Source organism: Lonchura striata, chromosome 3 (assembly GCF_046129695.1).
Source record: "Lonchura striata isolate bLonStr1 chromosome 3, bLonStr1.mat, whole genome shotgun sequence".
In the NCBI taxonomy this organism is placed as follows: domain Eukaryota; kingdom Metazoa; phylum Chordata; class Aves; order Passeriformes; family Estrildidae; genus Lonchura; species Lonchura striata.
This window is the reverse complement of record NC_134605.1, coordinates 21,766,436-21,838,524: the sequence shown is the minus strand read 5'-3', so window position 1 is coordinate 21,838,524 and position 72,089 is coordinate 21,766,436. Positions and strand designations below refer to the sequence as shown.

Below are 72,089 nucleotides of genomic sequence, written 5' to 3'. Positions count from 1 at the left end.
TGAAGAAAAGCTCTGAGTTCATATATAACTGACACAAATTAGCAATAAGCTATTTATTCTTTCTGCTCCTGTCACCTTTGAGTAATAACAACCTTTCACAGGGAAGTAATGATTAAAGTCATCACAACCAGATTTAACCCACTGACCAAGAAATCAGCAAATGAATCCACTCTTGTGACCAAAGTCAAGAATGACCAGTGGTGCAAAATAAACCCAGTCTTTATGATATTTGAGAAATGTAATTTCATGCTCCAACTCAGCTGGTTTGCCTTGCCTTGTTAAGTTCTTTTGAATCACTAATATTATTTTTGAAGAAGGAAAAAGCCCTTCATTGAATTGAACAGAAAGTTGCGTTTCATCCACAATTCCTAAATTTGGAGATACTAAATTAAATGTCTGAATTATGTCAATGTCACAGTTAAATGACAGGATAATTTTGGTTTTTGTGGTGTCTAATGCTGGTCCCTGGAAAGGTTGGAGTCATGTCTTAAACACATGAAAGGCAAGATTGTGAGGAGCAGCCAACATGGGTTTAGATGGAACAGGGAAAGTTAGATAGAAAATGCCAGATAAAAATTTTGCTTCCTGTGCTGAGGTGATTGAGGCTGTAGGGAAGGGGAGGGGAGTGGCTGTTCTGTGCTGAAGCAAGGCTTTTGATACACTTTCTCTCTTTAACACAAGCTTTTCACACTGGAGCCTATGAAGTTTAATAAAAGTCACCGTGGAGTTTTGCATCCAGGATGAAATAATCCCAGGTAGCAGCACAGACGGGGGCTCATCTGGCTAAGGAGAGGATCCACCTCTGCAGAAATGGATCTGGAGGTCCTAGCGGGCAACAAATCAGGGGTCAACAGCATGACCTTGTAGCAGAGGCATCTATGAGTGTATTAGTAAGAAATGAATGCATTTTTTTGTTTCCCTGAGTAAATTGCAAATGCAATTGCCAGTGTAGGTTGTTTGGAGGACAGATAACTACTTCAGTCCTTAGCCAGGTTGAGGAAAGCCATCCACCCCCTATATTTGGCACCTGTGAAACTTCAGATGGAATCCTATGTCTGATTTTGGCTTTCCCTGTAGAAGAAGGATATTGTGGACATGCTGAAGGGAGTCCAGGAGGCCAATAGGTTAGTCAGGAGTCTGAAACACAATGAATGAGGAAAAGTTAGAGTAGCTCAACCTTAAAAAGAAAATGTGTCAGTGAGACCTTCCTGGTTGTGTACAGCTCCTGTTACTCTGGCAGACTGTGGAATCACCATCACCGGAGATGTTCAAGACTCCTCTGGGCATGACCCTGAGTTACCTAATCTAATTAGCCCTTCTTTGAGCAGGAGTTTGGACTTGAAGTCCCTTCCAGCCTAAATTTTTCCATGATTTGAAATCCTCAGGGCTGCTTTGAAGAGAATGAACAGGTCTAAGTGTTTATTCAAAAGCTCTCATAGACCTTGTGCAGGGAATAAAAGCAAAGAACTTGACAAACTAGATCCCAGCATATATGAATAAGGATGGGATGTATTAAAATTGTAATTTTGACTTTGTAGGCTATATGTGCTTTTAATATGAGTGTATGTGTGAACTGAAGCAACTGAAGAGCAGCTGGTTTCTTGAAGTTGCTTTTAGCTTCATATTGTCTCTTGTATTTACTTTTATAACTGAGTATAGGTAATTCTTGTTACTTTTAGATTAGTTTCATTTACCTAATCTGTTTATTCACCTCTAGAACTACATAAAGAGGAAATGTAAGGAACCTTACTTAGTCTGAAATGGTCATCATTTACTTGTAATTATCCACCAAGCATTGTGAATTAACCCACCTTTATCATGCTCTTTTATGCATTAATTTATTACCAAATAATTTCAAGCCAGTTCAATTGCTTGACCCTCTTCAATTTTCCCAGTCCACTTTTTTGCCTTCTTCTGTGTTTCAGAACTTCCTACCTTCTGTTGAACTGGCAATTAATCATATCAACTCTGTTGGCAAGCAGTTGCTTGCTCTTTATAGAACACACCGTATGTCTCTTGCTCACAGTTCTCTATAGTTTTTGGATATGATAAAAATAAAGCTGGTCTGCAAATAGCTGAGATTTTTAGCTAGGAGCTGCTTTTGGAGTTCTCTGTGTGATAGAAGCAGAATATTTTGTGTGTCAAAAAATATTATGCTGTTACAGGGAGAAGCATGAACAATATCTCCTTATCAGTAAGAATAGACCCCATAGAGTCAGAGAGTTTTTATTCAGATTTCCCTCAGATATTTCAGCAATGTCTCCCACCTGAAATAGGACTGACTAACAGCCTGGAGTCAGAGCAGAAGGGCTGCTCAAAATGGAGTTCAGCATGTGTTTTAATTGTGTATTCAAACCCAAGGGGAGGCAGAAAAGCTTCAGCCTGTGCCTAAATCCATTATCAAGAAAGCATTTATATATACTTTGAATGGGAGACTGAATGGTTTTCCAAACTGCAAAGGAAATACTTAGAATGAATTCTGGTTGTTAAGCTTAATGTAACCTTGTGCTTAAAGTGTGAATTTTTGGGTTTTTTTTGGAGGTTGAGGAGATGTGTTTGACCAAATGTAGCTCAAGTGGTAGTTTGAGAGTTGAGGCATTGCTGGTTTAGGCAATGGCATCACAATCTCTGCATTGAATCATTGTAATAAATCCAAGGCTTTTTTTGGTTCAGACATCATTAGTGTCACAGCTCGACTTCAGTAGGCTGAGTAGATTGTTTTGAGGACAGCTGACCATTTATCTTCAATCATTTGTACTTGCCCTTCTTCCTTTGACAATACAGGGCTATTTTGAAAGAAGCATTAATAATAATGTGAAATATATATTAATATTTTTAGTACAAGGGTCAGAACATCTCTTTTAGGTATTAAGGGTAAGTGAAAGTTTCTAGCTTTTTTTTCCCTAACCAAAATCTATTGTTTCAGTGAAAAAATCTGCACTATTTCAAACAGTGGAAAGGAATACACAGAAGGATAAAATCCAGACTTATGTGGCATAAATAGAAAACCATCCAGAAGAGTCCCTGAGGAATTATTTTTCCCAACATGGTACTGCTGGTTGCTTATGTTCAAAAAAAAAACCAACCCAGCCCCGAAACAAACCACAAAATATTTTTATGTGCTAAATTCCACCACGCTAACACACTGAAACACACAGAACCAATGCAAGCCAGACTTGCCTCAGGCCCTTTCCTGAATTGCAGTTTTAGAGATATTCTGACGTGCAGTACTGCACCTCATGCTGTTTTGGCTGGTTTAATACTGTGCAGTAGCTGATTATTTTTGGCTCTGAGCAGTGCTGAGTCATAAAAGAAATGTTAAGAAATACAGGCACACACGAAGTTTGTGAGCATCAACCTCACTCAGGATCAGAGTTAGGCACATGGAAAAGCAAGAAACAGCAGGGCCAAGGGCTTTCCCAGCTTTCTTCTTCCCCATCTGGGGAAATCAGCAGAAGTAGTTGTGGAACAAATCCTCCATCCTCAGTGATACTGCAATGTTTTTGAGCTTCCCTTGGAGATAGATATATGTCAAAACAGAAAAATAAAAAAATAGAGGTTACATGCTGCAGGAATCTGAAGAAATAGTTATTTCCTGTTGCAATCCTGAACTCATTGGTGGCAGGAATAAAACACAGTTTTTTCCCTTGGTCTTTACTTCCATTACCTCAGTTATGCATGTTTTATGTAGAGGATCTCACTGTCTTTCAGCTCCATGTTCTTCTCTTCTTTTGGAAACTTTCTCTTTAGAAATTTCTCATGCTTAATCTTTGGAAATTGTACTTCCTCCAGTGTGAACATTCTGGGAGGTCTGAAGGAGCAGGACAAGGAACTGGTTTTGCAATTCTATTATTGCATTCTGTTTTCCCTCTTTGCTATATTTATTGTGAAGAAATTATACTCTCCTGTAAATTAAAAATAGTTAAAATATGCCACTGTGCTCCCATTTGAGTCACCAGAAAGGTGTTTCATCAGCATGTTCCATTCGGGACTATATGAGCCAGTCCTTTGTCTCCTGAGGGGGCTGAGATGCTGTCAGCATAAAAAATTCCTACTTTACTTTGAGATTACAAAGTCCTCATCAGTGTTTTTTCTGTGTAGCCTACTGGTATGGTTGTTTCAAAAGATGCAGGAATGTTAGTGGATGTACCACTAACAGGGGGAAAAATATAGAATTTCTCAGTTTTCTTTCTAATCAAAACAAGCTTACATTCCTATTTTATATTTATTACCATCAAGTAGTGAAATAGCAGCATATTCCTTACCTTTATTGACTTATATGTAATATCCTTAACCAATTTGTGAGGACTTTGAATTAAAAAAACCTGAAACAAGAGTCTTGCCTCATCCAGGAGGGTTTTAAATTTGCATGTTTGTTCTTAATGAAGGGAGAAAGAAGCTAGACCAGACAGAACATTTTGTACTCATTCATCATCTGCTTGTCTAGTCTGGCTTTTTGATTTTTTGTTGACATTGTACTTTAGTTAGAGATAATGTCCAGGCAATTTCAAAGTTTCTTTTGAATATGTAAATATTTTGATGATTTAAAGGCTCAGACCTGGAGGGTAAAGTAAGCCACCAGAAAGCACATTTTTACAGTGTCCAGAGAGATTGTAGGGCCCCCCAGAAAGCATCTGGATGTGGTCCTTGGCAAGAATCTCTGGGTGGTTCCCACTTGAACAGGGGGCTTGGACCAGGAGGCTCCACAGGTAACTTCCAGCCTCAACTATTCTTTGGGGTTCTGTGCTTTGATTTTTATCCTGAAGCCTCTGAACTCAGCCCTGGTGCCAGATAGAAAGGATTCTGAGAGTCAGTGATCCCAAAACACAATTTACCTTTTCCAGAGTATCATACGGTGTTCTCTCAGCCCTTCCTGCTCAGTAATGGAAGAAGAGTGATCTGAACTCAGGGTAACTATACAAACACACCTGAAGTTTTGTTCTGCAGAACTAATGTTAAAAACAGGTCTGCTTTCAGTTAGAAATTCTTACATGAAAGAACTTGATTACCAGCATAAAGGAATAAGTTAAATAACTCAGGCAGTTAGACATGAAATTTACATTGTGAAGCTTTCAGCTCATTGCTTTTGCTTCATGAGCCAAATATCATAAATTCCTACTTTAATTGACAACATTTGATATAATAGATCTTTATAAAGGGAAAATGGAGTTTATATGGAGTGCTCACTTTAAGTGAATCAGAGGCAAAAAAAGTTAAAAAGAAATAACAGAGGAGATATAGGTATGTTACTGATACATAAACAGAAATAACAAATATAGAGGGTTTTTCCTCCTTTCTGAAGGAAGAAAACAACTGCAATGAAGAGAGGGATGTATCATACTACCTTATGACCAAGGGAGGGCAGAATAAAGCACTGGGAAAAACAGCTTTGAGACACGGGGTTAACAATCATGTAAAATATATAAGTATTTGTATGTGCCCCCTGCATTTTTTGGGGGGCACATACAAATACTTACATATTTTATGATATTGCGCTATCATTCATAGTGCAATAGTATTCTCAAAATTCTATTAATCTTCCACTTGCATTTCATGTTTTAAAAATTCATAAGCAAGAAGTTGTTTTCTTTTTTTTAATTTCCCATAGTGGGAAATTAAATCTAGAGACTTAGAAAAGTCAGGAATCTCAGTAGGAAATAAGAAAAAGATAATTTGTATATAATCTTTAAAGCTAAAATTATTCACTAAAGCTTTTTTTGAAGACAATAATCTAGAACAATTCTGTCCATTGGAAAAGAATAAAATTGGTAGAAAAAAGGAAATCTTTTAAGATAATAAAAAAGATGTTGATGATACTCAGCTATTATTTTTATGTTGGATCTTGTGGTGTTTGTTAGGGTGTTTTAGTTCTGCTTTTTGTATTAAAGTCTGAAAAAGCTGTATCTTGAGATCTAGGCTGAAAATATAGCAGCTGTTATAAAATTTCACTTACTTCCTTCTGTGTGGGATTGGCTATATGGGTCTGATTTGCATTTCATGGAGTTTGGGATTCTTAGTGGCAGCTAAACACCTCACCAGGTCTTTCATGCTGAATGCAGAAGGAACCTGACTGAAGAATAAAGAATAAATCAGCTAATTTCTTGGACAGGGGTTCACACACTGCAGAGAACAAATCCTTTCAGTCCTGTGAGGAGTTGGGAACAATTACCAAACTACAGAGGCTGCAATGTGTTTGTGTGAGGAAGTCCTCCTAGACAGGAGGGTTGGCAAAGCTTTACTATTCCAGGTGAATTTGTGTGAGAGTTCAACACTGCTGTAGACAGAGGTTGGGAGTTGGAGGGCCTTGGGGTGGATATTTTCCTTGGTGCAATGGGTATCGTCGTGTGGAAGTTGATTTCTCATCAAATAGCTGCATTTCTATGCATGATAGAAAAAGTGTGGCAACAAAACAAGTTCACTGTTCTTCTGTATTGATGTTGAAGCAGTTGTAGCACAGAGCCTGAATAAGTGACTTGCTTTGTCATGCCTAATGCAGATAGGAATAACAGTGCAGGTCATTGTTATCAAGTGCCCTGGATTACCCAGTCTTTTCTACATCATGAGTGTTGCTAGCCTTGGTGTTCTGACTGGTCAATCAGCAATTTGCATTTGATCACAAGTTAAAATTATTTTTTGACAGCAACACAGGTAATGAAGTGTGTATTTATTAGATTAGAATAAGCTTAAATCATATTTCTTTTCTTCCTAGGAAATTACTTAAATGGCTGCTTAAAACTAAGTCCCTGTTTCATGTTTTTTCAGGAGCTGGGATTATTTTCTGAAGCTGAACATGACTGTATGTTGTCAAAACTTCCAGGAGCTCATCCTAAGGCCATGCAAATCAGTGGAAATATTTGGAATATGCCAGAAACTTTGGAGGAGGCTACATTATACTCATGTCAAGAGCGGCATCATAGGCTCATAAGAAATAAGATACATAGAAATGTCCACGTTTTATTAATTGTAATGATGACTGGTGTTTGTTATGGACTGAAACATTCTGCCTCTTTTGTCTGCAGCTAGCATTGGTAACAATCTAGAAAGAAGTAATTATTTCTAAATATTGTCATTATTATATGAATAATTACATTAGTATGAATACTGCAAAAATATTAATTGAATTATATTCAGTGAAAAATGACATGTACAGAACAGAGGGGTCATAGAATAGTATTGACAAGATCTGCTTGCAATGCAATCACCAGTGTTTTGTTCTACTTGAGAAGAATGTCTTGAGAGAGATGAAGGAATTTAATCTGTATTCTTTCTTCATTGTGACAAAACTATCAGCTTTAAGTTAGCATTGCACACATGATGCTAAACCTGATTAAATATTTTTGAGAATAAAATTTTAAAAAGCTTCAGAGGGCATGTATCTTTTAGAAAGTTAGAATAACTGAGAAATACTTGTAACTGTCTGTCTAGAAAATAATGGCTTCTATGTCAGTATGTTCAGTTTTAGTGCTATTAATAATAGTGTAAAGTTCTCATATGCTATTTTTCATCTGGAAATAAAAATCGCCTTGGGAAATTCATCTCAGCTCTGTGTCACAATAAGACTCATGAAGTGATTAAAGCAAGGACATCAGTGCAGAGAGACAACCCTTCTGTTCCAGGCTGGTGCTGTAACCAAACAATCAATATTCATTTTGGGTGCACCAGGTCCATCAAGGAACACAGAGCAGATCACAGATAGTCATCAAGCAGTTTATTTCCAAGGAAGGGTTATTCAGAAACAAAACAACTCCTCAAGTCTGAGTTTTAATATTTTAGGGAGGCCAGAAGAGCACTCTGGTAATATCCATGAGCTCTCCAAAGATTTAATATCTGTTACACAGTAAATGCTGCATAGAAATGATACTCAAGGCATTATAAAAAGATGTTATATTACCACAGCATATCTATATTTCAATTGAATTAAGGGACATAAACCTGGTTTATGTATTACAAATAGTTTCAGCTTGCAACCTAGTAAATGTTACTGCTAACTACCTGGATGAGTTTGTGCATAAATAGAATGAACAGTTAAAGTCAATACACAAAATATTTGTAGCAACCCAACTGAAACAGAGGGTTTTACTCAATAAAATTGCAATTATTGACCTCAAATGCTTTGCTCAAGTTAGGCATCAGTCTTCACTAGTCCAGTCATTAGAAATATGTGTTATACAGAGTTATGGCTATGTGGGAATGATACATCCAGGGGAACAGAATAAATACGAGTGTATCTTGATGGTGCATCTTAAGCAGCTATGCAGGCTCTCTTTTTGCTATTTTTCCCAACATCTGTTATATAAGTGATACTGTTTTAAGCTTTTGTAATGTGCTATTTTGTTGTCTTTGAATTATGAAGGTTCACAAACAGAGCTAATGTCTTAGGTCAGTTCATTTAGGAAAAAAAGGAAAAGAGAATTAATCATTTATTTATAAGTTAAAAAGAATGAATTATACAGAATCCTTTTCTGTATCTGTATCACCAACTTTTTCAGTGTCAACACAATTAACCCAAGTATATTCTTATTTATTATTATTTGAGGCAAAATGAATATTGGAACTTCAGGCATTTTAAAAGTGGCTTACACACTAAACTTTTTGCATTGAACTAAATATACTAAAGTCTAATTTTGCCTTAAGATTTATTAAAGATGATGACATACAGATGGTGAAGATAGTGGAAATAGTTCCTAGGTTTTTTTATTGCCACATATCTAGAGTTGAGGCAAAGGACAAGAAATATTCTTCATGCTAAATAGAAGCATTGACTAAAAATGGCAAATGTAGCAAATACATTTTTAAGGAAAGGTGGAGGGGATGGAGGTTGCAGACAGCTGTAGCTCTGTTAATATGACCTTAATACTATGCAAAACAAGAAAAAGATTATGTATCACAACAAACTACAATAATAAACATAGGGAATGCACAGTTTTCCTTTTTCAAAGAAAGAAAACAATTGTACTCAAAGAAGACACACACTCAACTAATTTAGGACCAAAGGAATGAAGATTAAAGTAGGCAAAACCCCTTAAAATCAAAATCAAAATGTCTTTTAACTTTTTTTCCCCATGAGGCTTGGATCATATAAATTGTATTAGTGCTTCTTTGTAGATTTTACACTTTTAAATTGTTCTAGTTCTGAATCCGTATCAAATTATGCAGGGGAAATTTATTTATAGTAATCAGTGATCTAACTACTTTTTATTTCAGTGCAGGTTTTAGCTTGGAATTTGGATATAAGTAAAATGATGCATTTTAGCTGAATGGGAAGTCTTTGTATCTTTTCCAACATGTCTTTTTAAGGTTGACTTACAGCCAGATAAATAATTACCAGGTTGAAAAATTCTTTGGAACTTTTGCTTGCCTATAACTGATTCAGTATTTCAGACATCTGTTGTTATGGGGATTTGGTTAAATTACCTATCCTTGCCTGTTTTGTTGTGAGTACAGTGATGAAATTTTTACATTGATAGTGTCAGCAGTGCAGGTGGTTTGACATGAAGTAATAATTTTGTGCTCTCAGCCACTATGTGCTTTCCATGCCACATCACACAAATTACGACTTCTGTGTTTAGAGACATTTTTTTCTCCCTGATCTTGCATTTAAAAATCAACCTACCTGGATGTATCAGCAGTTTGAAAGAAAGTAAGGCAAAATAAGCTACCTCGTGTGAATTCTAGTTCTATGTAAAGAGAATTAAAATTATAAAGTTATCAGTAAAATAGATGAGAAGTCAATTTGTTGGGGTTTTTCCCCTGATCTTTATTGCATACGGTTTATATGCCCAGTTTATTTTTCTTACTGCTTCTGCAAATTTGATGCTGAATGTGAGGACTCAATGTACAGCCACTCTTTTAGGATGTGTTCCAGAGAAATATTTTATTACAATTTCTGTTATGTGTTTTTGAATGTTCAGTATTTTGCTGAAGCCCTGTTTTCCCAGCTCACCACCACGGGCCTAGAACAAAGGTCTCTCTTCTAATGAAAAGGTGAAATCACAGAAGAGAAAGAAGTTTATGACCTGAACCTTGTTCTTACAGGCTGGCAGGTTATTTTAATCATCAGCCACAGCACAGAAGCCCCTGCTTGTTACTGAAACCTTCTTCACCTTTGGGAGCAATGTTCTGGGACATTAAGGATCTTTATGACAAAATAATACCATCTAATGAGCTACAAGATAACAGACATTTAAGATGAAGGTTAATATTTAATATTGAAAGAGACTGGAATTCTTTGACTCGTCTTCCTCTTCAGTTTGCCAAGTGAGTGCAAAGATTGTGCCTGTCTGCTCATCCCTGAGGAGCCAGCAATGCACAGCTCTGCCACAGCAGCTGTGACTCAATGCCTGTCACACCATTTTCCCAAGGAGAATTAATTTGCTTGATTTTTTTGGTTAACTAAAGGTGGCATGCCTTCTCCTCTGTTGGGATAAGCAAGTCTTTTCACCCCTTCCTTTCCTCTACTCACATGTTCCTGGGAATGTGTGTGTGTGTGTGTGTGTGTTTGTGTGTGTGTGTGTGTGTGCAGCCAAACCATAGCATCTCATCACTCATCCTCTCATTGTCTCTTTGGGAGTGCTGCAGTAATAATGCTTAATTGGTTCTGGTTTAAAATTTACAACTAACCTGAAACTGGACTTTAGTACATAAGTAGTTCATTTCATAAAGGGATGACTCATTTAATAAACATGTTGAGCCACTGATGAGATGAAAGGGAGCAGGGACAGTTTTTGGTGAGGAGAACAAACTAAAATTTAGCCTTTAAACTATGTACTAAGAGGTTTAATATATTTTCTTTTTTATCAGCACAATCTTCTTGACTTAGATGGCCAAATAATTTTAGACTTATGGCCAATTCTCAAATTTACATACACATACTGAAGAATCATTTAGAAAAAGAGCTGGAATGAAAAGATTTACAAGTTCAAACTCAGCACCTTCAAATCTCAGTCCTTTGTCCACACTTCATTAAATAATTTTCCCTTAAGTTCTTAAACACACTGTTGTAGCCATTTAGGTTTGTTTCCAGAACTTTTTAAGAGGGGAGTGGTCTGGCCCACACCAACTACTTTGGGCTGAGATGAGGTCTTAAGATGCCTCAGCCACCGAATCTTAGGCAACTGAAGTCCAGGGACCTTCATTCCCAGACATCCAACCAAGTTCCTGGGTTTTTCTTGGCTTGGCAAAGGAAGAGGTAGCTTGGGTGAGCCTGCAGAGGGTCACTTCAGAACGAAAAACCTTTCTCTGAGTGAACTTTTACTATTTTGTCAGAACAGTACATTTGTATACCAAAAAATATGGTTTAATAGGTAAAAAATTCCTTTGTACATGTTTTATCAATGTTAGATGTATAATAAGTTCACAGAATTAGATCAGTTCCCTTAATCAACATTCAGATGATTTAGACAAAAAGCATTCTTTCCATCCTGTCACATTTTTGAAGCATGAAGGAAGTATTTAAACAAGATGTTCTCTTGTTTTTTTTTCTCTCTTTTAAATGGTAAATAATAAAGATACTAGGTAATTTATAACAAGATAAATTTATTCTGTAGAAATATCTTAAAGAGAACATTTATCACCCTTCTCTGAGTAAGAACCAAAAAATACCCTTTTAGTTATTATTTCATTTAAAAATGACCCAATGGAATATATTATTATTTGTAGAATAACTTCCATAATGCAATTTGTAAAAAAAACAAAACCAATCAAAACAAGGTATACTATGGAAAAGTGATGCATTTTGCAGTCTGATGTAAAAGCTCATTCACAGGAATGAGCTTTTGTGAGGAGGAAGCTGCAGAGTGAGTAGGAAATGCATGGACATAACGAAAAAATCCCACTGTTTACCAGGAGTTTGACTTATGCTCCACAATGTATGAAAAAATAGAAAGTGAAGTGTGGTAGGGTAGGTGTATAATCTCTTGCACAAGCTCTGTAGACTGAGTTTATTTCGTGTCAGAGTGTCAGCAGTTCCCATCACTTGCACTTCTGCCCCTTTGCTCCCACTGCAAGTTCTGAATGTTGGATTCAGTGCTTGTATTTGATTTTCATTTTGTTGCTGTATGTTCATTTGTATCTTCTCTCTCACTTAAATGTGTCAGAATTATTCAATCCGGGTAAATGGAAATCACCAGGAGAGAGATGGCTAGGAAATAAATAAACCCCACAATCACAATCAGAGAATATTTCTGGGTAGTCTGCTAAAAGAAAAAAATTGCAAGCATTTTCTATTTGCTGGGGTGAATGCACTTTTAGCTTGTTTCCTTTTTTTTTTTTTTTTTTTTGTCCCTGAGGAATGTAGGACAGTTTCTCTTATTTTCATAAGGTGAAATTAAGAAATAAACTGTGTTATCTTCATTCATGGTGACAGCACAGACGACCAAATTGCTAAAATGTTTTTGTCTTTCTCTGCTAAAAGGAGTAAAAGGCTTCCATTGTGTCTTCCTCCATTTGTACTTTATTGATGAATCATGACATTTAGAATCAGCATATTAATTCAAAATACAAGCTGATGGCTAGGAAAACTTTTGAAGGTAAGGTTCTTTTCCTATATTTTGACTGACGATAAAGTTTAGCTGGCAGATTGTCTCTTAACTCTTGGCATTACTGGAGGGTATTTCTGTTTAGATTTGTCAATAAAAAAAACAAAACTTAGTTTTAGGCCCTCCATTTCTTTGACATTTCTGTGCTAACTAGAAGCTATCTTTAATGCAAATATCAAAACATCCTCATTGAATTTTATTAATTATATAATGGGTAAATTTATTTGGCATGTAATTAATTTAATATCACACAAACAGCAAATGCAGTTATACTTCCTAACACATCGACTTAACAATGAAAGTTATATAACATGCATTTAAAAGGTATTTAAAAATAAAGCTGGGTTAACTTGCAAGTAACAGTGAAACATTATTAACTGCTGAAGTGACATAAATGTGAAACTGAAAGAGTTGGACGAATCATGAGACTGCTACTGAAAAAAGGAATTTTCATGGCTGTTTTTCTGATCAGTAAGATTTCACCATTTAATGCTGATTTGGTTTTAAATTTTCCATGCTCTTTGTCTTCATAAAGAGCAGTTTTCTTTGGTCAGAGTAACCTGTGGATATCCTTTAAAAGCACCATCTCCCTGTTTCTCCGATGGGTATATTAACAGGAGGTTCAGTGAATGTGGACATAAACAGGCAAAAAAAAAATTTTGTGTGTAGATCTGTACATTCCCACACAGACATAACTGGGATTAAAGTACACAGCTAGCAGAAAAGAGCATATCACTTCTAGGTATATAAAGGCAAAAGCTCAAATATTCCCATAGAGGAGAGCTTAAAGAATCTTTGGTTTTCTCAGGAAAAATGGATCTGTTAAGTGATTAAAAGTGAAATGAGAGTTCAAACCTTTACAGGTATTCATATGCTGTGAAGCAGCATAACCACCAGAATCTTACATTAAAAATTCTCTCAGAGAAATCTCAGTGGAATCACAGCTCCTAATTTCTGTGGAGCCAAGAGAAGCAAAATATTTACTTTTTTATATCACCTGTCTTTAAACTTCACTCCTTTAAAATCTCTTGCTTCCTGCAACAGGGGAAACAAAAGGGACACATAATAGACTTCCTTTTGCATGTGGAACAAAGGTGGATGGTACTTTTATCCTTGGCTTCTTTGTTGCTCCACAAATCTATCCCTCTTTGAACAATCTGCCACCGCTCTGTGCCAGTAGGAGCTTTAGAAAAAGGCCATCTGCACTGTCTGCTACATTAGATGACAGATTCTCTTAATTCCTGATGTGCTGGAATGGCTCTGTGTCCAGAATGGGATTTCTGGCCATCCTGCTTTTGGGGATGGGGCAGGAGCAAAGATCTCACAGACCCTGGTAATGCCAGTGAGAAACGGCCATTTACTCCCAGAACCACAGAGCTGGATACAGCACACACCCAGCCTACCCTTCAAAGGTAGATGCAAGGTCTATTATAATTTTATGTAAATACTGATAGATAAATGGGAGATTTTGAGGCAGATTTTGAGGCAGATTTTCACAGTAGTGTTTTAAGTGGATCACTGATGTTCTGTGGTTCACCGCAGACAACAAGGAGCTTTCAGCTTCAGCCAAGGGTCACCAGTTGTTTATATAGTGTCAGTACTCAAGAGGATCCTGTTATGCTATGCAAGGATGGAAAAGAGACAATTCTTGTCTGGAATGTGTTTCCACTGCACTAAATCATACTCCATCCTGAGATATATCTCTGCTGTACACCGAGAGAAAAGGTTGTTTTGATTAATCTAGAGTCCAGGCAGAGTTTTCTTCTGTTTAATTGACTCCTCCAAAATATGAACTCTCCTAAGTGTTTTCTGGACACACATCTCCCTGTTCCCCTCCTGAAATTTCTCTTGTGTCCTTACTACAAGCCCTGTTTTTGGAAAGACATGTGGGGTATTCCCCATGAAACAGAGAGGAGGTCATCTTCCCATATCCCTTCTGTTCAAGGAGAGAATTGCATCATTTTAAAGTTCTCCCTCTTCCAGTGAGATCAATGACCTATCTTTTCATCCTATCCTCTGTGTAACAGGTGAGCTGCAAATTGGTGGAGTTCATTCCCCCAGGAAGAAAGTATTTTTAAATATTATTTTTGTTTTGACAGACTCTTGACTGATTGATTATACTTAATTGTAATTTTGTCTGTTTTCCTCATCCTGAGTCTTTCTTACACAATTGTCATTTTTAAAAGGCAAAAGTGATTTTAGTAATTTCCTCAGACAAGTCCTGAAAGCCTCTCTGAAGGTACAGATATTTTATTAATCTGAATGACAGAGAGGAGGCATCAGATATTGAAGTCTATCTCTGTCCTCTTTTGAGGTATACACAACTTAATTGTAGAAGTTTAAGAATAATGAGTTCTCCTTCTTGTCTCATGAAGAAATGATAAAACCACCTTGTGCCCTTCTGGGACCTGTTACCAGAATAGTTTTGGCCTTTTTGCAAGGTTTTCTTTAATGCTGAACAGGAATCGCCTGTGTTGCACAGGTACAGCTCTCTTTAAACCAGGAGGATCACAGGCAATGCTAAAGTCAGATACAGGAAGGAGACTGTCATCAGAAATACAGGACATCAAAATTTTCAAGGAAACACGTAGGATGGGGAGTCCTTAATTAGATTTTAAGTACAGAGTTGAGTTTGATGCCTTACTTTAAGTATTATGTCCAACAGGGAGAGAAATCCAGGTCACTGCCAACGTAGGCTTGTTCTGCACTGGGGAACATTTACAGAACATTCCCACTATTGCAGCTCCACTGACATTAGTGGTAGGATGAACTGCAGCTTTCACAGCTCTCCAGCACCAGCAGCTGTTTCAGCACTGTGCTAATTAGATTGGCACTGAGCTGGCTTCATAGACATGATGCTGCTGACAGCTGCTGGGGTGCCATCTACACCAGTGCTGCCAGCACTGATAAAGCTGTAGTAGTGCTGGGAGCTGTGGCAATTATTTGTAAGTAAAACTGAGATCTGTGGGCTGAAGTTATAGTATGTTTATGAATGTATGTATGTGATTTAATTCTTTCCCTGTTTTCCCCTGGCATCCTACTCACATGTATAAGCTTTGCTGATTGTTGGGAATAACTGAAAATCTCATGAGTCACATATCCCCTGGCTTTGTATCAGCTGTGTATTGATTGTTAAGGGACTTTAAAATGCTTTCAGCACCCAGCATGAATTGGTTGTGGTGGTCTATCCACATGGATCTGTATGTGCTACCTGCTTTCCCTATCAAATCAACATCTATTAACATGAAAAAAGCATATTTCTAATGGAATATAATTTATAAAGATAAAGGAATAGAAGGGTCTCAGTGCAAGTGAATGTGTCAGATCATTCATTTTTCCTACAATGTTTTGTCATTTCCCTTAAAATTTTAAAAGAGTTAGAAACACTTCATTGAAATTATAGCTCTAATCTTTACTTCCATTTTTCTTACTCTTTTACTCAAAGTATCATAGTGTTTGACAGGTTTTTCCTTTATTGGAAATAAGCACTGCTCAGCTTGGCAGAGGTGAGAGGTTACTTAAAAAACTCTTTAAAAGATAGATGATTAAAAGGATACTCTTGGCCAAAGAAAGAACACTGCTGTCCCCCTGCCTCATCCCTTTCTAATACAATTTTTTTTGAGCTAACTAGAATGACGTTTTTCACGAGTAGCTCTTGGACCTCATATTGAAATTATTTCCATGAAAAATCAGATATGAGAAATCAGAGACATGGTACTTCTACAAAAAGTCTTTTTCTCTGCATGCAAAAACATGTAAACAAGTGAGAACAAAATTTCAGAGAGAAGCTGTTTAAACCATCCTGTACTCCAAAGAATAGCTTAAAGGAAAGTTCAGATACTTTTCCACATTTATGGATGTCAGCAAAATGACTTTAAATTGTGTGAAGTGACATGTCATACCCATCCCCTTTCCCCCAATTTGTTTTAGTATGAATTCCAGCATTTACTTTAGGAAAACTCACAGTGTTCCCTCTGCTCCAATGCCTATACCCATACAGAGGCCCAAAATCAATGCCCAGCTCCTTTTCCAGAGAAATGCACACACACTCAAGAAAATGAAATAGTCATTTGCAGCTAAACTGCCTGTGGCAGACATTCAGAAGAACTCTACTGGTTGTCTGATAAATTACCCACCCAGCCATGTGAATGCTTGGTTCTAACCATTCTTTCACACAACCCCACACTCACAGAGTTTAGTGTTAAAAACCTCACAGTCTCCATTGAGTAAATTTTGTTGAATATGAAAGAAAATTCAGACCTGTTTGAATTGTCCTGTGTAAAATATCTATGAAACCCTTTGTCATTTTTTTCAGTATAAAAATTCTCTTTTTTTTTCCTGAGGAAAGTTAATGCCTTTGAAAAATATATCTATGCCAAATGTATATTCACTGTATTGATAACTTGTTGTATTTAAAGCACAAAATAAAAATAAGAATGTGTATTAGAGAACCTATTCTGGATTCATTAGAAGGGAGTACATGCAAAGAAAGTTGACTTCTCCCTGAAAAGCTCTTTTTGCAGTAGTAACAGGCCCACAAGAGCAGAAGATCACTACTTTTGGTAGCACACCTTTTTCCATAGGCAAGGGATGGTTCAGGGCTGCTGTTGCAGAGGGTTATTTTCTGATTTCTAGCTCCTGCTCCTTAATAATCTAGAGAAGCACAGACAGCAGAAGAGCTGAAATCAGTCACTTGGCAAGGGCTCTCAGCAAGCATTGCTAAGGAGGTGCTCCACAGATGAGAGGGACCAAGACACGGTGGAGCCACTTCAGACATCAGAAATATGGTCATTTTTTCCTCATCTGTCTCCTTTCCCTTTTCCATTCATCATTTCTGACTTTGCCTAGCTTTGCTGCAGAATTTGCAGTCATAGCATTGAGAAAGTAAATAAAAGAAACCTGAAAATAATTCTCCAAACAATGTTTTCAAACCTCACTGAAAACTGTGTGAGACATTTCTAATTAGAAACAGAATTAGAAATCATACACCAAAAGGCACCATGGGACAAAAATTTCACCAATAATTCATCACAGTCAAGGTTTTATTTCAAGGTAAAGAATAATAAACAGTGGTTTAGTCAGATTAGTCTCTGACAGACAACATAATTTTGCTTTCTTTCTTACAATACAAAAAAGGAGCTGTTGAAAAAAAAAACCAGCATTAAGAACAAGGTTTTTCACCAGCTGCTGAAATTGTCACATAACTGTCATCAACACTAATTTACAATATTGCACATAAACAAATTAGCAAGGGACATGTGTTAAAGACCACTGAGAAGGAGTGGTACGTGTAATATTAAGTACAATTAAATGGGTCAGTGAACTATTTTGGGTAGTGGTTTAATTTAGTTTCTTAAAGTGAAGCAATTTGGGTAGGATTTGAAATGAATTGAACTCAGTACTAAAGTGAGAATGGTAAGCATGAGAAAGCAGAAATGGAAAAGTAATTTTTACAGTAATGTGGGACCTGTGGGTGTAATCTGCTCTTGTTAATATGCAGCTACAAAGTTAAGGGTGTCTTTGAGTTGTATTTTAAAATGGCTGCCACCTGCAGTAAGGAATAATGACAAAATCAAATAAAGAAGGTGTCTGGTAAGATGTACTTCTGTAGGAGCTGCTGGAAGCCAGGCGGGAGACCCATGGGAAATGGCATTTAACATAGGGAATAATTCGTGTTGCCTCTTCTACAGCCATCTGATACCTCTCCTCCCTTGAAATTCTGGAAATAACAATGAATTTTATTCATAAATTTTTCCTAAGTTTTGGTTTTCTTATTTTTTTAACAGACACAAGACAGAAGTGCAAGTTAAGTTTCTTCTTCTTCAAAACAAAACAAAACAAAACAAAAAAACCCCAATATCTGAAGATACATTTAAAGACTTTTCAGTTTTACCCAAACTTACCTGTAGCCAGACATCTGTAAGATCAGTAAGTCTTACTTGCACCACATGGTACTTAAAGTGTCTGTATGTCTGGACACAAACTGGTAAATTAATTGCTCTGTGAATTAAGTTTGGCTGTTAGTCTATCTGCAGAGATAACATTGCTGCCATCCTTCAGCAGCACACCATATTTGATGCTTAATCTTTCTCCTGACATTTTAAAATTCTAACCTCCAGCTGGAGAGTCCTGCAGATGGTGCTGTGGGAAATGTTTGTACTTCAGAGGCAGGGCTGGAGCACGAGTGGAGAAGGGACAGATTCATTCCTCTTTATCTTTTTCCAGAACAGAAGTGGAAAGGTAATTTATTTCAAAAACTCCAAAGCTCACTGTACTCACCTCTATGGAGCACTCAGCAATGGATCAACAAAGTATAAAAGGGATGCAAAGTGCCTTTTTCACCTGGTGGAGCTTTTAACCAACTTTTCTATACTGTGAATGACTAATATTTGTATTACAGCTGCTGTAATTAGAGTTTAGCTTCTGGTAATAAGAACTCATGGGACAAGAAAAGCAATGGAAAAGAATAGCCTGAAAAAAAGTAAAGAGAATAAAAATGTGTTCAGAGAAAAATGAATGGATGTTAACAGCAGAATTTTACAACCCAAAGGCAAAAGGAAGTTTTCTGCAAATGTAAAGTAATATGTGACCTGGCCTTGAGTTTTTCTTCTTTTGGATTTTTTTTTTTTTTTTTTTTTTTGGAAAGTTTAAGGTGTTTGCATCAAACTAAAACAATGTGTTCCACTTGCAGCTGGCTGGTGGAGTCTGATTGCCTTGGTATTGTGTTAGCAGCAAAATGGTACTGTAGTTCACAAACAAGAATGGTCAGAGAGACTGGCAGGAAACTTCAGTGTTCAGCAAGATTAGTACTTGAGTATTTTTGTTAGGTTTTAATCTGCAGGAAAATTTTCAAATCTATACCAAAATTTCATATGTTTAATATTGTTTAAAATTTTTATTATTATAATAGAGGGAAAATATTTTAAAAATCCGTGCATATGTACTTATGAATGTGTGTGAAAATATGCTATCTTATACTATCCACTAGATGGACTCAGAAATAGTATTCAGAATCCAAACTCAGGTAAGGAGAAATATCTGATGTGAAGCAGTTGCTGGAGTCTGGCACACAGCAGCAGAGCTGGGGAAAGGAGCTTCCACACTTGTACCTTTTGTAAAGGAAGGTCTGACTGTGATCTGCTCTGAGAGAGGTTCTGCTTGGCTCCCAGGGCTCTCTCCATGATGGTGTCAAAAAGACAGGATTATATCCAGCCAAGAATCTTGCAGATTTCTGAATATAGAAAACATTATATAAGTGCTTGAGGTAATTTGAATTAGATCTCTCATAGGTGCTCAGAGCTCATGTAAGGCTGCCATATGGCCATAACAGTGGGAAAAGCATGTGCTGAAATATGCCAATAATTAGCTTTAGCAGACAATTGAATATTCCACTTCAAATGACAGTCTTATTCACAATCATTGTCTCCAATTACTTATTTCTTTTTCCAATCACAGGCTAAATTATTATCGCTCTTTGTGTTGGTTTGTTTCCTTATCATAACCATCTGCTTTTCACTTTAGTTGCTGTATTTGCTAAATGATGCAATACTTTCTCAACCCATAAAATGTGAATAGTGAGCAAAGACATAGCAGTACTCATTTCATTAAAATAATTATTTTCAAATCACCTGGAACATCCAGCTGTAGCCATGCTTACAATAAGGGATGGAAATGACCTCTGGAGAACATGCTTACATTTCAGCTAGCACAGGCTGTCAGAGTAGCACTGTATCATCTCCTTACTCTGTTCAGATATCAGAAACAAGGCAAGGGATAGTCAAAAGAGAAAATGCAAACAGACATCAGCTAAGTTTGGTGAGTAATACCCACTGTTATTCCACCTTCCTTCTATGCTGAGCAAGCTGCAGTAGTATTTTAGCAGCTGTAATGACATTTGGGCTTGACAAAAGTCCTGGGATCCTTGACTACAAAACTGATTGCAGACTATACAATGACTCTATCTGATGCTTGATAAAATAGTCAATGAAGGCAGTGGGTAAGATGTCCCAGTAGTAACAAGACAATACATCTCAGAAAGCAGAAGTGCTTAGCCCTGTGAAAGTAAAGTAAACTTAATGGAAATAAATAATGCATGCTGCAAAGGAAAATAAACACGTGCTCCTACCATAGCCATTCAATCCCCAGAGCTGGCTTAAAACTAAATCACCCTAAATGCTCCAATACTTTTTAGAGAGAGGATTACACTTAATAGAAATTATCTTTCAGATACCGGTATAAGACCAAGTGGGCCATTTTTCTTTGCTTAAATCTGTAGCTGTTTATTGTTTGTCTTTCCATAATTATTTTTGTGAGAAATACATGACTAAATTGATGGTATAATATGTGTTTTATGAGTAAAAATGCCAGACTGGTAGAGGCATAGAACTACAAGGAACTTCATGGGGTCACCCAGTCCAGTATGATAATATTTCCCCTATATCATCTGTGATGGATTTTCCATTCTTATTGCTATTAATGGCTATCCTCTCCTTAGAAACTGCCAAAGACAGCAACTTGGGACTTCCACAGGCAATCTCTGACACTAGCTCATTATCTCTGTCATTGAGGACTGATTTATTTTTTAATCAAAAAACCCTTCCTGTGTCCTGTTTTCTGTATCCTGTATCTTATGTCTTTCATCTAATCAACACTCATTCCTTGCCCGTGTCTGCTGTGGACATAAAGACTAAGATTATTTCCTTCTTCATTCCAATAGATTTCTCTGTCATTGAAAGTGTTACCATGTTCCCCTTTTCCCCTCCTTTCCTCTATTCTACACAACACGGAGTCGAATGATCATGACAGGTCTTGAGGAAGAAATCTTATATTTCAATCTAAGCTTAATATTACTAGATACATCAAGTGGATTTGAGAGGCCAACTTCATTAGATTTTGAAATGAAATTGGGATTCACTGTTCCTTGCAGCTGTGGATGACTGATCACTCTCCATGTCAAATCAGCCTACTGCTCTGGCCTTCTTTGGGATTTTTGCTGCAGTAATGATAAAATATAGTAAACTGAAGAAACAAAGGCAGTTTGAAATACCACAAGAGAAAGAAAGAGGTTTGTGGGGAGATTGTGTGTTCTCTCTGGCCTTTCAGAGGTGAAGAATCAGTAGTGAGAAGACATCTCTGTGAGGCAGGGAGGATCAGGGTCACAATGTTTTATCTGACTCAGCTGAAGGTGCAGGTCTGGGACAAAAGGCTATTTTGCAACTTATCCAGCCACACATTCCTGAAATACCTCTGCAAATAGGTAAAATCAGTGTCTTGGGAAGGCATTCAGTATATTACATGGTCTTGTGAGAGGAATCTTTGTTTTCTCAGTACTTCCATGCTAATAAAGCTGAATTTTGCCAGATATGCACTAGCAATATCAAGCCTTGGGCTTGTTTTGGAAGAGTTCTGATTCACATTGCTAAGACATTGCTGCTCTATCTTTCCAGGATCCAGTTTAAAAGCGATGATGTCAAACCCCATCACTTGATGCAGAATGTTCAGAGCTGCAGTCCCTTTGGGTAGAGTCAGAGTAGTAACCTGTCTAATAAAATTTCTTGTCTGTGATGGGAATTTTTTTGTGCTGTTCACCAAATTTATAAATCCATGGGTTAACACCCTGGTGAAACTCTTGTGAAACTGAGAGACAGGCCAAATGCAACTATAATTTTCAACACCTTCCTAATTTCTATCATTAGTCCTTTTCTATTACTAGTGCTGCTGATTTAAGGTTACCAACAGGCCAGTTTTTTCAAATGAAGTCTCCAATACTGAAGTAAGGTATGTGATTGCATACCTGTATGATGCTACAGGCATTGGCACTGCTGGGAAACATAGGAATCATTAAAAAATCTGTGATAAAACTGCAAGAGAGGGCAACATTCTGAATATAACACTATCCTCAGCTGACACCTTCACTGTCTGATGCTTTCAAGTCTACCCTTGAAGGCCAAGAAACCAGTGAGTACTAGGGCATGCCAGTAGCTCTAGTCCATTGTAGTCATATCATTAAAGAAAACATCAGCTGTGATGATTTAGCAGCTGTAAGAAAACATGATCATATTTGCTTTTCTGGAATTCCTGAAGCTTTAAAGAAATGTGGTAAGGGAAAGTCTTACACCATTGCTGATGCAAACTAACTGGGCCCTGAGATGTGCACATTATGATGAATTAATAATAAGAAGCTAAACTGGCACTGCATTTTCTTAATTTCTATCTCTTGTAGAAGTGGTTATGAAAGATTTCTCCTTACTTTTGAAAAATATAAAGGCATTTCCCTGGGCCAGCATTCTGCTGCTCACTCAATTGTGCTTGGTTATATGTGTATCTAGTCACATATATGAGGATATTGGTTTTACTCCTTCAGAATAGAAGAAATTCTAAAACTGATGCCTCTGAGTGTGCTGCTGTTGAATGCATTAAGCTGTTCAGTATGCTTGAATTGGTGCTTCACTTATTAGTCGATGCAGAACACTGAAAACCCTTGTGTATAAACCATTCCAGTAGAAAAAAAAGAGAAAAAAAGAAAAAAAGAAAAGAAAAGAAGAAAAAACCCACAATCAATTGCTTGCTCTGCTTAGTTTGGTACAAGAAAGCTGTTAATAAATTCTTATTACTGTGCTGAATGAGTTATTTCCTCTAGACATTAAAAGAAAACTCAACAGTCCAAATAAGGCAACTTATAAAATATTCACCTCATATATCCTGAAAATAATTGTCATGGCCTTAGAAATACCATGTGAATTCTGAAGGATTCCTATGCATTTCTTCTAGCTCAAGACTAGTCCTGTAAATTTCCAAAATCTAACCAGCTGTAGTATAATCAGACATTGTTTGTGAAGGGTACTGGCTAATCAAGCCATATATAATTAAATTAGATTCTACTATTTATATTTTGCTGAATGCAAATTTTTGGGTGAATCTTCCTGAAAACTGATTAGAAGTTTGGCAAAAATTTTCTGTGGAAAATCCTGCAGAGTTTAAACAACACAAAATCCAAGTGTTCTTTGATGTGTAAAATGGGAAAGAACCTTATTCTTTTAGTGCACTTGAAGAAAAGTGGGTGCTTGAGTAAGTGACCTATGGAGTTATGAGTCAGTGGAGTTTCCAGAGGATGAGTCAATCCACTCAAGTGTCATCTTGCTGTCACTGACTGTATGGCAGACAGGGCTCTATTTCAGTCGTGTGTCTTAACTGAACAAAGCTCTGTGTGAATATCCTGCTCAGGCACTTGAAGTTGGACACAATTTATATTTACACATATTCTCTTGTGAATAGAGAAATCATATTTATGTAATGTTTAAGTGTATTTCTATATATGTGTCTGAAAAAAGGTGTGAGAAAGCTGTGGAGGAGCATTTAATTGTCTGCAATATTTAGTGTTTAAATTGTATAACAGTGTCCATTGTAACAGTTTGCTCAGGCATTTTGCTCTGTCATGCAAACTAACAAAGCTGCTCATGTTTTCCCTTCAGTTTAAAAGGAAATTATTTTCTGGTGAGCTGATTAAGAATTAGGGACTTTCCCTATTCATTTTTGCCCTTTGTATGCTGAATCTGTGATTTCTCTCTATAATTACTTCAATCTGACAATCTTATATTCCAGTTTGACTGGAAACTGCTCTCAAATTGGACTAAAAGAGACCTTTTGACAATACCAATAGAGGTAAGATTTAAGTAGAGGAGTCAGCCAACAGGCAAGTCTCCTTTTTCTTATATAAGAAAAAGATCATATGACCAGGTACTTTCTTGGATAAAAAGGTAGAGAAAAAGCTCTTATTTTCTCACTTTACTCCCTGCACATTTTTCTTTAAAGAGCACTTTCTTTCCACACTGGCTGGACTTTCATCCTATGGCACTTTCATTCTATGGCACTTAAGGCTGTGGGGTCTTTTAAAAAAGGATGTTTATGTTTTTATGCCGAACCTATTGTCACTAATTTAAACAACAGAATATCTCATGTCTTTTAGACAGAGTACAGGTGTTCATTTCTGTTTCAGTCAGTCAGGCAGAATAAAATCTTGTAAGCTGAAAGTAAGTATATTTGCAACTATTTTGGGTGGTTTTTAATATTATTCAGGATGCTGATTTTCACTAATATGTCTATCTTACATATTCTTCAATGATTGTTTCAGGATGGACTAGATTAATCTGAGGCAACTAAATAATGTAATCTATATTTTTGAGATAGAGAAGTGTATAATGAACTAGCTGTAGATTTTTATGATACAAAAGAAACTAAAATTTTAAATTCTATAAATTCTCCAAGAAGCTGGGCATGATTTCTCCAAGAAGCTGGGCATGATTTTACTTTTCAATTGCATATTGTTCCTCCCTGTTTCTGTTAGTTTTCACCTCTGATGTGATTGCCATGAAATCCCTCCTATTGCATAACAGTCTATTCAATGACTTCAGGGTAAGATCCAGCTGTGAGGGGTAGTCAGCACAGTACCATGCACTGAGGAACCTTGACCCATTTCTTTCTTCAAAATTTTAGCAGAATTTTTGTTTATTTGTTTGTTTTTAAAAACAGATACTTTGTAAGTATCTCAACTTTGATTAGTGAAAAAATTGCAAAAAATTCCTCAGAGCAGTCCTGCCCAATCTTAATAACTCTATTTTTTCTGTCCATGAATTAGTCTGTCAGTCTCATGAGCTCTCTGCGACGATTCATTTCAGACTCCAGTTTAGCATTTTTATAAACATCTGTATCACTACTTAATAAATTACTCATTGCACCTTAAAGCAAAATGGTAATGTTTGCAACAGAACCTCAGTATAGTAACAAAGCAAATGAATAAATCATGTTTGTGTCATGGGAAGTACAAGGAAATGCTGCTTCCTTCCACTCTCAGTGTATCGGATGTGCAATTATTGTATAATTAAGTTCAGCTTACATGACAGGTGAATGACATTCCCACACTGCTGTTCCAAATTTGCTCCTCAAGCAGGCTAAATATGTTCTACAGCAACATCTCAAGCAGAAGCAATGGAGAACAGCTACTTTAGTGTATTTTGTGAGCCAGAGTGGCTCCTGTGCCAGTTTCTGCTACCACGGGTAGGCAGGACGTACTTTTAATAACACATCAAACTAAGAGACTAGTAAGGCAGGGAAGTTCCTTAATTAGAGTAGCCACAATGAATGAGTATGGGGAACTGGCCATATGACTTCTGGTTATGACTTCTGTCTTTTCTTTGTTTAAGTGTGACTTCACCTATTTGTCAGCTGACAAGGAGTCCCACACCACATTTGCAATTCCAAATGACTGACTCCTATGAATCATTTCTCAAGAAATGTATAGGAAATCAATCTCAAGGGAAGGAAAATATTCTTCTAGTCAAATTGATGTAGCCTATTCCTCATTGCAGCCCTAAGAGTATTGAGAAGAGTTATTTTTGCTTGAAAATATAAAACTCACAATTTAAGAAAAAAATTGCATAGTCGTTGTGGCTGCATGGGAATTCACAAAGCTGTCATATTTAACTCTTGAATTTTTTTTAACTCTGGGAGAGTGTTTTTCTTGTGATAAGTCAGTTAATATCTACTATATTGAGGGGTACTGTAGAAGCTTTGCAGTCAAGGAAAAGCAGATTTCAACTCTGCTGGGTGTTTCCACTTATGTGCATTTCTAATGGAAGTTCAGACAAGTGAAAAGATGGGAACTATTTCTTTCACTGTGAAGCTGTGAATGAACTATGCAGAGCTGCAATAAAATCGCTGTTTTTCATTATTGTGAAAATAAGCAGCATCCACCAAGACTGCAGAAGAGTCTGAAAAAGCAGAGAATGCTGTTTCAAAGCTCTTTCATTCAATCTGTTCTCAGTGGGTGTGGCTTTGTTTTAGCCATTCTATTGCAGGGGTTTGTCTGGGCAGCGTGGAACTCAGGTAAGAGTTTTGCCCTTCATTTCAGCCTGTAACGAGGAGCTCTTTCTGAGAACAGCGAGAAACACAAAATGGTGAAATGTTTTGTGGTTCACATGTGTTACATATAAAATGGGGAAAACCTTTTTTTTTTTGTCAAGTGCTGCCGATTTTCTAGTCAGAAACTGTGATATGAGGTAAGGTAACTCCTACTGCCTTCAGATCAGAAAACAGGGTAAATGGGTAGCCAAATGTTTTTGTTTAATCAAGAACAATTTGAAAGAGATACAGAGGATTCTTTAAAAAATCAGTAAGAAAAAGTACTTACCAAATCTATTTACAATGTTTGGAGAGAAAACAAAATTTTTTGAAGTCTCAAGGACTTCTCTTTCATTCTGAAACATGCAGCTGATGTTTTGATACACAAGAAGGCTGATTGTGCTGGAGTAATGTTTTATTACTACTGTATTCACTGAAAGTAAGAGGTAGGAAAAGTCTTTTTTAATAGTCCAGAGTTCCTACTTTTCATTGTGTTGGTTATATTTCTTATAACATAAAATGACAACATAAGATTGAATAATAGAAAAATTTTAGGTGTTAGATTTTATCTTGATATTTGTTCAGAAGATGTCACTAAGTTTGCCTGTTATTTCAAATTTATTGATACAAACCTTTAGAAGAAATTTGTACCAGTGTTTGACCAAAAGGAATTTTTTGTACAGTGGAATTTCTTCCTACTCTTGCTATTTCTGTTGCCAATCTTTGTCCTTTTTCTGTACTCATGATGCCTCCCAATAACTATGGAATCAACTCATCCCATAAATACATGCCTTGAGTCAGGGTCCTGGATACAGACTTTAAGAGTTATTTTGCACTGAAATATTCATGGGCAAGAAATCACCCTTATACTAGATGGAAGCTTATTCCATGTTTTGAAATCTACTTTCATATATATGTTTATAGATATATATGTAAAAAAATATGTATGTAAATAAAATATATATGTAACAGTTGCATTTTTTGCAATTCCCTTTACATAAAATTATTATTGCCATTATTGTGGAATCATTAGTAAAATATTGTCAAATACAGGTACTGACAAGCAGAAAAAAAAAATTCTTTTAATCTCTTTAATTAACTTTTAATCTCTGGATTTTCTCTTTATGTTAATTTAAGTTCACTTTCAAATGCTTATCCATTAATATTCCCATGAATTAAATATTTCCAGAACTATGACTTCATGCTTATTGTTCACACAGGTCATGTTCATCTTGAATAAGGAAAAAAAAAGTATCTTTCATGGTGTCATTACTGCTTATAGCATTGAATATAGCCCTTTCTTGATACTGAAGGAAAGCCTGGATAGTTTTATCTGTTCATGGTTGACTTTTTGGGTTTTTCCAAAGTACTGAGCGAAGTAAATAAATATTTCTTTCCAGCCCTTTTGGTATAATTCATATTTCTTAACAAAGGTAACTTTATCTCTGAAAGTTCTCTGATGGGGATGGAATTAAAAATGAATACTTATGTCATGGCTGTTTGAAAGACCTAAGAAACTCGTAAGATGCAGCTTGAGCTAAGGAACATCATGCTCAATGAGGAAGGGAGAAAATGAAAAATGCAGGATTAATGATCATCTATTTCTGCATTTCATCAGTTGAAGCTCCAGTGTGTACCTGGATATGCATGCATTATTCAGAAAATCTCTTCCAATTCTTCATTGCCATTAGGATGGTTTTGAACACTGTGACAAATATTTTTCTTGAGTTTCTCCATAAACCAGTTTGCATTCATTCCATGTTTTCACGGGAAGTAAACAGTGCTCTGCTTTAAAACAGAGCAACCAAAATTGTACTTATTCTTAGATATTTATTGCTTTCAAGTATTTTCTCAAGTGGAAAGCAATGTAGTAGCCTGTAAGTAAGACAACATAAGTCTGGTGTATTTTGTTTTGAGGGAAGAATGCCACGGCATCCCACCTGACCATGGAGCAGAAAAGGTCTAATCAAACATCACAGATCCATAATATTCAAAAACTCCTGTGGATGGTTAAGTAGTCTCTTCTAAAGGACAGTTGAGAAGAGATGACCCTGGTTCTTTGCTGTTTGCATATTCACTGCACTTTTCTGAGCCACCACCGCCTTCTGTTCTGGAAGAAATTCTAGAGCCTTATTTTCAAGATTTGTGTTACACAGTTAAAAGTCTCGCAATATATTTGTGTGTCATTTAGCACCTTAACTGATCTACACAGAAAGGAAATTCTCAGCCATGGTGTGTAAAAACCCATATGTTACATGTGACTGTTGGTGGTTCCCTCCTTACCTGTTTTTATAATGCACTATATTCTCTGCAAAAAAGTCCCCAACTAGTTAAACTCAAGAAAATGCCCAGTATTTTAATAAGGAAATAAAGCGCCCAGTCTTCTGTCTGTCTATTGTGTGTTAATATTCTATTAGAAGTAAAGTAAAATGCAGAAAAAAGGACAGTCTCCAAATAATTTTTTTTTGTTTTTGATTTTCTGGATAATATAGCTCTAATAAGTAGGTATAGAAAAACTGCCAGGGTGTACTTTGTGCAGCTGCCATCTGGTAGCTATTGTCGTGGTTTGACACGGAAAGATAATTTTTTCCGGAAGGAAGGGGTCAATTTAGATATTGACCAATTGAAAGTAGACACGCCTCTGAGAACACAGAGGGGTTGAAAGCAGAATTCCCAGGGGAACTCGCTCTCTTTGGTTCCGGTCAGCGTGCAGTGCAGACCTTCCCCCGCCCAGCCACGAGCTGGGTGGGGGAGGGGAAGCCCATGGCCTGAGAAAGGTAGGCCGAAAGCCCCAAGGGTGGTGGAAGGACTGGAACCGGGCTGGCCCCTGCAGATGGAAGGGTGGAAGAAATCTGGGATGTCTCCATTTCCCCCCCCCAGAGTTCCTCTCCCGAGAGGGAGAGAGAAAGCCGCAAGGAAGGAGGAGCGGGGGGAGCTGCAAGGTGCCCAGTTGTGTGGGAGTAGCTGGATGTCCGGGCATCGAGCCATCCTGGGAGTTCGGACTTTTAACCCTTTCTTGAGAAAAATGAAAGCTTTGTGAATTTTCCTTTCCCCTCCTCGGTTTGAAAGAGAGGAAGAGGGACACCTTGGACCCTGGGATGGGATGTTGGAAGGAGGAATTCTGGATGGGAGGGGGACAAGGAGTGGCTTTTGGCTGGACTTTTCCGTGTTAGCCACAACCTGAACCAAATCTTCTCCGTCAAGAGGGACTGTGTTTTGGGAGGATGCCAGTGAGTCAAGAGACCTGCTTCAGCTGAGAAAAGGACAAAAGTGGAGTGAACAGAGGAAAGGTTAGGGGGTTTGTGGTGGCGCCCCCTTGCCCTGGAAAGGAAAGAGAAGAGAAGAAGATCTCTGTTCTTGAGCCCTCGGCCCCAGGGGAAAATGGGGGGGACTGTGGTCCCAAACAATGAAAAACTGAACTGTTGTTTTCTCCCCTCTTGGCAGGGCATCCTTGAAAGGAAAAATCCTAAAGGCAGTCTGACCATCCATGCATTGGTGGTGAGAGCACTGTGCATGGAAAGGAGAAGGGTCACCATGGCAAACTTTTTCTCCGGGCGGTGCCATGTGTGACATGGAAACACAGGATGTGGAGCTGTGTTTCTTGGGGGGGTCTGTGGCACAGGAGAGACTCTGTTCCCTCGATGGACTGAGTATCGATTGCTTGGAGGGTGGAAACCTGATTGGGGTCCAGATTGTGTCTCACTGTGGTTTGTTGGAGTTGGGTGGTGGGGGGAGGAATGTTTTGCAAGGTTTTCATTTGATCTTTGTGTGGTTTTTTTTTCCCCCCTCCTTTAGTTTTCTCTTTTCTTTAGTAGTAGTAGTTTAATAAAGTTTTTTTCCTGTTATTAAGCTTGGGCCTGCTTTGCTCTATTCTAGATTCCACTTCACAGCATTCAAGGTAGGGATCACATTTTCATGGGGGCACTGGCATTGTGCCAGTGTCAAACCATGACACTATATAACACAGTTGTGGTGGTCAAGCAGGTGGTGATTAACCATGATTCACAATGATGTTTCACAGCAGGCATTCAGCAGGGAAGGAAAGGTGGCTTTCACAATATTCTGCTGGAATTCACACACTGGGGAGAGTGAGGTGACACACAAGTGCTGTGGGCAGGAGGGACTGGGAGCACATGGGAGGTTCCCCTCCCTTGAAAGTTGTGTATAATTCAACCAGCTGATGGTTCTGCAGGGCAGTTCAAAGAGTGCTAGGAATAAGGATAAGCTGCCTTAGGTTTAATTTTTATTGGGATTCTAGATGGTTCTAGAATGCTGAACATGTCATTGCAAAATAATGAAGACCTTTATTCTACAGGGTCATAATCAGTCACTGAAAAGTAAGAGTCATGCTGGATAGAAGTACAAGTCCAAATTTTTTCCATTTTGGAATCTGCAGGAGGCCAAGTATGATTAAGAAAATAACAGGAAAAAAGTGTAATCTAGAAAAATCACAGATCTGTTAATATTGTCCCAATATTTTAATTTTGGAAAAATGGCAAAAGAAAAGATGTAAAGATAAATGTAGAATAGAATACAATTCTGCAGTCTAAAAAAGCAGGATTATTGACCCTGCTTTTTATGTTTTATTTTGCACAACAGAACTTGCTGATCATCCAATCTGATTGAAAGTGAACATAGCATTTAGGATGGAGAATATGGATATTATTAATTTTAATACTATTAACCATTTTCATGTTGCAAACACACAGATGAATGTCCTCTTAGGAAAAGGGGAAGTGTTAGTACCATCCTGCCCTGCAGATTCATTCAGCATTATGTGGAATTTTGGTTGTCTGTGTTAGGGAGCTATTAATACACAATGAAGCAGACAAAGAACAGGAGAATGATCAGGGAAAGGAAATAATATAATGTAAGAGTAAACAGGCTTGGCTTGTTTGGTGTAGCAAAACACAGAAGGAAGGAGGGATATTATTGTACTTGATAAATATGTCAAGGGAAATACCAGGCTCTGAGCTATTTAATCTGAGACTATTTGCACACAGAAAATTTTTATAAAGCTGGCTATAAGCATATTTAGGATTGAAATTGTAAATTGCTTTTGAAATGTGAGATACACCACTTGTAAAGGATGAGAAGCAGAGTACAAATTGAAATACAGAAATTCCATTTAAACAAAAGGAAAAAGTCATTGTCCAGGTAGGTGAAAGCATTCCACTCCAACCTCTAGTGGAGTAGGCCTGGATAGTTGCATGTGTGTTCAGCAGAGGGATTCAAGTGTACTGAGAAATAGATCACATGCTCTGAGGATTTTTCAAGTGGTTGCCTCAGTTCGAAACAAGGCAGAACATTTCAAAATACACAACTCCCATCTATGTCAAACAGACACCTGGCTCTGAAACCAGTTGTCTTTTCTTTAAAGACTGTCCAGGACAGGTAATATCATGTTTTGCTTTTTCCTGGAATTTGACTTATAAAAATCATCTTTGTTTGATTGTTTTTAATTTAGTAACACAAAATAAAGGAAAAATATTTTCTGAAAGACTCTAAGTTGTTTTGTTTTGTTTTGGTTTTTTTTCCTGACTATTGCTTTTTACAATTACAGATTGCTAACAACAAGCCTCCATTTTATGGAAAGGATCCAAGCAAGGAATCTTCTCATCTTGCTCTGTTATTACCTTTCCAGAGGTAGCACTGTAATCATTAAAACTAAGAAAAAGAAATCACTAGGCTGCTCTTTCTGAAGAAGATCAAGGCTTATCTTAAAAAGACTGCAACTGTTGAAAATGCACTAATTTTGTCAATATATCTAAATTTTACAAAATTTTTCTTCTAGTATATTAGGAAAAAAAGGTGCTGTTCATTCATTTATGCACACAAACAGATGAAGAGTAAGTGTGTCTGTATATATATGCATTAAAAAGTAAATTTTATATGTAAGAAGTAATTCTTAAAGATGGAAGTATCTTCTTTTTTCATTATAGGAATATTCTGCTGTCAGTTATCCAAAAGAATAATAGTCACAGTCACAGAGCACACATCATGCAGCACACTGAGTTTGTGTTTCAGAGAATTTTAGCAATGGTCCAGACTCCTGTGTGGTCAGGCAGATCAAGTAGATTGTGCATTCACAGCTTTGCCCAGGGCAGAAAACAATCCCGGTGCAAAAAGGAAGAACTGCATGTGAGAAAGCTGGCAAAGATGCAGCACACAGCTTTTTCTTTTCATTTTTTTTCTCCTGCCATTGACATCTTCTGTTTGAGGACTACAATTGTGAATATTTCCCACAAATCCTACTGATCATGTTTTCCTCCCCAGAAGTAGACACTCATAACTTAATTTCTTCTGCTCTGGCTACAGCTAGGTATCATTTTTTTCTATAAAACACAGCTTATTTTATTTCTAGTTATCTAAACTGGGCTGTGCAGTGTGGAGTGAACTGCTGATCTATTCCCACCTTCTTTTCCCTGCACAGCAGTAATTTTTCAGTCCATTCAGCTTATGTTTTTGGACAGTCATAGGTTCAGTATTTTTGCTTGTCTGTAAGCTTGGTACAAGGTACATGGTGTGAAGGCAGAGTTAGATTTTCTTCCAAAGGACCAAGACTTAAAATGAATAATGAATAATCTTGATGACTTCAGTATAAGAGTTTGGGATAAAATTTCTGCAGAATCAGATCTAGGGTTTTTTTTTTTGTGGTGGGGGTGGTTTTGTTGTTTGTGGGATTTTTTTATTTGTTTTTTGTTGTTGTTGTTTTGGTTTGGTTTTTTTTGTTTTGATTTTTTTTTTTTTATTCTGGAGATACTTCACTTGTGAGGATCTCATCACACTGTTAATTTACAAAGGATTTTGTTTTTTATATTATGCTTTTTGCCATGCTCACTGAATTAAGAAACCCTTTGTAGCAGCTCTGCATTCTAATTTCTGATTTAGATAGGCTCTATTTATTGCTCAGTTTACTTCATTCTAGGTCAATAGCTTTAATTAGAGTATTTTTAGCAGATCATGAAATACAAGTGCACACAGACATGGAAACACATTAACCAGTCCAATCCCAGCAGTTTGTGCTACACATCTTTGTTCCTCTATGAGCAGAAACAGTTGCTTTTTTGTAGACTTCACTAAGAATTTGTCATTTCTTGCAGTCACCATTTCTCCCTGTCATAGTTTTGGTTTTATTCTACTTTTATTTTCCCTGTAAAGACATATTTTTTACTAATAAAACTTAATGAAAAGCAGTCTTCAATCTTGTTTCTATTCAAAAATTTTTAACTATAATAGAAAGCTATACCAAAGAGAAGGCCTTTTCTAACATATTATATTTCTTCAATGTTTACTGTGGAGTGAGCTGAATTTAAGTGTTTCTATTTTGAAGTCAAATGTTCAGGTGGGATGTGGGAATTACAATTTTGGCATGAAAATGTAGAACAACTGGATCTGATTTGCTAACATGTGATGGAGATTTTTTTGTTTCTAGACTTTACTATCTGAGACATGTTTATAAGGTCATATGCATAGGCTGAGAAAAAATAAATTCAGTTTGGAAATAGGGATTGTGGTCCTTGAATAAACCTTGGGCTGGAGAGTGACATTTTTTTATACTAATGCATCCATGATTATTTTTCAAGTGGAGGCCATTGTCTGCTAGTCCAAGGCTCTGATAAATCTTCAGTTCCAACACTGATAATGTCTCAGGCAGGGCTATCTTAAACAAAATTCAGGCTGTTGGAACGTTGCAATTTTTGTAAGGAGTCAGAAGTTGCTATCCACAGCTCAGGGTGTTCTGGTACTCAGGTCTTGTTGCATCCATGCTCTGCCATCCATCCATCTCACCAAGTGATGTGGCAGAGCAGGACTGCAGTTCCCATACTGATGACCTGGGAGATGCTGCACAGGTAATGTTTTCTACCAGGCTGGAATCAGTTTGACAGGGGCTTAGGAGAAGGTTAAGTAAAGGACAAATTATCACTGCTCTCCAGCAGCAGTTAACACTGATCTTTATAGCATCTTTATAGCAAAATAATATACATTCTGGCACTTCATTTTATAGATTCTGCATGACAAGTGATAAAAGTTATGAATTACTTCTATCAGGCTTCATTTTTCCCTGCTTTTTAGTTAATATTACAAAGCCTGATGTAATTACCCATTTGGCAGCTCTCCTTGTCAGTCATCTGCTGATTCATAAGCCAGTCAAACAATATATTACACACCAGATCATCTGTGAGGACTTTGCTGGCACAGGATTTGGTTTTCAAGGGTATTTCAGCAGAATTAGAACTATCCACAGGATTCCTGTGCCAGTCCTGTCTCCTTGCTGTACACAGAGCTGCAGGATTTTAGGCTGCACCTCTCTTGTTGCCCAAAACGACTTGTATGTGTGGGAATCCAGAGCTTCCCTCTGGCTGCCCTGGAAGGTCTGGGACCCTGGCAGGGGGTCAGGAACCACCCTGGACAGAGCCCCCAGAGACACTGTCTGTGATCTCTGTCCATAGAAAAGAATTTTCAATCTTACAGGATGAATTATAAGCTCTGAGTGTTTGATATAAGTAATAATTAAGTGTGGCATGGATGCAAAAGTAAAATTTTAGGATTCTAGATTAGGGGTTCAAAGGGGACAAGATGGAGGAAATTGGGTGTGTCTTGTCCTTTTTCTCCTTCTTCATTCCCTCCATGTTTCACTGTGGTGTTGGCAGTTTTCTGTTGGTTTAGGCTGGGGACACACTGTTCAACGTAGGTGACAGATATTGGCGCATTATTGTAAATATAGCACAGGTAGTTTCTGGTATTTAATGTTTGTAACATCCCACTGAGGGCAGAGCCCCACACGCTGCCCTGCAGGACAGAGCTGCAGCAGGGCAGCAGAACATGTTAGAGATAAACAGAATAAACAACCTTGAAACCAGCACAGACAAATTATGGCTTCTTCTTTGGCAACGGGGCAGAAAGACAGAGACTTTCTGCAATCTCGGAATCATCAATACCTCAGATTATGACAGTATGTTTCCTTTCCAGGGAACAGACAGCTGTGCTGCTTTAGGCATAAGTTTGTCATGTCAGGAAATATGTCAGGTGCTGACTTTGTGGCTGTGTTGGGGGATATCTAAAGGCAATGTGGAAACCTGCTAGTTCAGCTTGAAGACATTTAGTTGCCTTTGTTTCCCATGGCTTGATAGCTATTACATATCTGGGGGCCTGTTTCCCTGCAAATACCAGCAGAAATGTATAAATTACAACCACATCAGGGCCAGGAAATTTTTTTTTTCATATTTTTACTACTAAGAAAAAGCTAGAAAAATTTGCTGAGTGACAATTATTGCCACACTGAAGTTCCCTCCTCAACATCTTTGTCTCCTTGGTGCACTTCCCTGCTGCAGCTCTTCTCTTTGTGCTGTTCTGTGAGTCTTTGCCACTGCTCAGCCTTGCTGTGTGTATTTTGTCCTTCCAGGTTAAATAAAACTATGTCCAGATAAACAAGGGACACTGCTGAGGCCTAGATCTAGGCTAAAAAGGGCAATGCTTTCCCAGATTGTTATGAGGATTGTTCCCTTTTACTTTTTAATAGATCTCAGTTCAAGGTGTGTGGAAAATATTAACTAATTTTTGCATTTGTTGGCATGTAGGTTTACAAATGATATTTTAAATGATAACTTATTTGCATTTTACTAGTTGAGTAGGAATTGAGAGGTGTTAAACTGTTATGCATCTTAGATTAATGTTTAAATATATGACCTCTTTTTGCAAAATTATTTTTCAGAATTTTTCACAGTTATTTGTTTGTCAATAAAGTAATAAAAATCTAATATATATGTACACACAGAGATGCAGGAATAAAAACTAAAATTACTTCCATTGGTGGAAGGAAAAATGTTTGTCCAGAAGTTACACACAACTTACTCTGAAATCAGGAACATTCTAAGTATAATTTTCCATATTTTATTAATTATAAGATCAGTTTTCCCTAGAAGTCATGGAAATGAAGAAAGGGAGGCCAGAAACTCACAGAGAAAGGTGTTTTTCCATTTATGCTAGACAGAATGCGGACAGAAAATATTGAAAATATTGGTAGGATATAATTTATTTATTTTTCTCTTTTTTATAATCAAAGTTCTGAAAACAAAATGGCTAACTTTCAAATTTTTTTTTTTAATTTTTATTACTACTACTACTACTACTATTATTATTATTAATTTTACAAGCCAAATAGCATCTGCAACCTGAAGGTCATATCTCTATAGAAAAACATCATGCAAGCAATGTGACCAAGGTAATTTTAGCATAAATATTAAACCAGTAAGTATTACCTCTGAGCTATAGTAGCACTATAGAACCTCTGAACTATATATATCTGTTAATTCTACACTGTATCTGAAAACAAAACATCTCTTGAAAACCACAACAATTTCTTAAAAGGATGCTGAAGCTTCTGTACAAGACTGTTCATTTCTTTATGATACTGTTTAGCAGTAATGGATGTAATGACATTAATTTAGATCAAGGTTACGAAGGTTAGCAATCTATTGATATGAATGAAGAAATTCAGCTTCATGTTGAGTCCTCCAGATATGACAGAACTAATGGGTTGTAAATACAAAGGTTGCAGAATGTTGAAGGGCTGGGTGGACTGACTTAAAATCTCAGCAGTTGTGCTTTTCTGCCACATGCCCATCAGCAAATTTCTTACAAAATATCTGGGCTGTATCAAACTGCTTTTTTAATGCTGGAGGACTAACTGACAGGGGATTAAGATTTTCTTCCCACTGGAAAATTCTCCATTACTGCTGCAGGTCATAATTAAGTCAAAATGGCATTCCTATTCTCTCTCCAGGGAGAAACTGATACCCTGACTCCTGTGCTCAATTCTTGCTCAAGTGAACAGTGTCTACCAGTTGCTCCAAACCAGCCCCTTATGGCTCTAGGCATTGATGAATTCTGGTCTCTGTGATACTGGAGTTCTTTTTCTCCTGTGACCTGAAATTTCAATAAATTCAGTTTACAAATCATTGGAAGAATTTGGTGCTGTGAAATTGTGCATAATAGTGGCAGTAGCAAATGGACATGTGCTTGCATTCCAGAGTTATAACTGAGCTAGTGAATCAAACTCTTGTATATGTGAACAAGAACAGAGCGGTCAGTAGATCCTCTCTCTGAATGGGAAATAAGTAAGAAATATGTGTCAGTTTCCTGTCATTGATGTCAAAGGAAAGGGGGAGTATCATGGAAGTTTCAAATATATAGTTCCTTTCATTACAGTCCTGAGCACTGTAATCTATATATTTTTTTCCCACATAAAGCTTAGGAAATGTGTCTCATAGCAGATGATCATGATCCAAACATTGGAAATCCATAGGAGAAATGAATTGCACATGTCTAGCAAAGAGGCTTAATAACATCTGGAGGACCTTAGCTCATGATGACTTCTTAGATTACTAATTACTTCCACTATTGAAACAAATTTAAATCCATCTTTGAAATATTTGAATTTTTCATGTATCTCTGCATGTGAAAATCATCGGTTTATTGTTGATGCGTAAAAAAAGATGACCTTTCCATCAAGCGAGATTCTGCAAAATATATGAGAATAGATAATATTTCATATGTTCACCTCATCTGCTTTTAAAAATAATAAATCTGATTCTAAACAGAATGATGTTAAATTGTTTGCCTAATCCCAGTATATAATATCTTAGAAGGAGTGAAATGTAAAATGCAGAAAGTAGTTTTGCCACATGGGAAAATGGAATCTGCTTTTAAACTGAGGAGTTTGATCCTATGGGGTTAGGAAAAGGACTCCCTTGCTATAGAATGCTCTCATTCATTTTAGCATCTTACCCTCAGCAGGCTTTTCGATTCAGCTACAATATCTGTCATAAGTTGAACTTTAAGTCTTTAGTTGGGCTTTACCTTGTAGGACATATTCCTGCCTACTTCTGTTCTGCTTTGGCATCACACCTTTATTTGATGGTCTTGTTTTCACTTTGCCACTTCACTATTTGCTAATTAGCCTTTCTTCTTACCTAGGGGTATATTTTTTGCTTTATTGATACTCCATTCACAGCAAAGCTCAGCTGAAAAGAAGTGTTTTCTTCTTTGCCAATGCCCAGTCATTTGCTAATTTCCTTTCTGAGTTTTTGGGGTGTTTTTCACATATAAAGAAATATGTGCCTTTATCTTTTCTGCCTCTTGGAAATCATTGATGAACTCGTCAGAAGAGGGGGGGCACTTTATGATAAAGAAGCTGAGCTCGTTACTTTTTGTCTGCTTTTTCTCATGTTCTCTGACAAACCAAGACTTTTTTATTGAGATCTGTTCTTGTGAATCCTATTTCGGGATTACATTTGTTATGCTGTATTTGGATATTCCTGGAAAGTGCTTCATGATACATTTTAGAATCTACTGTCAAAATGCAAACACATTATTTTTATGCATTCTGCAGCATTAGACACCAAATGTGGCAAAGCCATTTGTAACAGACTTGAAATCAAGAAGCATCTGTTTTTTGCTCTTTTGGCATGAACATTACTTTTATATACAAAAGAAAAGAAAAAAAAATAAGGAGCTGGTGATAGATTCCAAAGAAAGGTTAAGTAACCAAAGTTCTGGTTAAATCTTGGAAGTTTTGCTTCACATTTATGTTCGATGCCATCAACTCATTAACTGTTACATTAACATTAGCAATGCGTTCCAGTGTGGCTTGAAGAAAGGTGAGCTATCTTTCTTGCCATTACCATTGATTTCCATGTGCAAGAAGGAGTATTCTTGAATCAAAACTTGCTTGTGCAAGCTTCCTTATTATTTTCTCCTTCTTGGGAAAGCATTATTAGCTGTATTTCTAGTGCATATGGCCTGCTGATATTCCTTACAAGAAATTAACTTTTCATACAACGGTCATGGGCATCAGTAGGAGATACAGTGTTTATTTCAAAGGACTTTGGATTAGGTCCTGGTTGCCCTAAAACTGTTTTCTCTGTTTTCATTTCATTTAATCTCTATGACAAAAGAAAAAAGAGAACATTTTCAATACTGCTGTTTTTATTAAAAGAGATACTTCACACTTTATCCTGCTTTCCACAGCTTCTGCTGTTATATTAGATTTTGTTTTCTTCTTACTCATTGGAGTTCTGTGGGTATGAATAGTAAGGAATCCGGTACTCATGACTTGCTTGGTGATAGCTGAGTTCTTGTAGGTGAAGTAGAAAAGTGATGCCAGCCATTGTGGTACTAGATGCCACTTCTGACATTTGTTCAACAATGTCAAACTTTACTCTGAAAGTAAACACACATTTATAAGCCTCAAGAGGGAAATTCCTGAACAAAATTATTCCCTAGATCATACTGACATTCTATTTTCCCTGTAGAGTACATCCCTTTCTTGATCTGTTTGTGTGCTCTGTGTTTCACCACCAAGACAAACATTTTAAAACCAGATTTGTAACAGTCTCCCGAACACTGTCTAGATTCTCCATAGAGTAAATTTGCACCTTGTCTTCCAGACAATTTTTTTTTGTTCTGGTCTCTGTAAAAATATTTGAACAGGTGCTTCCTTCTTTTTCCACCACATCTCTTCAAGGCAGTTATTTTTTGTTTCTCCTGTCCCTGATTTGCATTTCTTTTTGGAGATTTACCAAACAAATGCAGTACAATCTAGCATCAATAGTTCCCTAGTTCTCCTTTCTTTTGGTTGTTTTTCCATTGGAAGGACATGATGGTTGATTTCCTAGCTCATCTCATCTCCCATCATTAATTAAATAACCTGGAATATATGCCTATTTTTTGTAATGAAATGTTAGAAAATTTCAATATTTCTGTATCCCCTGCATGTCTAAGATGCTCCAGAGATGGACAACATTTTTGCTGATTCAACATATAGGATGGTTTTGTGTGACCCAGTTTCTATCCATTAGGACTTTGCTGATGAGTTCAGACATAGAAGTGTTTTTTCAAAAAACACATGAGAAGGAGGAGGAGGAGGAGGAGGGAATGGTGCTTCACTGCACATGTTGTACAGCCCCTGGTGCTGCAGCTCACATCTGGAGAAGCCTTACAGGTGGGTGGGTGGCTCCTGGGGCTATCCCCAGTAGAACTGCTGTATGCATTGGTGAGTACATTTGAATTTTAAAGGTGTCAAGGGGAGGACTAAAGCATGGAAATTATTCCATAAATCAACTCCAAGAGTCCTGTTACAGACCACAGAGTTACTGACTTAGCAGTTTTATCTAAACCATTGATTCTTGAGAGCTTTAAGGATAATTTACTTAAATCAAGGTTACCTTAATTATGGAAGCTTGATTAATTGCGGCAGTATTTCAGCTTTCTTGAAACATATTAATCCTAATAGAGGCACCTAAGTACCAAAGCCTTGACAAATACCTAGTGTTGTGTATACAGCACATAATTTATGATATTGACGTTGTAGCTGTTGCATTCAAACACACATTGTTTCCACTCAGTGTTACTGCACCTTTTTATATAGCTGTTTGTGACTGGCCTATAAATGTATATAACATATGAAATATAATACAATCAGATACTCAGTAAGATGTTGTGCACTGCTTGCAGAAGTGAAACAAAATCAGCACGAATGAACTAAAGTTGACTTTGATTGGAACGTAGGCGAGTAGTGTAGATCTGCTCTCCATATAGTTTAAACAAAGTGGAAAAGCAATTTATAACTAAATAGAGTACTGTGTGTACTTATCTAAAATTTCAAAATAGAGCTGATGGGTTCTGAAGTTCAGATGAAATTGTACAGTGTTCTTTGTCTCCTACTCATTTCACTTAATCTCTTCTCCCAAGGGACCAGGTGGCTCAGGTCCTTAACAATATCTGACACTTTTCCAGTTTTTGGTGTTTTTTTCCCTTTGGTGACACATTGAAAGCATTCTAAAACTGTGCTTTAGTTCTGGATTGCCACTCAAAAGAAGAAACTGTTAAGCAAGTAAATGCTTTATAAATATTCAATGTTAATATTTTCCTCATCTCTCTTAAATTTGCTACCAGTGGTAAAACTGGCAGGTTAACATTCCTCCTGAAAGTCTGTCACACTACTTCTGTCATAAATGACATCACATTTCAGTGAGATGGCTGCTTTCAGCATTAGATTCAGAAATGCCTGTTCTAGCTGCCAGCTTGAGCAAACAAATTTAATAGTTTTCTGTTGACAAGTCTTTCCTAGCTTGTTAACTTTTTGATTGTTCGGCTGAACATAATGGGCATCAGTTTTCATAGCTGCTCACCATTTCACTGGTTTGAAAGACAGAAACATTTGGGTTTTCAGCAGGAGCTGTGCAGACAAAAGCTAAGCTTCAAAAGGGTAGGTGCATGAGTGATAATAAGTATATACACCCACTTAGATCGAATAGCTTTATAGGGTAAATTTACAAAAGTGTACAGGTTTACAGATGAAAAGCAGGAGACTAATGGACTTCAGATGCTCAGGCACATTTATCAGTCCCACTAAGCACCCACTTGAATCTCATAGCATCTAAATACCATTTAAAATATAGCCCTGAGCAATAGTGTGCTCCTTTGATCCCCAGAATAAGCAAAGAGAGCCTGAAGGCAGTTCTGTATCACTGGGTCCAGGTGATTTGTAACCAGCACGACTCTGCTCCTCCTTTACACACCCTCCAGAGCTTGGGTGGCTGGTGGAGACGGTGCTGCCTTTGTGCTGTGGAGAGCTTCATTGCAGAATGCTAGCTCAGGGGTCCTCAGGGTTGCTTGGAGCTGCTCCTCCTACAATAGAGATGAAATTCAAGACAAAATTCCACTCACAGAAGCTTAACGCTCAGAAAGTAGCGAGAAGAGGCATGATGTGTGGTTATATAATCTTTGTAGCTGTAAAAACATACTGGTTTTATGGTTTTATGAAGATGTAGGCTCAGGCTTAGTATTGCCAATATCTAAACTTCATGCTATAAAAATATCATGCAGTTGCCATGTTTGCAGATTGCATGGAAGAAAAACTGCCTCTTTCTTTTCAGTTTATTATATGACTCCAGAAATGGGTTAACTAGTAAAGTTAAACTGCAATTAACACTATGAAGGGTTTCCATCTAATTAGGCACTTAAAGAAAAAATAATTGGGAGTAGGGAAACCTGTCCTGAAATCAGTGACCTGCATCATCTGAGTTGTAAGAAACAGCAAGTGAATGAAAAGTAGAGATTGTTAGGTCTTATTGGAACTTCCTTTTCTTCCTTCTTCATGTCCATATTTTTGTGAGATCCTGGAAGTCAGATAAATATCCCAGGAGAAAAGGGCGTCTGTCTGCTCCTTGCTAAGAACAAAGTTCCAGGCAGTCTCCTAACATGGGATTATAAGGTTCTGCTTGGATTTCATTTGTCGTGTAAGTGCTCTGCTAAGAAATCAGCATGTCTACATTTAGTTTAAGCACATATATAAATATTTAATTAAATACAGGTACAATAATGTTCACATGAAGTGAAGTGCAGAAATGCAACTTTTAAGCACTTATCTTAAGTGGTTTTAAGATAACAGAGAATTTAATAAAATGCAGAAGGTAGCTATTTAACAAAAAAAATTATTTCAAATTTATTTAGATATTTTAAACTATATTTTTAATTACATATTAGAGACGGAATTTTTGACTTAAATGATGCTTAATCACCTTGAATATTGAGTCATGGTACCACACAGAAGTTAAATCTGCGCTATACTCTTTTTATAGATATCCCAACTATAGCAAAATCACACATGATTACCTGAATGATGGAGTACATGGCAAATTTTGGATTCCTTCTATTTAATCAGGAATTACATTGTACAGGGTAAACAACCAAACGTTTCAGCTCTCTAAAGATGATAAGGTGTGTTCTTTCACTATATACAAATATGTGGGTGTGAATGACAGGCTCCTACCATCAGGAGCCTTCAAAAAGTCTGCCTATTATGGTATGTGGGAGGTATTTTTTGTGATGATAGTAGTTCTTGCTACAGAAATACCCGTGAATATTTCAAGACAAAGAGAAATAATCATTTTCTGTGTGCTTTGGGATAATGCTGCAAGTGCTATGTTAACCCAAAATGCTAGACATCTTCTGTGTGAGGAATGCTTTCTCCAAATAGATGTTTCAGCAGTTACTGTTCCCTACACAGCTGGGACTTCTGTCATGCTTTGAGCTTTTTGGTTTCCTCCTTCATTTAGGATTTCACATTATGCTTATCCCTGCAGGCTCTTTCTTCTGAGTCCCTTTGACTGTCCCCAGGCTGCCTGCCACCTGTGGTTGCAGCTCTTTAAGAGCCAACCCTTCAGTTAAAGGGGTTGGATTTGTAAGAGAAACACTCCCCATATCCAGACCAATGTACGTGGGGCTGAAATCTGTCTCTGCTCAATGCCTGTGGTTCCAGAGTTCTTCTGTCTGGCAGGCAGAATGGTGGAGTGTGAACTTCCATCATGGAACCTGACCCTAATTAACCCCTGGCATGAATATGCATCCTGCTAAAAACAAGACAGCTTGTCTCATTTTCTGTCAGTGTTCCCTACCACAGTAGCAGTCTCATAGCCACTGTGAAACACTGTGCAGTCCCTTCTCTGCTAAGGCAAGCTTGAAAATATAGTTTTTAGCAAAAATGCTGAAGACAATCGAGTGCTAAAGCACTCATCCTCCAGGACATAAGTGCTCACAAGCCGAGGGGAGGGAAAAATTTGGGAGTCCTGAACAGCAGTCCTTTCCAACAGGCTGAAATATTTTATTTTTGAAGAATACTAGTCATGTGTGGCAGTTTAAACATTTACTAATCAGCTTAGTCCAAATGCTAGGACATTTGAACAACTTGCCATGCCGCTCATTCCCCAATGAACCATAAAGTTATAGAAGGAAAGAAGGAAGCTCTGAGCAAAAAAATATGCTCACAACCTTAGATTTCCCACAGCTCAGTGTTAAGTCTGAGCCATTCAGAAACTGAAAATGGCCACAGGAAAGATACATAATTTAAATGAATAATCAGTATAAAACACGATGATATTTCAGTATAAAACATGATGATTTTTCTCAAAATAGCATCACCAAGATTATACCTCTATACTGCTGGCACAGTAATATCTAGATTTCCAATCAATAGTATACACAACAAGATACCTGAAATACTAGAATATAGATTAATTAAGATCATTTTCTCCCTTCCAGACCTCAGACATTAGAAATCTTTGACAGTGGTAGTCTTTTAAGATCTAGAACATTGAAAATGGAAGGTGGATTTCATAATATCAGCATGGAATCTGGTTAAATTTAAGTCCTAGAAGGAATTTGCTATGACTGTGTGAGATCTAAATTTTTACTGAATAAAACAAGGGTCTTTCAGGAAGCTTAATTTTGAAATGACAACTTAATCAAAACCACTTTAATCTCATCTCATAAAAAAGAATTTTGAACTTGCCTTTGAAGCAAGAACTAGCCATACATACAATGCATCATCCTATGGAACAAAATCTTAATGCTTACCTGTCAAAAACCCATTTTGAAACCATTGTATCTCTATCCACTAGCACAGTCAGGGAAGGGAAGGTGTGTGTGCCTGTGCCTTGTGTGGTGTGACTTGTGTTGGCTTAATTAAAGAAGTCATCATTTCCAGCTCACTCTGTACTCTCTACACAATGTTTTTATTGTACTAAAATGTGTTACTGTACTAACATTTTTCTCATATATTTTCTAGGACATAAAGGGTGACATTTAGCACTCAGAGCGTGGATAGCCTAAACTTATCAAGGTAAAACAAGCCACTTCATGTTGAGTTTTCTTAGTGCTGTAGCAGTAGCAAATAATCTATTCTCCTACTCCACTATAAATTAGGTTCATCAGGTTTGAAAATGTTTCTGCACCAGATGGTTTTACACTGGGCTATCACTAATCAATGCTCCAGAATAAAAATAAACTTATATTTATAGGGGTTTGTTTGTTAATCAAGCAGTTTTCTGAGCAGTCCATGTAAGTTGGGGCTGGGGATGGAAGAGAGGCAGATGATGACAGTAAAATAACACACGTCAGAGTTAAAGCTGGTAGATGAAGCCTTGCCTTTCAATTAATTCAGTGCCACCCTAAAAACAGCTTATAAATTTGCTTTATTCAGTGTTGAGGGGTAATATTCTTGTTGCTGTCAGAATTTAAAAGTGTGTATCTCTTGGGATTACAGCCACCGAATGCTGAGTCCCTGTAACGGAGAACTTTCAAATAATTTTTTATGTACAAGATAAAATTTTCACCTTCAGTAAAGAGCTCTGTCACATTTCCTATTGACTCTTTTCCCTTTCTGTATTTTTAATACCATCAGATCCCAAGGAACTTGCACTTTAAAAAGTAAAAACTAAAAAGAAAAGTAACACATTGATTCCCTGAGTCACTGTCAGATAAAAAATAAAGCACAACAAGATGAAAATACACACTTCAACAATTTTATGATTGTTAAAAGAAATTAAAAAAAATCACCCACAACATGACAACAAAACCCCCTCTGACTCTCTTGCCTTAAATAGAATTTCATCAATTTAACAGAAAGGGATAGGACTCAACTTTAGAATCAGGTGCTGCCACTCATTCTTGGTCAGCACCTTCCCAAAGTCATCTTCTTATTCTTAACCTGCATTTCTAAGGAATCTGGGCACTTCAGCTGCTGAATTCTGGTTGTCAGTCATTTGTCTACAGACATGTGAGTAGTTTTAATGATAGTTCAATTTTTCTGCATGTACTGGGAAGCTGTGCCTCAGTGCTAATGTGATACTTGCTTCTAAGTTCTGCCTCAGTGATGGGAGCTGATCATCTCAGAAGGCATCATAGTTATTCTGCCTTTAGAAATCCTTATATTATGGCAAAACAGTGAAAACTGGATCAAATATCTAGGATAAAATCTGAAATAAAATGTAGTATTTTGGTTTTTTTACCACCAAATGGTGTCATTTTAAAAGCTATTCTGGGAAAAAAGTATCCATTTTTTTTTGACTGGAGACATCAACTGATAAAAACCAGTGCTTTCCTTTGATTTTTGTTCCAGTAGTTCATACTCTTCATCCTTACAATCTGAAAAAACAGGTCAGTTTATCTTTTCATTGAGCTTTCAGACAATTTCTGCAGTTGGTAGTGTCCTAATTTTTCTTCCTGAACAAAATCTAAGGGAAAATCCTCAGAGAATGACAGTTCCAGCTCACCAAGCTCCAGTCATGTCACACTAAGTTGTTATAGGAGACTCTTTGTGACATTTGGGAGACTTCCATCCTTGGTCTAGAAGGGTCAATCCCATTCTGCTCAACTGTGCTAACACTTCCTCATCCCATTATTGCCATAAACCCTGAAGTTAAAATTTGGGATTTTCTTAAATCAGCATAGGAAAAGGTTCCTTTAGTGAGACTTTACATTAACTTTTTTGCATTGCAAATGTGGTCATTGCATAAGCATTTTGATTTGGTCTTGCTTTTTTTTTTTTTGTCAGACAGTTTGAATGACTTTGGTTCCTTTTTGTTTATTTTCTATTTCTTTCCCCATTTTATTCATCAAGAAAACCTGTGATTTTTCAAAGATTTTAAGGTGATAAATGTAAGAGTTTTTTTCACGCTGAAAGACAGAGTCATTGCCCACCTATCATATAAGTAGAGGCAGAGCACATAGAGATTAGTAAGGCAATTTTGGCTCAGGCAGACTTTGACCCCACTTACTGTTACAATTCAATCAAAGCAGAGATGAGATTGTCATAATTCTTTAACTTAAAGACTTCAGGAATAAAAAAATAAGAAAATTTTAGGCACTGTATCCCACTGTAAATAACTTACCAAGATTGCAAGAGTTCAAGATCATAACTACAACTATTAGGATTTATAGAGCAAATTCAGTCTGTTCTGTTTCCTGAGATGGGTGATAGCTCTATTGATCCATTCCCTTACTCTTAATTTTTACTGGGACTCTGGTAAGAGAATTTTTACAAGGGTATGTAGTGACAGAGGAAGGGTCAATGGCTTACAATTGGAAGAAGGTAGATTTAGGTGAGCTCTAAGGAGGAAATTTGTTATTTAGTTGAAGCATTGGAACCAGTAGCCAAAGAAGTTGTGGGTGACCTATCCCTGAAAGTGGTCAAGGCTGAGCTGGATGGGGCTTTGAGCAACCTGGTCTAGCAAGAGATGTCACCATGGAAGAGAGGTGGAAATAGATGACCTCTTCAAGGTCTTTCCAATCCAAACCATCCTATGATTCTGTGACTCCTTAATTCTTTAAGGGCAGCCTCCACTGTGGTGGAATGTATGTAGTTGGCTCTGCTACATCCCCAAATCCTCCCTGTATAGCTTAACCTCACACCACACTGGGAGCTTATGGAATCCATCCCCTTTAATGAAACAGATTTTGTGTTCTTTGCAAGAGCAATATACAGTTATGGGTGTGTTGTTGCTTTCATCATTCAACTTGGATGTTTTCCTCGTTGACTGTACATGCATCAAAACCACATTTCATGTTCATCATGCAGCATAGCAGGAAATGTATACTGGATTGGGAGAGAAAGAGGGAGGAAAAAAAAATCACATAAATGTTAGCAGCACCCTCCAGCAAAAACATCTCAAATGTTTCAGCCACTGTATTCCAGGAAGTGAAATTTCAGTTTCTATTATTGCTCAAAATAACTAAATATAGAAGCAAATGAAAAATCTGTCACAGTGGGATGCTAACATGAAGGGCATCTTTTTCCCCTCCAAGCTTCATGGCCCTGCCTGAATGGAGGTTAAAGGGATGTAAGTAGAAGCAGCATATGACAGATAATCCTTCAGTTTCCTTTGAGGTACAAAAGGCAAGCCTTAGAGGTGTGAAGCTGGCCTGTGTGTGAGACAAAATCACAATGAAATGTGAATAAAATGGAAACAAATGGAACATTCCCTAGCCAGGGTTTGCAGTGTCACCTCCAGTCCAGGAGACAGCCTGAACCCTGGTCTCTGCAGGTACCTCTGCTTTAGGATCACTGTCTGCTGCTGTTGCTGCTGCTACCCACAGAGCCTCTTAACAAGCAGAAGCTGTTAGCTGAGCTAATGAGACTGGAAAGGTGCAATGAAATCCCTTGTACATTAAAGCTTTTGCTGTAATTCTGGGTCTTTTCTGTTCATTGTGGAGAAAATGTGGCAAAGGAAATAACAAACGCTCGCTGAATTCCCATTTTTGGAAAGCACTGGAAGATTTTCATAACTTTGAACAAAGGTTTTGCTTGAAACTACAGAGAAGGATGTCTTCTTTGTTCTTTTTACACTGTTCTTAAAATCTAGATAGCCCTAAAACCCAAGGAAATTGAGCAATTCTGTACACACCCCACCCTCCACATATTTCCCTAACAATTCATACAAGAAAAATTCATAACAATTAATATAAGCTTTATACTAGAGCTGTTTGGTCCAGTTAAAACTCCAAAGTAACTTGTACTTTTGAATATATAAAAATGATATGTTAATATGGGTAACAAAGCATTTTGCCACAACTTTGCCACAGTTCTAGACTAGGCCATCCTCAGTCACTCAATTAGCAGGTTTTGTGTAAATTTAGTTTACATGGAAATGCTTCTCCATTTTCATTGTTCCATGCTTTCTCTTCTTATATTACGTTATTTTAGCTATTTCAAAATAAAAGCTTCACTTAATATGTTCTTAAAATTTTCACAATTAAACAAGTGTTTAATGGCATCTTGTTTCTCACAATCTGCAAGGTCAGATTTTACTGTCTCAGTGATACTAACCTGGAAAAGTATTTTGTCATGAGAAGATATCCTGCAGAGCCAAAATATTGCTAATCTCCATACAGCATATGTCTTACAATATCTGGGTAATACACCAAAGAAGAAAATTTTTGCCAGATCTACTTGTATTTTTTAATGTAAGTGAGATATTAGCATTATGGAGATGCTTCTTGCAGGTGTTTTATGGTCTGTATAACAAACTTGCCTTGCCATAATGAACATCAGACTATTTGATGTGTTTGTTAAAGCATGAGTTCCTGGAGGCATGTGAATATGAAAGCCTTTTAATTTTTATTTGAAAACATCTGAAAATCCCCTCTTGTGGATGCCAAAGAACCTTTGGAAAATCTGTGTCATGCAGGTTCAAAAGTCAGAAAGAAAATATAAAGGAAAGAAAATATATATTTAAAATACCTATAAAAACAAAATGATTGTTTTTATTGCCTGACTTCAGATGCTTTATTGTTTAGAATTGTAGAAATAGTACTATATTTGTGAATTTTACTACAAGCAAGATATAGTGTTATAGAAATGAAGGTTAATGGTGTTTGAATTACAGTCTTTTTTCTGTGATCTGCATGTAAATCTGACATATGCCAGTGTTGAATTTCATATGCAATACAAACAATTTTTGCCACTAAAAATCGTAATTTCTAGTGAAAAACCCATTGTGCCAATATTCCTCTAAAATTTCCACAACTTTTTGGAACCAAGATTGAACTTTGAAAATTGGAGGACAACTCAGCAGTTACTTTAAACACCTTACCCTCGCTGACTTGCTAAATCAAGATAAATTATAGTCAATCCTAGACATGTTTATGGGCTTGTTAAGATCACCATCTACAAACAGCACAGGGTTCCTTTCCATGTGCAGCTCCCAGGAGCAGTTTTAAAGCCATGAGAAGACACCAGATCTGAGCTCCCCTGGGGCACGAGGGCTCTAAATGGAGAATGTTGATGGCTAATTCCTAGGATGAAAATCTGTTTTCTAAATGTTTTTCTCAAATATTTCTGTCTGTTGGGATGTGGCTGCTGGGAACAAGAGGAAACATAGATGTGATGGGAGTGGGTAATTGCCTGCTTTTCTTACCTAAATACTCACTCTTACAGGACATTTCAAAGGGCATAAAAGGCTCCCTGTTCAACCATAGGAACTTCTGGGGATGAATGCCATCTTTGCTAAATGTTATAGACACACTCTGCAAGGACTTTAAATGAAAATGGCCTCTTGAAGACATTACACAGTCCATATATAAATATGGTGCTCAGAATTTGTAATATTTTAGATATAAACATTTCACTTTTACTTTCATGAGCTTCCAATATGTTCCTGTGAATTTCATGTGAGCCAAGGGGGCTCAGAATTAGGGGACAAATCTTTTTTTCTGTTAGCTGTGTCATAGCTATTGATATAACTAACATATTTTGACCTTTTCCATGTTTTTGAATATTCTGTTATTTGATGTAAGCACTTTACAGTCACCCTCTCCACCTCCTTCCACCACAAGAAAATTAATGCTAGTGCATTTTGATCTTATTTACATGGCACAGATCTAAAACAACTCTGCTAACCCCATATTCTCTAATTATTTTACAAAATACTAATTCCTGCAGTCCAAACATCTTTCCAAACAACTTAATGGGACATTTTTCCTCATTGTGACAACAGCATTAACCTGAGTGATGATAACACGTGAGATGCAGTCTGAATTTATTTCACAGATCTATCTGGAGGATAAACTGGGGCAATACAATAATCTCTTTCTGTTGTATGTGTAATATTGGCTTAATCACCTCTTCATTTGCTCCAGGTGTAGTTTGCATTAGGCAGATGGGCACTGATCAGCCTGCTCTCCATGGTGGAATCATACTTGGAGGGCTGTGCAGTTACAAACCCAGTGCCTTAAGGTCAGGGTAACTCTTCTCGCAGTGTTTCCAGTGTTTCAGAGGAGCCACCCAGTCTTGCACAGCATTCTGCTCCACAGATGACATAGTCACAATTCAGCGTCATGGGATTTATGGTCTCCCTGCTACAGAACAGAATCGAGAAATCTGTGGTGAGCCTTTTTATTAATACTGAAGTAATCTGGGGGGTTAGCAGATGGTTTATGCTGCTTTTGGATGCCCTTTTCACTGCTTACTGTGAGAAGGTCATAGCAGCTGATGTAGCTGCTTCTGTTAAGTTCACTGCCACCAGCTGCAAGGGCATTTGTTTCTCTTGTTTCTTTTCCCTTTTTTTTTTTTTTTTTTTTTTTTTTTAGTAAGCAGGTAATTTAGGGTCAGAGCTAAGGGAATAATAAGTTATTTACAGGTGTTTTATCACTGTAACACTCTAATTACCTGGTATCCTGGTATTTCTTTTCCATTATTACAGTGCAACAAACTAAACTGAAAAAAAATTACAATCTTTGATAGTTCTGGAAGGAGAAGCTCCAGATTAATGCCCACAAGAGTATTTAGACCAATGTGTGCAAACTTATCTTCCTTTGAGATGAGATTTGCACATCAGTTGTGCAGTGCTAGTTAAGTGCTTGCATTGGAGGATGAGCCCTGCAATTGCATTACTTATTCTAGGCCTTTTCAGAAATAAATCTTGTCACCAAATCAGTGACTTTCAATATGGCTTTGGATTGATCCAAGGAAGCAGAAAAATTTCCTTAGACTGATGCAGCAGAACATGCAGAGAGTTTATTCAGTTTGTGTACCATGGGAACAACTTTTCATCTTAAAACAGGCAACTTTGTGATGCTGACATTGATGTAAATTGTTATATAAATTAAAGAGAAAAATCATGTTTTGTTGTAATATCATCTAGTGCTGTCTTGCCAGGTACTAAATGACTTTAACTTCCATTGCATGCATCTGAGCTACAGACTGGGATTTAATTATCTTCACTGTAAAGTAAGAGCTGGTGCTTCTAGAAAATAAAAATCTATATTTTTGTCTGTTTTGGTGTATGGATTTATTTATTTTGAAAACAGAAGTGATATTTTTGACCTATGTGAATCATCCAGTGTAGGTGTCCATAAAACTGTTTCCCATGTCAGAGTTGGAATGGGCACTTAATGCAGAAAGATTCTAGGACAAGCCCAGGAACTGGATCTTCTTTCCTGTAACTGTTTCCCCTGATGATAAACATTATGACTCATTTATTTTTTGAAACATTTGACTTTATGGTGTTTCTTTTTTGGCTGGGTTGTACAGCCACTGTATTGCAGTGAGAACATCAAGCATTGCTGGGAAAGGAGAGGGCAGCCACAGACTCCTAAAAAACCCAACAGCCATGAGTTTTATGTTCCCATTCAGAGAGAGGAGGAAAAAAAAAGAAAATATAATAAATGAGTTTATGGATATTCATGCTGTGGTGGCAGGGATTTTTCCATGTGTCCTCTTTGTGTCAAACCCTTTTCTTACTGTCACACTATCGTGTGTGGAAGAGATGACTTTTCATACCATGTTCTGTTGTCTCAGAAACTGGGGCATATGCTGCTGTCCTGCTTCTGTGTTACAACTTATTTAATCATTCAAGAGGTTTCTTTCCCCATAGCTGCTGAGGATTTCTGCAAGGCCTAATCTCAGTCAAAGAGATTTTACTGAAGGCTTTGCCAAAAATATAAAAGTGATTGTTCAACTTACTGTTAAATGGATTCAAGTTGAAAGGGAAAAGTAAACCAACAACAAAATATCCATTATTCAAAAACAAAAAAAAGGAAAAAAATTCTTTATCTTTGAGTTTTTTAACAATCCTTCATTGAAAGAATCATAAAATAGTCTTGACCATAGTATTTAAACCCTCCAAAAATTCTGAAACCATAAATATAACCTGTCACAATATTTACCAGTAAAAGTCCATTATTTTGAGGAACTAATTTTAAAATAAGTACTTCATAAGGATTTTTGAATGTTATATTATCAAAAATGTTACCCTTTAAATAATATTTATACTAGAACAGAACTTGGTTTTAAGAAAAGATAGTATACCTTTGAGGCAAGGACCTCAAAGTTCAGTGTATTAATTCAGATTTTTTTTTTTGACTGTACATTTTACCATTTTCATTCTTTTTTTCTAAGGAAAAAGTGTTTTTTCTTGCTGACTTATGGACAACATACTGGTTTTTTATTTAGAAGTTTTAACTAAGATCCCAAGTTATTGCACTTTCAGATGTTTTTGTTTGTTTGTTTGTTTTCTGTTAGTTTTTTTCTTTTTTATGGAAATGTTATAATTTTTACTCAAAAAAGGGACGATGGCACTAAATAAGGATTTTCCAAGTTATTAAGACATTAAGAAAACTAATGAGACCAGAGCTCACTGTTTTCCTCTCACTGACTGTAGCATTGAGCTGCATACATTGCACAAACAATTAATTCTTGGGAAATACTACAGTTGCTTTATAGTATTTTCTAAATTTTTGGGGTTTAGGTCATAAATTAGAAGCATGAAAAATAGAAATACAAGTTGCATTTTTGTTAAAAGCTAATGTATTGTAAAAGAATGGCCCTGCTCAGGGTCTCTTTTCCCTCTTTCCCTACCAGTTTTTATGCCCATGGAAGGGAGCTGAGCTCAAATACTCCTGTGGCTGCACACTAGTCTGGCAGACAACTGATTATTAGAGAAGCAAGGAGAGTATTTTAAAGGTACTTTGGATGTTATTTTTTTCTCTACAATATTATTTTCTATGCTGCAAGATGGATCTAAAGCTTTTTCTCCCCTGTGAAAATCAGAAACAGTTATTTTTCCATTGTCTATCATCAGAAACAACATATTTTCAAACCTTTGACAAAAAAGAGTGTCTGAGATATTTGAATTCTGGACAAGTGGTGGCCTGGAGAAGTTATTTAAAATTATCTTCAAGGCTGGGTTTTCTATGCATGGGCATTTTATATTTCCACATCAGATTAGCATTGAAAGGAACATTTGTTCTAGACGGTCTTTCCATAGAGTACTTTGGAACAACAAATGTTGGAGAGTAAAGAGCAAAAAGACTAAATGAATTTTGGGTCAGATGTAAGTGGGTTTTAGGATTTTCTCCTAAATCCTTTTCTTGATGAGGTTTTCTGTGAAAAAAAACCTGCTGCTAGCAGGTTCTGTGTGCCCTCAGAAAAAGCAAATGGAATACCCAATAAATGGCAAATTCAATTTTTTCCACATTTTTTTTTTCTTTTTTCTTGCTTTGTTAACCCATGTTAGTATGTGTTCAAATGCCTTTAAGCAGGTAGGAGTTTCTTCCCCCTCAGAGTGTTTCTGTGTAGGCAGGAGGTGCTTTTGGGTATGAAGATTTTCTGTGGCAGAACTGGCGCTGCCATCCCTGCTTAGAGCAGGAGGGAAATAATTCAGGCAGGATCTTACCAAGGTAATTATTTTTCATGTTTGAGTGTAGATGGACCTCACTGTCCCTGATGTTAGAGCTATCCTGGACCTGAAAACCAGACCATCCTTAATCACTCCTGGAGATGCAGAACAAATAGATGAGGTACTGGAGTTGCAAGGGTCAGGGGCTCTGTGTAATGCAGTAAAGGAAAAGAAGGAGGGCAAAGAAAAAGTGCAAAGAAGGCTTAAAGAAGTGCCAGCCTTACAATCTGTAAACAGAAGAGAACTTCATAGGAAGAGATCATGTGGACTGGGGTCCAAGACAGCTGCATGGTTGAGTGCCCAGCCAAAGGAGAGCTCTGGCGAGGATGTGACAGTAAGATGAATACTGGCATATTTCTCTGAACAGAAAAGGAAGCACATGCTTCTAATTCTTTCACATAATGCATTCAAAACATATGCTTGATAACCATGGAGAACATTTGATGGAGTGTTTACAGAATAATAGGCAGAACAATTAAGATAACAGAGTGCTGTGCGTCCCTGGAACTGCTCCTATTTCCCCTATACTCATTTTCCTTTGTTCTGCTGGGTTTTTTCCATTCTTAAAAGAGATTTTTGCTCTTCTGGCAGTTTGGTCTGATTTTAAATTCTCAGCAAACTGTTTTATTCTCATGAACAATATATTTTCTCTCTTTTACCAAGTTTTGCTGAATAGCTGGGTTTAAGCTTAAACTTGATTATCCCCCCATTCCCCTGAATTCAACCAAGTTTAAAATAAACACAAATTTTAAAAAGTAGCAAGAAAATAAATTAAATGTATACAGTTTTGTAAACAGATTTGTCTGTGACATTTCCCTTCATCTGAAAGATAGGTGAATCATGAACTCTGCATCAGTTTCAGTCTCATTTTCCTGAGACTGATGCTGTAGTATAAAAATCTTTCTATGGTATCATAGGAAATCTCTGACACCATCTAAAAGCTTCGTGTTTATGTTTGCTTGGTTTTTGCTTTAGAAATATTGGTTCAGATACCTGCAGATTAAGGACAATCAACAGTTGTTTATGAAGACAGTGTCTCAAAAAAAAACAAATACCTTAAATATAAATTGATGTGCCTAAATGTCTTCATATCACAGATGGCAGATGTTTTCTTTGGTATGAGGAAGCAGCCAGAGAAAGAAAGGAGGGTTGGACAAGCAGTTTAAGACAAATGTTTTTAAACTTTCAAAATATTTATCTACCAAATAGAATTTAAAATAACCTGTTTGTTTTTAGATTTTATGCATTGCATGCAGTTTGGGAATATTTCTATGTGAGCATTAACAAGAAGGATTTCTCATTAAAGTTGTCTCAATGGAATCTTTTGAAGGAACAGAAGTTTTATCATGAATATTGCTTTTGGCATAGCATATGAAGGGATTAAATGTTACATATTTGAAGTAATGTATAGCATCTATTAAAAATAATAAAAGTCTGTGGAGTATTCACAGTTAAATGCATAATTACTGTGTTATTTCCTTTTTTCTTGCTTGGTACATAAAAAAAATGTTACCTGGTTATATTTAATTATTATATGACAGTTTTAGCTGTATGGAGAATAATAACTTTTTTTTAGTCACTCACTATTTAATCACAGCAAAACTCTAACTGTAATCCACTGTATTTCAAAGTTATAAAGGATATTCAGATTGTCTGGAAGATCAGAATTCGTGCCAAATAACCTGTTTTGGTTTGTCTGTACCAGGCTAGGAGATCCATGGTGGGGGAACCACAGTAAAAAAAACAGACTGCAGCAGTTCTAGAAGAGCTGGAGATACAGCCCATGAACAGCTGTGATAGAAAAAGTGAAAAGTTAAAAAGTTTTACTTTATCCCCTTCTCAAAGGAGAAAATATGCTTAACATTCAGCTCTATTAGATTTGGTTAAGCTGTGTGTGCAGGGTTACTAAAGAGGCTGAGAAGGGCAATCTAATATTGCAGTCATGCTGAGGTTTGTACACTGGGTTTTGCTTCATAAATAATGTGAATTTGGGCAAATCAAAGTTCAGCTCTCAGAACATTCAGAAGTTGGAAAATGAAATTTTCACAGATTAGATTAAAAGGATAACTCAGGTAATGTGAGTATTTTAATACAGGCAAACACGAAGTACAACTGACACTTGTTTCTAGTGCAGTGCCATTATGATAAGGTCAATAAATTATGGGTCACTTTCATTAGTCCCAAACCAAACATTCAAAAAAAAAAAAAAAAAAAAAAAAAAAAAAAAAAAAAAAAGTTGTAAACAGATGGAAATGCATTTTTAAAGCATCTAACAAATTTATTTTGACATTATGCAATATGAACATAGTATTTTGTATAGCAATATACATTTTCTAAAAAGTTTCAGATAATAATGGTGTTGTGGTTTAAACTTTGCTGGATGTTAAACGACTCGCTCAATGTTCCCAACTCTTCCATCTTCCCTAGCCCCTGCCCCTCAGAGAAGGGAGAAGGGATGGAAATCAAAGTAGAACTTGTAAGATGAGACAAGAACAGTTTAATAATTGAAAATAAAATACAGCAATAATGATAAATTGGAATAATAATGATGATAGTAAGAATTAAAATTAAGTGAAGCACAATGAAATTGCTGACCAATACCAGACTTGCCTTCCCAACCCCAAATTGTCCGCCCTTCCAGGTAACTCCCCTCAGTTTATATACTGGGCATGACATTTTATGGTGTGGAATAAAATGTCATTTGGTCAGTTTGGGTCACCTGTCCCGGCTGTGCTCCCTCCCAAGTTTTTGGTTCCTCAATGGCAGAGCATGAGATAAAGAAAAAAATGTCCTTGACTTAAGACAAACACAACTTAGCAAAACCCAAAACATCAGTGTGTTATCAACACCATTCTCATTCTGAATCCAACCACAGCCCTGTAACCACTACTGGGAAGAAATGAACTCAGTCCTAGCTGAAACCAGGATAAATGGTAAGGACAGTTTTCTCTCAACTGGAAATTTTAATGTTCCTTATCCAGGTAGAGCTAAGGTTTTTTTGTGTGGCTTAATTTTTCTGTTGTCATACTTTAGTGCATGCAGTAAGACACTGCAGTATTTCTGAATTTTCCAGGAATGCAATTTTCATTGAAGCCATTGAAATATTACTGCAGTGATTTCACAGTTGACAAATTAGCAACCACATTCCCAGACTTAAGTTGTGTTGAATGTGCATTGCATTTGGGATTCTTCTCTTTTTTAATTAGTAAAATTTTCATACAGGAGGAATAAACAAGAAACCTATTGAGAATGCTAACAGCTTATATTTCCAATAGCATGAAGCTATGTATAAATATGACATGATGCATCCACTTCCCCTATGGAGCAAATATTTGTAATTGTCAGGATGATTGATGTTAAAATAATAATCAGCTTTTCTTTGTTGCAATTTCAAAGAGAAGCCATAATTATGTATGACAAATAATTTGGAACTGACCTGTCTTTAAAAACTTTCATAAGTAATCTCAGTGGGAGAGGCACATGCTAAGAGATTATTTCATTTTGAAAAGGAAAAAAAAATTCTTTCACTGTTCACTGTACATTTGACAATAAATAATGGGGATTTCATTGTGGTATTTTGGGATATTTACATAATTGTTTGAAATGTGCTTTTGAAGAAAGAGTGGTAGACACACTTTCTAAACAGTTCCATCAGGCTTTTATTGAGCTTTTCTAATTTCTTGTAAAATATACGAAGTAACAGTTTAATCTCAAGATTTTCTATTGGAATAACTGTGTTTGTAAGAAATCTCTTTATCTCGCATATTTTTTGTCTTTCATTCCATTAAATCTTATATACTCTAAGTACCTATTTATTTGAAATTTCTAGGACACTGCCCATTTTCCACTCAAACATATACACATGCCAGCTGTTCATGGCCCAGTACTACCTTTGTGAAATATTTAATTTATAAATGAGACCCTGCCTTGGCAGATCAGATGAAAAATCAGAATATACCCTGCCTCCACTTTGGAGATGGTCCAGCCCCGCTGCTCAAGCAGGGTCCCTTAGAGCTGGTTACTCAGTACCAGGTCCAGATGGTTCAGGAATATCTCCAAGGAGATCCCAGGGCAATCTGGGACAATGGTCAGCCACTCTCTCAGGGAAAAGAGTGCTCCTTTATGGTCCCTCTGTGCTTCATGTTGGGCCTGTTGCCTCTTGATGTGATGGGCTGAATAAATTGTTGCAGAAACTAAAAGCAGAGATGTAATCTCTGTTACACCTATGAGATATAGATAAAAAAGTGACAAAAAGGCCAACCACTTGCTGAAAACTTTGTAGTTTAAGTAAATGCCTCTCTGTTGTTGCTGTCAGTTGAAGGCCTCCCTAAATGAATTTGTCCATGGGAAGCACTAGTTGTATGGTCTTTATTTCAAGAAACTTTTCCACCAAACTTTCTTTTTGACTCCAGTGCAAATTGATCAAAAAATAGATTTATTTTCTTATATATGGGAGAGTATCATAACACTGCACATGCCATGGCCTCTGCCTCTTTACCTTCTGGGTGACATATCTTTAGTTTATGCAAATTCTCGTTGCTACAACCACTTCTGTATCACAGAACTGCTTCTCAGCAGCCTATCCGCAGCAGCTGCAGACTGATGTCAAATGGACATCAAATTATTTGTTTTGTGTGTGCCCATGTCCTACAGTACCAGGAGAGTGTTACGTGATTTCTCTTTGTGTTTTGATTTCCAATTAAAAACTCTGTTACATTCCAGCCCCCACCAGCAATCTCCAACATACAAAAGTGGCTTGTGGATTAGATGCAGCCTTGAGTAAAATTGGCTTAATGTCAATTTAAAATTTACTTCCTGTTGTATTCCTCTCCAGGGATGCTATCTGCACAGGACTAAGCGGGTTTTAATGCTGTATTTTAGGATCTTGGTTCTGCTTTGTTAGCTCCAAAGGGGTGTGATATATCTATAACAAAGACTGAAAGCCATTACAGCCCTACATTCTGTTGACAGTACCATTTAACACAGTAGTTTATTGCCTGCATGTTATCTTTCAGGAGAGTAGGAAGCATCATTGATTTTAACTTGACTTTTCTTTTGTTCAGCTTAGTAAAAAGATATTGTGCAAAAACCTTCACAGCTTTACCTAAAATTGTTTTATTTAAATGTCAAAAATTAAAGTCAGGCCCAAAATATAGCCCTCTGTGAAAAATGGATGCAGAACCATAGTGTAAGTATAGCTGTTGAGGCAGTTTTCCTTAGACTATACTAAAATATTTAATTTTAAAAATAAGATGAATTTTGACACTATTGAAAACTCTGAGACAGCAGTATTTTACTGTTCCAGAAGGATTCACCAGTCCTTATGGAACACTAAAATACTGCTGTCTCAGAGTAATTCACATGTATAATTTTCATTTGTCCTAGATCTGCCAACCTCCCTTTTGCTTAGCCTTTATGTCATTAAACTCCTATTCCTATCACAGATGCAATCAAAATAACAGGGTAAAAAGTGCTTTCCTAATTTGAACTAGACTTGATATTTTTTAAGCTCTCTTTTTATTTTGGGAGCGTGTATTAGCTGTGAGCAAGAAGATGATAAGTGACAAGAATTTTACAAACAGCACTGAGAGGAGTGCGACCAGTGGCTTAGTTTCTGCAGGGTCCCGTACTGTGATGTGGCTCTGCCAAAACACAGATGGAACAAAAATTCTAGAAGGGTTTTCATTGTCTTTGGCTTTTACTTTCCCTCTCGGCCTTAAATCTACATTAAAAACACTTTGAGAGTCTGAAAGGACTTAAAGATCATGCTTGCCTGTCCCAAACTCAGTTACCACTGAAGGACTTTGCCATGAGGTGGGCACAAAATGACAGGATGGTGCTGACTCCAGGCCTGGTGAGGTTTTAGCTATTACATCCTGGGTAATGCCTCCAGAAAAAAATCCCAGTGTGGCAAACTTTGTAAAAGAAGCAATTGCTCATCTATGTCCACCAAAGCCACTCCCTTAATTTAATTTAACCAACAGAATAAGAGAACTGTGCAGCCAATGACCATTAGTTCCTTTGTTTGCTAAAATGGTGAAACAAATGAAGACTGGTTGATTAAAACAATTAAATGTGACCATTTTGTCCATTTGTTTGATGTCCTTAGGCTGTGATAATTCTACAGTGTGTTTAGCTACTTTACTATTTGATGATAATTTTAAAGAACGGATTGATGTATTGATATTTATAGCAAGGTAAAGATTAAAATACTCTGCTTGACTGATTAAGGATTTTCTGTCTCATTGGAGATATCTGCATATATTAAGTAAAATGAAAAACTGATGACTATTCCCCTATTATGGCTTCTGTAACAACTGGGTTTATCCTCTACGTTTCTCTTGGTTTGTGAGTCTAGTCCTTCTCTCATTTCCTTTTCTTCCTAGTATGAAACTAATCTTTAAAAATACTCAGCACTGGCTTAATGCAGCAGCCAGATAAGCCACCAATTATGCCAGTTACATTAACCCCTTTATTTTATTTAACAAAGAGAAATGGGAAGTAATAATCTATGGAATTAGGCTGCCTTGTCACCTTCTTGTAGTCACCTTCTTGTATGTTTTCAGCCCATATTTAACATCATTCTCTGTGCTTATGTGGTGTCTGGCCTTCAGACAAGATATCTTGTCCCTTTTAAAAGAGTTCAGAGATGTTACTTTCTGGCACTGTAGGTCTGACCCCTTCAGTGGTTTTTCTGGGATTTTCTGGGTTGGGAGTAATTGTTCAGAGGGTTTGTCTGACCATTAAGTGTTGGTATAAATTAGTCTTGCTTTGTTCTTTATGGTTTATATGAAAACACCTGGAGAGCCTTAAAGATTCAGGAAGTTTTAAATTATCATAGAATCATAGAATGGGCTGAGTTGGAAGTGGTCCATCAAGACCATCGAGTCCAGTTCCTGGTCCTGCACAGAACAGCCCAAGAGTCACACCAGGTGCCTGCAATTGTTGTCCAAATGTTTCTTCAACTCTGTCAGGTTGGTGCTATGATCACTGCCCTGGGGAGTTGTTCCAGTGCCCAACCACCCTCTGGGTGAAAAACCTTTTCCTGATATTTAACCTAAACCTCCCCTGACTTAGCTTCATGCCACTTCCTCTACTTCTGTCCCTGGTCATGAGACTGAGGAGAAATTTGGCACTGTTATAAAGTTTTGGGTTCAAGGAATATGCCATAAAACACCTGGGAAACTCATCCACGTGGTATCACTGCACAGGAGTCACTGTGCAGAGTATTGTCTCAACATCATTTTTTTATGGATGAACACCATTCCTTGTGTTTTGTCTATTCTCTCTGAGACACAAAAATTAAATTCAGAGTATGTACTTTCCAAGACATTTTTGTGGGTTTTTTCATCCATTGCTAAATTTCTTACTGCTTAAACTTGCTTACTATTCAAAGAACTGGCCATTTTCAAACTGTTTTGTAAGCTTCAATATCACTGGATGGACTACTGTAGATAAGGAATTCTTAGTGCTATCTTACTGGGATGTTGATACCATGGGATCATTTTGTTCTCCCTATCAAAAAGCATGGAGTTTTTGTCACTGTTCCTGCTTTTTTTTCCTTGTAAGTTCTTTAATTCACTGACAGTTTAACTGATCAGTGTGACAAAATTTGGTTTAACCATTGACTCTTATAAATGCTATAGGCTGAAGCAAAGCATCTTTTCAAAAGCTCTTGGAGAACTGAGATTAAAAGCAATCAAAGAATACAGATATTTCTTGACTTGGGGGTATGTTTGAACACATGGAGCAGAAAAGTCTCATACAAATCTAGTTAGGCAAAGAGATTAGTTTCCACAAAATCACAAAAAGTACTAAAAATGAAACTGGTACGTCTGAATTTGGAAGTTTCTTTGAAGTTTGTTTCATAAAATTGGTTTTCAACCCTACAAGGTGTTTTCAACTGTCAACATTCCTGCACATTTTTATTTCCTGTCAGCACCAGGATATCACTGCCGTGAATCAAGAGCATGCAGTGGTGATGATCAGAAAGAGCTCAGCCAGAAAAGCCCCTGTGTTCCAGGGCCTGGGCAGCTATCACCTGAGAACATGTGGACTAATGGTGGAAGCTTCATTGCTTCAGTGGCTGACAGAGAAAAAATGATTTGGCAGCTAAAAACACCAGAAGAGAATCTTGTCCTTTCTTGAATGCCTTTTCTCCTTTTTTGAGCTGCAGAATGTCAGAAGAGCTAAAAGCAGACAGAAAGATCAAAAATAGATTTGTGGGTGACTGTGTACACTCTCTTCAACCTCTGTTACATGATAGCAATAGTAAGCTGGTGTAGGCTTATTAGCACTAATATACACAACTACATATGCGTTCCTTCTTTTCAAGAAATAAGAGCTTTATAGCTCCCTCCTTACCAAAAGAATTACATATATTTATATTTATATTTATATTTAGATTTAGATTTAGATTTAGATTTAGATTAATTTTATTTTTATTTGTATATACTCAAAATCAAAATATTTTTAATTTCCATGAACTCTTAGAACTTTGCTAGTAATTAACTCTAATGAGTATATTACATCCTCTTTCTGCTTCTGCCTATCTCTTATTTTAGGCAGTATCTCAGGTTGGTCTCTGCATCTTATGCTGGAAGGATATTCCCCAACAGGTGAGGAAGGTCATTTGAACTGTTACCCATCAAGGACAGGGTGTGGAAGTTGCTCAGATTCCTGAGATCTCCTGGGCACAGCCCTGAGGTGCCTCAAAGCCAAGTCTCTTGATCCAGAAGTGTGACAGAAACTTAATTTGAGGGATACCGTAAGATATTGGGTCATATTTCCTTTTTTACTCTCTTATTGGAGCTGTAAGTTCTTCAAGTTGATATTTTGACTTTTCCTTTGTTCCTTTTTAAGGACAAGGACTTTTGGGCTTTTTAAGGGAAAATGTCCAAAAGTTCATCTCCTTTACACTTTCTGCATTCTCCTCTCCTGCATACACAGGTAAGGTTGAGTCTGCCCCCACCAGAAAAAGCTGCTTTTTATGCCATTTTTCTTGCCACTGTTGCTGCAGCACAGAACCAATTTCATCCTGTCAGGTAAAAGAATACACTGCTTAATTAAAAAGTAGCCCAATGTAGAACTTCCAAATAAAACATGCAAATTGCAATGCCATGCTTACCTATTAGGCTTTAGGCCAAGACCACTGCCCACTTTGAAAAATAATCTTCCGTCCTCATAGTTGTCCTGTATTTACAGTGTCCTAGAGTGAATACAGGATGCTACCGCTCTTAACAAATCTGTTGTTACTTTAATGTCAGTGCTAGCCAGCTCAAATCTGGGAGCCTAAAAAGATACTTTTCATCTCAATCTTCCTGTTTAGAGGGACTGAGATTTTAGACAATAATAGCTAAAAGCATTTCACCTCTCCTTACTGGGCATATATTTTTTCATATTATTCTGGAAAAAGCCTGAATGACAGACATCAGTATTTTTGCAGTTAATACTGTCCAAAAGGAAGCAAAATTCTGTGAAGAGTTTTTTGAGGCCCCAAGTGGCTGATAAACCATATGGAAATGAATATAATGGAAATGTATCTTTTTAAAAAACAGAAAGGAAACACATAGAAAAGCTGTTTAAAGAAGATTATAAAAAATTTATTATAGTCTTAATAGAAATTATGTTACTGTATTTTCCTCTACACTTTATCTATGTTATGGGAGACAATGGTCTTTATGTGGGATTGAATGTAAGCTGATTTCCAAAGTATTATTTCCAAGAACTTTTTGCAATGTTGTAGGTTCTGCGTAGTGAATACACAATACTTCCATATAGGAACATTAACATAATATGATGTTTGCCTTAGATCAGTTTTTCTACCTCTTTTACAATGGGTCTATATGATCCTGAACAAGTCACAACATATTTTGTTGTTCTCTGAACTGAAGGATATATCAGGCAGGTCCTTCCAACCTGAATTATCACTTTATTGTGTGGTCCTATCTTGAGGCAACTTAACTTTGCCATGCCAAAGCAGTCTAGCTTATTTTATGAGAGGATAGATGGACACATGGTCCTGAATCCAGATGTGATAAGACCTTGTGATGGAAAATAAGTTCCTTTTTATCCAAGCCAATAAAATATAAAATCTGTATTTTACACTTTAACATTAAATTTTATTTTTTTCCCAAACTAGGGCCTTATGAATTTTGGATTAGTTCCATTTTTGAAAGTAATGTGGCACTTTTGTGCTTCACTGTTTCTATAAAACAGTGCAATGGTCTGGTGTTGCAAAGTAAATGTGTATTTATGAACTAGTAATAGCAACTAATATAGTGGAAAGTCCTTGAGGAAATTAATAATTCTGTAACAGGATTTTAATCATGGAAAGGGAAGAAGGCATTGGATTACATATTAAATAAGGGAAATAAAACCCGGAGGTGGGTGTCTTCTCATATGGTGAAATAGCTCTGTCCTCTGAGATGATTTGAATCACAGAATCAGAGAATGGGTCAGGTTGTGGGGACCTCAGAGGGTCATCTGCTCCGACCTCCCTGCTCGAGCAAGGTCATCCCAGAGCTCCTGGCACAGGATTGCATCCAGGTGGTTCTTGACTATCCTCAGTGAGGAAGACTCGCAACCCCTCTGGGCAGTCTGTCCCAGTGCTCAGGCACTGCACAGGGAAGTTCTTCCTCATGTTCAGGGGGAGCTTCCTGAGCCTCAGCTCCTGCCCCATTGTCCCATTGCCTCTTGTCTCATTTAGAGTTCTTAGAAAGAAAGAGAAGTTGACCATGTAATCCAAACAGTATCCATGTGTGTTGCCCTGTTCTTTTGAGAGTATTAAAGTTCTTCTAAAGTTCCTATGTCTTCTGATATTTACATATTTCTACTGAATTTTCTCATGGATGTTCATATAAATAATAATTGTTTTACATTCTTTGTGAGTGGAGAGAATTAATAGACTGTTGGTTTGAACAGTGTGGTTGGAGAAGTGGCAGTTTCACTCTCCAATCCACTGTAATTTTTGCTATTGTATATATAGTGGAGTCAGAAAATAAAGTTTGCTTTTTTTGAGTTCTTTTTATTTCCTTTTACATCTAGCCTACATCTGTGAGTTATTTCGTGTCGCAGTGTGACACATGTGTCCAATGTCCATGGATACATGCAGTTGATACACACAGACCAGAGGGGATTCAACACTGAGTTGACAACTTCTTATCTTTTCCATGCATCACTACCAGGCTTAGTCTTTCCTGATGGAAAAGCTTTCCTTTTTTCTGAATTTAATAACTTGTTATGAAATCTTCTCTCAACAAGAGTATCATACTAATTGCTCAAAAGAGAAGTAAAACTTTCAGATAAATACCATATATTAGTTAAAATTGTTTGGATAGAATTAAAGCTCATGCAAAGTTTCCATCTCCCTAAGATCTGACCCAATGTATTAATTCTCAGTGAAATTAGGCCTTCATTTACTCTCACACTATACTAGTTCTCTGAAATTAGTTTGCACTGATGTGCAAAACAGATTTTGGCCCACTCTTTAAAAAAAACAAAAAACAAACTCCAACCAATTATATATATATATATTTGTTTGTTTGTTTAAAAGATATATTTTATTTATATATGCAATCCATTAAAGCAGATTAAATAGAGTAGGATTAACAGGTTTTTTTTCTTGTTATTCAGTTTCTTCTTTGTCCATTGAGTGTTTATTCTTGTGTATGTATACCATACATTCCCAGGTTCAAGTTTATGCAGGTTATGCATGGTATAAAATATCATTAAAGGTGGAATGTTTGCATATTCATCTAATAAATAATAACTAATTTTATACTATACTATATACATATATATGTAATATCAATACAGAAATAACTAATTTTAATATATTTATTAAAATATTTATATATTTATATATATTTATATTATTTATTTAATCTTTGGTTTGTGTTCTGTTAGTGTGACTTAAATAATCAAAGTTTGTGATAGGTTGTTTTCCCTAACAGGTATGAAAAGCAATTATTATTGTGTTACATATAGTGTAAAATAAAAATGTGTACTATGTAGGCATGGCAAAAAAAAAAAGAAATATTAAAAATAAAATCTAAGACCCCCACCTGCACTTCTTCAGCTCTGGGATCCCCAGTACAGGAGGCACATGGAGCTGCTGGAGTGAGTCCAGAGGAGGGATGCCAAGGTGGAGAGGGCTGGAGATCCTTCTCCTGCAAGCAAAGAGTGAGAGAATTGGGATTGTTCAGTCTGGAAAGGAGAAGGCTTTGGCTTGAACTCTTTGTGGCCCTCCAGTACCTGAAGGGAACTTGCAGCAAGGTAGAGAATTACATTTAACAAGAGCATGTAGTGATGGGAAAAGGGGGAATGGGTTCAAATTGAAAGGCAGTAGGTTTAGATTGGGTGTTAGGGAAAAATTCTTTACTGTGAAGATTTTGAGGCACTAGAACAGGTTTTCCAGGGATGTTGTGGATGCTCCATCCCTGGGGCTCTGAGCAATCTCGTCTAGTGGAAGGTATCCTTGACTATGGCAATGGGGATTGGCACAAGATCATCTTCTAGGTCCCCTTCCGAACCAAACAATTCTGTGATTCTATAAAAAAAATATTGATCTGACGTATACTTACTTTTTTTTTTTGTATAAGGTCCAATCACTTTACGAGAACAACCAGGTTGCAAAATGCCGTCAGAAATGTCATCTTTTCTTGAACTGAAACCTCTGTCCTTTGTGGCCCCTTTCAGGCTGCAGTGCAGTACAACAAAGCCACTGTCACTGTGAGCTTACAACGTACAGAAAGATTTTATTTTTCATATAGTGTGAAATCTGATCAAAGACTATGTACATTTCTCTCAGAGAACAAAAAGGATTTTTATATGAAATGGTAAATCACGAGTATTTACTTTAAATTTTAATGAAATCCAATAGGGTACAGACTGCATAAAGCACTTTAAACCATTTCTCTGTACATTTGAAAAAGTATAAATAGATTGGTCTTTACTCTGACTCTGTATTTTAGCTATTTAATAAAGTTTTCATAGGGAAAAAATTTATGCAGGAAAATAAACTTATTTTGGAATAAGATGGCAAAGCCTCAAGACATATCTTTACAAGTCAGACCAGAGGGGGATTGTTTATGTATATGCTGAGTGGAAAGAACATACAAATGAGTTATTGCTGTTAGGCACATGGCTCAGCTTGTAAAAAGGTAAAAGCAGAATTGTTCTCAATGCAAAGTGCTTTAGGAACACTTGCAGGCAATCAACATGTGCTTGATGTCATTCCTCAGATAATAACCCTGTAGTGTCCATGAATCTCCTGATGAGACAGGTTAAACAGCTGAACATGCCTAGTTTATATTTGAAATAGGTTCAGGGCCCTATTGCTTTTAACCTTTGACTCATTTACAGTGAAAATGTTTCCAACAGTTGTACAAGTCCTTACCACTGTTCACCTGTGCTTTCACACAGTTAAAATGTCATTGGCCTCTAGACATTGTCCAGGTTGAGCTGCTCAGAACAGAAAAGGATTCAATAGGAAAATAAGTATGTCAAGCAGTTTGAATTTCACAGGCTTTGAAATTGATCTTTGTTAAAGCCTTCATGTTTGCACAATTTAAAATAAATTAGGAGTATTTTTTAGGCAAAGGAGACCTTTTGTAAAGGCTAACATCTAGTAAGTGATTTTTAAAACATTTTTATTTGGATATTGACAAAAAGTAGATGCAAAATGCTGTAAAAGTCTGGAAAACTAGAATATGTTCCACTTTTCAAAGTTTCTGTCTAGCATTTACATGCAGAGGGTCTATTACCATGTAACCAGCAATAATAAAATGTTTGGCCTGCTAGATGAGGGGGAGAGTAACAGATATTGACTACCTGGAATTTAGAAAAACTTCCAATGCTGAATATCAGGAAATACTATTTTACTGTGAGGGTTGATGAACACCTGCACAGGTTACCCAGAGAGGTAGTGGAGTCTCCATATATTTTGGATATACTCAAAACCTGTTTTGACATGATACTGGAAAATTTGTTTTGTAAGGGGCTGGACCACAGTTTCGTGTCAACTTCAACCATTCAATGTTTTTCTGTGATGCAGGAGTAAAAACAAATCCACCAGAAACTGAGTACAGCCACATACACATTTTTTTTCCATTTCATATAAAAGGAAAAGAATAGAAAGAACACTCCTTAAGAGTTGTCTATGTTTCATTTATGTTTCAAATCTTTCAAAAGTAGAAATAGTTTTTTGTTTGTTTGTTTGTTTGTTTGTTTTTAATGCAAAACCATGGAGCTACAATACATATTGAGTCTAAGGTATATGGTACACGTGAACTGATAAACACAGCAGAGGAAGAACTGATAGTAAAAGGGTTTTAAAATCATGGGGATTAAGGGTTAAAAGGAAAAATAAGCTTAGTAGGCCCTGGAAAAATAAACACCCTAAGCACATGGAGAACTCGTACTTGCTAGAACTGCACTGTGTAGCTAGTACATGATAATTGATATAATTGTTAGATGTTAGATGATTGTTTAGTAATTAAATATAATTACTGTTTAATCATAAGAATAATCATGAGAAACTGTGGTCAGTGACCTAAGAAAGAGCACGAGAAACTCATGTCAATGTATACAAATAGAACAATATAAGTTTAATAATTAATATGTGAGTTATGTAACAATGGAATATAAAATACGTTCAGCTCGAAAGCCATGTCGGAGTCAGATTTGGGTCTGTACCCCTGATTCCCAGAGCTCTCAATAAAAGCACCTGCATATAATCATATCCCGTGATTATGTGTTTCTGAGCGCTAACAGAATGGGGCCTTTGTATTTTCTAGACTTCCTTTAAATGAAGATTTGTTCATTCTACCTTTAAAAGCAGCCATAAAATATTTTCTTTGATTAGCATGAAAGGTTTTTCTCATTTTTGGGGGAGACTATGCTTTTCATAAACATGCTCGTAATTTCCATCATACCTCCCATGGTTCCGTAGCAGAAGACTGCACCCTTTATGATGATCCAGTCTTTCCCTTATGGCAGACAGCTCCAGAAGGGTGATATCTAAGAACAGCCAAGAGACCCTTCATTATGAAAAATAGTTCCCAGATACATTGCCAGACTCAAAAATGAAAAAGAATAGATTTGTTCCTCTGTTTCTTTAGAATGCAATGTAGGACAATGTATCTATATCCCAAAAAAGATAAGGTTTATCCCTTTCTGAATTTGAAACATCAAGTGAAGTAGGATTTAGCCATGTCTGCAATAAAAAAAAAAAAAAAATAAGAAGAAGTCTAGCTTTGTTTGTTTTTAAGTGTGGTATGGAGAAACATATTTAGCAACCAGCCACAAGGCAGTAAAATTGATTTCTGGTTTATCTGGTATATCTCTGAGTCTCTCACTGAGCTTGGAAATAATTGATTGCTTGAAGCCTTGTAGCGGTAGTTAAAAATTGATAAATGCTAAAGCCAGCACAGTGTTTTGTAGATTCCCAAGAATTGTGGAGCCTCCATATTTCTTTCTCATCACCAGCTCTAGATCATGTGGTGAAATTTAAAAGATGCTTCATCTTACCCTTAGTAAATTATATTCAGCAAATCTAAAACCTTCTACTGTGAGATAGAAAAGAAAATCTTCAGTTATACAGCACTTATGAGTAACATATGAAGCTGAGCATGTTTTTGCAGGTTAGCCTAGTGGTTTAGGTCAGCTGATTAGATTACAGTAAAAACCTACAAAATATCTATGTCTGTAATCAAGGTTTGTTAAATCAATGTTTAAAAAAATTATTGGTATTGATAGCAATGATGTTTGTAAATAAATAAAACTGCTGCAGTAAATAAAGAAATAAACTGCTGTAAAAAAAATCAGTATCAGGTCCCATTTGGAAAAGATATTCCTAAAGATGTCATTAATATAAGTTTCCTTTATTACTGTAGGAACTAAGCTTTATGTATCAGCTGACTTTTATACTGGGGCACATGTACTGGTGCTTATATACACCTCACCTTAGTATAAATTGTCACAGCATAGTGATGTTTCTTCCACATCAAATTAGTAAATAAATATCTTGGATTCATAGTCATCACTAAAATAGGAAAAACAATGAGTGAAAGAATTGATTATTGAGGGAAATTTCACTACTATTTACTTACCTGAATAGAAAATACAGCAGGCAATAGAACTCAGCCTCTTACACTTCTATTTAGAGCTAGAGATCAAATTATTTATTTGCTGACTATTTTGCTAAGCAAACAAAAATACTTTAAATTGTTTCTGTAAACTCAGCAACTCAGCACTTCCCTTTAACATTACTGGCTACATCTGGGAGCAAACTGCAGTTTTCCTTTGTAGAGGAGAGAGATAGGTGATTAGCATCAAAATAGTATATTTATTAATGAAAATCCTGCTTTCTAAGGCTGTGGGATGAAGTTGATCTTCAAGTCAGACCACCTTTTGCATGACAAGGTCCATAACATTGCACACTGCAATGCTTGTAGCAGACCAAATGGCCTTAGCAGTGTATTGCTATTTTTCTTGTCAGCATTATTAATGTTTTAGAACAGCTAATGTGATGAAGACTTTAAACATAATTACAATAATGATGGAATTAAATCCTTATCCTCCATTTGCTCCTTCATTTTCTACTTTAGGACTGTTTTATCTACTGCCTTGAAAGAGAGGATAGAGAGAAAAGAAATACAGGCAAACACAACCATATTCTGAAGGAGCTGCTTTTTCACCAAATCACATGGCACTGAATAAACCCTAATTAAAATGTCCCTGGGGGAACTGATTTTATGTTTTTTATCAGGTTCTTCTTCCCCCATTCCACCTCCAAATCCTACTGGGGTGTCATCTGGAGGTCCATCAGGACTGTGAGTTTTGTGAAGTCTCAGCTTCCTCCTTTTCCTGCACTGTTTTCCAACTCAATTACCTTCAGTACTCCAGTTTTAGTGGTGCTGGCAAAACTGATATTAAGCACACAGTTTTGCAGTTTAAAGTGCTACATTCTCCTCATACAAATAAATGCATGTGTGTGGGTTTCATCAGCTTGTGCTAGGTGAGGTATTTTAATATAATCAGTATTACCTATACTCCAAGGTGTGGTGGTGGATGTTAATGCTGCCTTTAAAAATGAACAATTATACATGTAACAAATTAAATTAAGTTACATACATCAATGGAATTCTATCCAAAAGGCCATAGACTTTTTTTTGTCCTAAGCACTTATCATTTAAATGCTGACAGGTAAGATACACTCAACCTCTTTGGTCTTTGCGTGCTCTAACAAAATCCTTCTTTGAACAGTTTTTAAACTGTTCAAAGAAACATTTTAAAAAACTCTTTAAACATGAAAATTTTGAATTATCAGAAATCTAATGTCTCAAAGAAACACTTTAAAAAACTCTTTAAGCATGAAAATTTTGAATTATCAGAAATCTAATGTCTCTTACCCAAATCTCTGCTTGTGTATTGGCAATGAATTTGCCCTGGGAAAGAGTGGCCCAAACTGAACAGTAAGGTTCTGATTTCCTGTTTCCACCTTTCTTTAGCTTTTAGGCCTTCAGTGTGTGCACAGTTTCATAGGAGGGACACATTCAGATGCAATTCTGTTCTAAATATACATTACACCCCCAAATGCAGCACTGTGTTGAGATGCTGTGCAAAGCCTGCTTGC

At 36.8% G+C, this 72,089-nt stretch overlaps 1 long non-coding RNA gene across 1 annotated transcript; it reads left to right on the top strand.

The window, feature by feature from the left end:
• The first annotated feature begins 28,996 nt into the window (after positions 1-28,996).
• Positions 28,997-31,935, top strand: LOC144246038 (uncharacterized). Its single transcript, XR_013339655.1, has 2 exons — positions 28,997-29,209; positions 29,313-31,935. It is a non-coding gene; the product is annotated as an uncharacterized LOC144246038 (long non-coding RNA).
• The last annotated feature ends 40,154 nt before the right edge of the window (positions 31,936-72,089 follow it).